We start from the raw sequence: 57,676 nt of genomic DNA, 5'->3' as shown, positions 1-57,676 counted from the left end.
CAATTAGCTTATTAATTATCAGTCATTCGACATTAATCATAAATTATCAGCTATAAGTAATCAGCTATATGTCATCAGTCAACTTATCAATTATTCGTTAATTTTAGTAAACATAGCCTTAATCAGTGACATATCCAGAAATTTTAAGTGTGGTCAAAGTTATATTATAAAAATTTATATAAAACTTTATAAACTCGTAAGCGTGCGAAAATTATATAAGTTATATTTATAATTGCCATAAAATGTTGATTTTTAAAAAAAAAATATTTGTCCATTTCTAGCAGAGTATAAAGAAATATAACCATAATTAATTATTTTTTCACCACCAACCTAGTGTCAGTCACAACCTTTTTCATCAAATATAATAATAGTTTAGACTATAATCCTTCAAAAAAATAGTTTTGATTATAATAGTAGTTTGATGGTCTTGCTAACGATATACTCTAAGATAATTGGTTAAAGATTTCATAAAAGAATACTTTCTCTTAAAAATAAGCGTTATTTTTATCGATAATTACAACAACTTTTCATAAAAAAATACTACTTCTTTTAATTTATTAACTAGTGCTCTTAGAACACACATTAAGATCATTCTTAGTTTTGTAATATTTTTATAGTGTAATAAATGGATTATGTGAAAACAATAATACTATATAAGTAAGGTTTAACTAAATAAATATATATTAAAAATACAATACACGAGTGGAGGCAAGTGGGATCGGCTTATCCCATTGCCCCACCTTAGATCTGTGCCTGGCCTTAATAGTCATAGTAAGATTGTAATGAATTATTCTTGGACCCATTAGCATTTTCCATGTAATTATGTACGCATACTCTTGTTCTTTTTTCGTTGACTGACTTGTAAATTGCAACTTAGGAAAAAATCATTCCAATATTTATCAATCTAGAGACTTGGTTGATTTGAACCACAGCCCCCACCAATAATCTGTATGAGAATCTCTCACCTTTACGCAAAATGACAAAAAGTGGGGCGTGAAATAAATGTTAATATTTTTAATATTCATTTTTAATCCACTATATATCATCCCCCATCAGTCCCTTGCCTCGTCTCTCATCCACACACACTAAGAAAAAAATGGTGAATCTATTATCTTGTCTCTTACTAATTGTTTTGTTATCATTGCATTGTTTTGTGGCTTGCTTAGCTGCGAATATAAAAAACATCACAACTGATCAACATGTTCTTCTAGCATTCAAATCCCTGATTACTTCAGACCCATATGATATGTTGGCTAATAATTGGTCAACCTCCTCTTCTGTATGCAATTGGGTTGGTGTAACTTGTGATGAGCGACACAATAGAGTCCATAGTTTGATCCTCCAAAACATGAGTCTTAGAGGTACCGTTTCCCCAAACTTGGGGAATCTGTCCTTTCTTGTTATACTTGACCTAAAAAATAATAGCTTCGGTGGTCAGTTTCCTACGGAGGTATGTCGGTTGCGCCGATTAAAGGTTCTTCATATCAGCTACAACGAGTTTGAAGGGGGGATTCCTGCAGCGTTGTGGGACTTATCACAACTTCAATATTTGTATCTTGGCGCTAACAATTTTACTGGTTTTATCCCCGAATCTATTGGCAACCTTCGGTGGTTGAAAGAATTGGATACTAGCAACAACAGATTGTCTGGGCCCATACCTCAAACAATTTCAAACATGTCTTCACTCGAAGTTCTCCATTTATTTTCTAACTACTTTTCAGGTACTCTAACCTCATATATAATGCGTCATGTTAGTTTGTTTCTCACTATTTGTGATTTTAGAATTTTAATATAGGATTGATTACACTTTTCCACAATATTTATCGTTCGTTCGACCATGTTACATATATTAATAAAAGATGATAAGTAAAAGAAAGAAAATTGTTTTTTTTTTAGGGGAGAAAGAAAATTGTTATGTTACTAATTTATTCTCCTTTTCTTTTATAGATTTTACTAAATTTTTCTTATGAATCATTTATGTATTTAGTTTTTCTTTTTAACCGCATAATATCTTAGGAGTAATGCACATGTTATTAATTAGATTAGATTTTACAAATAAAAAATAGAGTGCAAATTCATCGACATGACAATAAAGCCATTTTAACTATGTTGGCAACCTAAAACTATCACATTTCATTTGCAACACTCTAACAAATATTATTAAAATAAAAAGCAAATATTATATATTGAGGAGATTATGTCAAAATCCAAAAAAGTTTTTCATGCTTTGGATGATGAGGAGGAAGAATACGAGGATAGAGAACTAAGAAATATCAAAGTGTTGACTTTTATTTCCTTGTTGTTCAAATTTATGACTTTTTTGGAAGAGGAGGAGGAAGTGGAGGAGGAGAAGAAGAAGAAGAAGAAGAAGAGAACGAGGAGGAGGAGAGGGAGGAAGAGAAATAGGAAGTGAATGAGGACGAGGAAGATATTTAAGAAATATCAAAGTGTTGAGTTTTTTTTTTATTTGTCGTTTCGATTTATGTTTTTTTTTTTTTGGTTTGATCCTCGGTTTTATGATTTAGCCAAATTTTTACCACATCATCATTTGTTTGTAAAATCAAATTTTTTTAACAACAATTGACAACATGGAATAAATTCAAAATAATACATGGATGAAAACCAAAAACCCATTAACTTAAGAGACTAACTACATCGTTAAGCCAAAATTATATCATGTCCAATAATTTTTCAAATTTAATCTGTTAATATAAAATTAGTTTCTAATATTCCTCTATTCCATCTTCACGTGTCTGGATTTGAAAAATTGGTTTGGTAAGACACATAAGATGTTTTCCTGATATTGAAATGTAAACTTGAAGTTGAAGAGGAAAATTAAAATTAAAATATCAATTTTACAATGTTTTTTTTTTTGTCATTCACATCTTAAATATTAACCGAAGATTCTTCAAAGACACATCATGTGTTCCCACCATTAAAAACTGTGTTAGGTTATTAAAAAAATGGGACGGTATCACCAACAAATTTCTTAATGACATTAAATAGAAAATTAAACAGATATTAAAAAGCTAAGCTTTTATTAAATAACAAAATAATACCACAAAAATATTTAGATAACAAATCATAGAAAGCAGGTGTCTGAAAAATGAAATTATAGCAAGCAATCGTAAACAATTTATTCATCAAGATCAAGTTATTATATGAAATTAGAACACACTTACTTGAAAACCATGATCACTAGATTCGCCGAGATTTGAAACAAGAGTCTTCCTTTGCTTTTCACATGCTCTGGAACTTAGGGTTTTCGATGGGGCAAACCATTAATGAGCAATGACCACCACGGAAAAGGCCCAAAAACTGACGAAAAGGCCCTTGTCACATATCGACAGACGACGGCGCAAAGATCAACGACAACGGTCGACAACAACCCGATCAAGGCAAGAAGAAGGTGCGACAGTGAAGACATGGTCTTCCAAACTGTGCACCTTTCTCGAATATCTACAAGGTGATTAGAAAAGATTTGGATGTGGGAGGGAGGTGAGAAAAGGTGATGGATGGTGGAGGTGTTTCTAGAGAGAGGAGGGGACTGGTTTTCTGTTGTTTCACATTTGATATTCGAAATATACATGAATTCATCTCATCATCAATATTTAAATTGAATGAAAATTCACATCAATATATCAAAGAAAATAAGTGAAAGAAAATCCCATCATCACAAAATTGGTAATATAAAATTCAAACTCCCACTAACCAAATGCACCAAAAGAATTCACAATATTTATGTTATTTATAGTGACTTTGGAAAACAATGAATCTAAGTCATTTGGTTAAAAGAACAATTAACGTCAAAGTTAGGAAGCCAATGGATGTAATAAATAATTTATTACCATAAATTATAGGAGTTGAGAGCAACTAATTTCAATTTTGACAACTTCTAATGGTTCAGAAATGCTAGTTCTAACCTTTGGTCCTTGTAAATTTGCTTCTAATGCAATCAACACTAGTACCTGGATGATCAAACTTTTAAAAAGGTATAATATTTACTTTGATTAATTTCATAGACCTTTCACCAATAAATATTATCCAAGTGCTTATGCCATAAAGTAAAGGATGTCTTTCTCAACATTAGACCTTATAGCAACAAAAACTTTTGACACCGAAAGACGAAGCTAGGTTATGTGAAGTCAAAGACAACTTATATAAACAATCAACAAAAGATCCAAGGAGTCATGAACCATCTACTAGAGACCATTTGTATAGATGAACAAAGGATGAAACAAAGTTACATGAGTTTAATCTCAAACTTAGTTTTCTACCTCCAAGAGTAAAACTAAAACAAAGTTGCTCCAACAAAGAAACACAGACAAGATTCATCCTAAAAGAAGGTACATGAAAGATATTTTTCAAAACAAGTTCAAAACTAGAATGTTAAAATATGGTGACATCTCCCACTGACTTCACAATTAGTCTTAGTCATATTAATCTGAAATTAAGTTTACATCTCCCACTGACTTCACAGTTACTCCTAGATTAATATTGTCATATTTTCACGTCCAATAACTTTTTCATTAGACACATGGAGACCAATATGGTCAGGTACTTTAACTTGTGAGTTACCTCCCACTTACCAAAAGGTTATTTCAGTTCAGACATGTTCTCCTAGAGATAACTCCAACTCTTACTTCCATTTATGATAGTTTGACTTGTTTAACATCTCGATGGAAGCAGAACAATTATTCACAGAGAAATGCAATGTTGATAAAAAAAACATGAATTCATTAAAACATGTCATAAAACAATATTTAACTCAAAATAAACAAGCTATTATAACGAGTCCAATATAATTGTACAATCACCTTTGGGCAGAATTCACAAACTAAGGTAAAAAAACCCAAGCCAAAACCTCAAATGAGTTAATCAATGAGGATACATTGAACTTGGAAAATTGTCACCTTTAGGCAGACAAATTATTTTGTTCATCATATTCTCTGATAACTCCATCTCATGTAAGTTAGTTAATGAGTATGAATAATCAAATCATAACAAAACAATTATTCATGGAGAAAGGAATTCACTTTGTGAGACAAAACATGAGTGCATTAAAATACATCATTAGATAAGATATAGCTCAAAACCCCAGTCCAAACCTCAGATAAGTTAATGAATGAGCATGTATTGAATTCAAAAAATTGTCACTTTTGGGAAGACAAATTCCTTAGTTCAAAACATGCTCCAAGAACTTTATCCCAAATCAATTTTTAATTGTAAAATGCAATAACCACCTTTGGGCAGGAAACTACATGTTACGATTAAAAACATTCCTCAGACTACAAAAAGATATTTCATCAATAGAGGCGGTCCCACTTTGATGGTAACGACCTATACCAACGCATGAAATTCTTTTGCATAATCAATGACTCTTGTTCAGATAGGACACAGTCAATAAAAGAAATGCATTATTTAAATGCATCCATACTGAGTTGTCATTTTAATTCGCATTCACAACATGTTTTGTTTCATACAATGCGGTAGAATAGTGCATTAAAAGCACATAAAAGAAGTATTAACATATGTTATCTTTTGAAAGAGTAACTATTGTGGTTAAACTCATATTCTCATTAACAAGTAACAATTTAAATCAATTACCTACGCAACGGAAATAAACGAGACATGAATATCACCACTATTGAGGATAAAAGACAAAAAAGAATCACAAAATTATATTTGAGAAAAGACTATAGTATCCTCAATGTGAGTCTCCATAATAAACAAAAGAGTTGAAAATTCATCAACAAATAATATTTGTTTCTCATTTTTAGATAATTGACATGTAAGATTCTCCCACTTGATAAAGAATGATAGTTGGATTATCAATCCAAGACCTTCTTTTTAAAAATATTTAAACAAATATTCAACTGTAATCTCTATCACAAAGGTCATGTCAATTAATATTACACCAATATGATATGTCCATCCCCTAAATAATAAGGGAACACGTGTAATCAAATTCAATAAAAGAATTTAAATTAATTAAATCATGACTAACCTCGAAGAGTGTAATAAATTCTCCTTGTATGTAGAGTTTATTAAGCTTCAATGACTCAAAGAAAGTTCCGCACAATTTGACATATTGTCGTCTCAGTTGGTTCATAATTCAACAACAAACCAATATAACAAAAGAAAGACTCCAATAATATATCAATACAATACAAGGATAATGGTTTTCAATTGCCTTTAGAATTGCTCAAAAATTATCTTTTATGATATTCCACAACTGAGCAAACAAATAAGAACAAGGCAACATAGAATTTATACAATAACTATAAATTCATATACAAAAACGTTTGGTGCTATTGACAAATTGAGTCTAAAGTAATCTCACAATTACAACATTTTAATAAAATAATTCACTTCTATAAAATAGATTTTCACATATAATATTTTAGACTCATATCTTGGAGAATATATCATTTTAAATTCTATAGGATTCTCATATTTAATTGACACAAAATATTTACGCGTTTCACAAAATAAAATTTATTCCCATAAGTAAAAAATATATGTTTGGAAATTAATCTCAATCGCATTACTTAATTTCAAAACAAATCAATATACCAAAATCAAATCCAATCCTTTTGAATATGCAAAATTTGATCCATAAAATATTAATCATGGTGTTTCCATCCGGATTTGAGATAAAAATTTTTTACGCTTGATGAATATTCATATGGTAATCATGTCAATGCGTATACATATTAGATGCACATACACAATGAATCACAACCATGATATTAAATTTGTTTCAAAAACCGCAAACCTTATGGCAAAGAAACAGACATAAAATCAATTGCAGTGACAACTACAACATCAAAAGAAGTAGTACAAAAGATACATGATGTTAATTTGAACATGAATACTCAAAATTGTCTTTCAATCCACACATGCAATTGCAATTCAATCATGATAAACATACTCTTAAACAAATTCAATCAATAAATCAAATCTCAAATCTACTGAAATAATAGAGTAGAAACGATAGTCATATAGAAAAGAAACTAACCATAACTTAATAGAAGGAGTCACACAAAATTGAATCAATTTTCCAATCTCATACATATATCGCATAAAAAAAATTGAACAAACCAATTATTAAGCCAAATCATCGGTCATATAGGTAAAGGAAATTTTTCAAAAAAAAAAAATTCCATAAACAAAACAATCAAAATTGATAGTATAAGGCATCGACCGATATAAATTAAGTGTGCCGAACTGAATCCATCATAATTTGAAAAAGAATCAAAATAAAACCGACAAACTTTTTTTGAATCAAATAAACTAATATCCACAAAAATATCACTTTAGTAACACATGAATTCAATCAACCCACACAAAATATGAAAAAAAATTATGTCCGAATTAAAACATAAAATCAATGCATGAAAATGAAAATCAGTATCACTAGGTGGTTCACATAAATTCCATAGAACTGAATTCGTGTAAGCATAAAAGCCCCAAGGTAGTTAAAATTGCAAATAAGTAAACCTTAAAATTTTTATGACACGTGCATAAGCCTATTTACTAGATACAAAATCGAGTGAATCATCAAGTTCATCCTTGAATTTTCACGCATCGGCCAAATTCATTCCTCAATTATGCGAAATATCAACTTAATTCCTGAATTTGTCAGACGTCAATCAAGTTAGTCCTTCTGTTAAACCAGGGCGTTAACGATGTTGACGTGGCCGTTAACCTTTCACATGTCAGACGCCACATAGGTAGAGACTAATTTGTCCGATAATATCAAACATTTCAAATGACCAAATTGATTGATATGCAGAATTTGTTTTGGCTTTCTTCCGCAACGACTCTTTCTTCCTCAAATATATGAAATTGGAACCCTGATTGTGCTATATGTAATCTACACTCCAAAATAACCAAAATTTCTTCCAATAATAAGTAGTAACATTCTTCATGTCGCGTCATTTTTCGGAGGTCAAGGCTATTAGCTTAGCGTTTGACTTACTTTTTATTTCACGACTGAACTTTTAATTTTTTCAAAAGAGTGGAAAAAGGTTCAAATACCACATTTTTATAGATTTTGGGTTCGGGGGTTGGTTATATTTAGGGAAGGTGTTAGCACCCTAAATATTTGTAGTACTCTACGAGAACCTCTTGATTTTATTTAACTTTTTGTGCTTAAACTTGCTTGCTTTTAAAGAGATGAAAGAGATGAAAATGGAATGGAATGATGAGTTAAAAAGAAAAATAAAATTGATTTTAGTTGATTTGGAAGGACAAGTCATTTGCCTACGTACCCGTGAAGGATCAAAACCTCGTAGTTCGGGGTAGAAATTGACGTTTGATTGATTTTATGTTTTTTATTAGTTTTGAAAAAAGTTTTAAAATGAAAAGCCAAGTGGCAAATAAGCTGGTTTGTATTTTTTTATGTTGAAAGAAAAATGACTCAAAGTATGATTAAAATTGATTTGAAATTTGATTAAGAAAGAAAAATAAGAATAACGATCACTTGATTTGAAAATCAAGGTTTATTATGAAGATATTTTTGTTGTTTTGGAATAATAAATGAAAATTAAACTAACGGAACAACAAAAATAAAAGTGTGTGAATTTTTGTAGAGAAGTTGAATCACCACGGAATCTCTAATCTAATTTTTTTATTTTTTGGATATATAAAACGGTAAAGAAATAAAAGACACACACAAAAACACACACTTTTTCATTTATATTGTACATTGGCCCTAAATACATTCTATATCATATGTGATAAAAATAAATGACAAAAAATAAATATGTATGAATAACTAATAAAGATGTAAAATAATAAACCTAAACTAATATAAATGCATGAGAAAGGAAGAATAGAATGTTAAAGGAAGATAAAAATGGGGGGGGGGGTGTGTGTGTGCGCGCGCGCAGCGATTAACAAAGGGAAATTGGGCTTAAAAAGATAGGCTGGGGCCGGTTCGGTTCAAGGAGAACCGAACCGGTTCCGAAGGGGTATATATATGTTGTGGACCTTCCTTCCATCATTTGTGGGTTTATGCGTCTGTGAATTTTTTTGTGTGTCTCATTGTTGTGCCTGTAATGTTATATTTATAGAGGTTGAGCAAAATTTTGTGGCTTGGAGAGGAATGAATGCATGACAGGTTGGATGAGGCTGTGATAGCCTATGTTTCTTTGGACATGGATCAGGACAAAAATTTTGATTTTTTTATGGACATTAAAATAAATAATAACAAAAATAGAAGGATTTAAAGTTAATCAACTAAAAGGAATTTAAATAAAAGATGGAAACTAAAATTAAATAAAAAATGAAAATTGAGAGAAGATGGCCTGACTCGGAATCAAATATGAGGTATTTTAAAATACCTCTGCCAAATTTTTTACTGAAAAGGCCGAGACTGGTCGGGGTTAAAGGACACGTGTTAGTGGTATCTTGAGTCAGACAGAAATTGGGGTATGACACTTCCCCTAATCAAAAAACTTCAAACCCTAATTTTTTTATTGAATCTGAAATCCAAAATCCAAAAAATTTATTGCAGCAAAACTATTGAAATTGAATCCGAAATGATGAGGGGTGGGCATATGGGAAAAAACAGTTATGAATGTCGAGCTTCATCTTCAAGCTCCAAGTTTAATGGTGATGTGATGTGAGAGTGCTTGAATATTGGTGTCCTAGAATTTGTGTTGTAAGATAAGTCAATAGTGACTTTTTACTTTATTTTATACACACATGCTTCAAGGATCAATTGATATATGATTAAACAATTCAGTGACTTATTTGATGGGTTTTTAATATAAGGTAGTGATCGATTTGATAGTTAGACAAATAATTCAAGGACTAATTTGATGGTAATATTATTACAGAAATGTTACATTTCATTCATCTTCAACCTCTTTTCATTAGAACTTTACACATGCCTATAACAATACAATACCATGTTAAGAACCTCAAACCAGAAAATTATGACCATAAAAAACTTATTCAACCTAAGTTCACTTCCTACACACTCATATGATTAAACAATTCAGTGACTTATTTGATGGGTTTTTAATATAAGGTAGTGATCGATTTGATAGTTAGACAAATAATTCAAGGACTAATTTGATGGTAATATTATTACAGAAATGTTACATTTCATTCATCTTCAACCTCTTTTCATTAGAACTTTACACATGCCTATAACAATACAATACCATGTTAAGAACCTCAAACCAGAAAATTATGACCATAAAAAACTTATTCAACCTAAGTTCACTTCCTACACACTCAACTTTGTCCATCAATCTTGCTCTCCAAACATCTTCATTGCCAGTTTCCTTAGCCTTAGCCTTAACCATGGACTAAACCTTCTCCATCAATCTTGTCTTTCTTTTATGACCAGCCCCAATTCCATTGTTTTTAAAGTATCCCAGTTCTTCAGCTTCGTCAACCCAAACAAAAAATTCACAATTTTCAACATCATCATGTACAAAAGAAAATTCAAAATGAGTAATGTGTTGTTCAAACCAAGATGACATCAAATGTTTAATAATTAAAAAAACCTTTGGCATAGGGCAAGCATAGAAAGGCCTTCCTGAGTTTTTCACTGTATTGACTTTTCTTACAACACAAATTCTAGAACACCAACAGTCAAGTACTCTCACATCACCATTAAACTAGGAAATTTTTTTGGTGATTTTGGAGTGTAGATTACATATAGTATAATTAGGGTTCCAATTTTATATATTTGGGGAAGAAAGAGCCATTGGGGAAGAAAGCCAAAACATTTTCTGTAAATCAATCAATTTGGTCCTTTGAAATGTTTGTTATTATCGGTCAAATTAGTCCCTGCCTATGTGGCGCTTGACATGTGAAAGGTTAACGACCACGTCAACACCATTAACACTCTGGTTGAATAGAAGGACTAACTTGATTGACATTTGACAAATTCAGGGATTAAATTTTTATTTCCCATAATTGAGACAAAGCAGACACAAGTGAATCAGACACAAGCAAATCCTCAATTACAGACAAAGCAGCAGAACACCAAATAATTTCAGTTCAAAAACAGAAAATGAGTCAAGATCACAACATGTCAAGTCAGAATAAATATTAAATGTGATATTAATGTTACACACATGCAGGTGAAATTCCATCGCTTAACAACATGACTTCTTTGAAGGTGGTCAAATTTGGCGTTAACAATTTAAATGGAAGATTACCAAATGATTTTTTCAATCAGCTTCCTCAACTTCAAATTTTTACATTACACAACAATCAATTTGAAGGAAGCATTCCACAATCAATTGGTAACTGCACATCGCTATTATACTTAAGTTTATCATCAAACTTTCTCACAGGTATGTTGTATTTTCTATCTCGACATATTTACTTGAAATAAGATTCATAATTATCATTTTTTCAATTATTTTACATTTCCTAAAAGCATTCATTTACCTTTTTTTTATTGAATTTCATCTTTTTATTTTAGAATCATATTCTCTTAGTATTCATAATAAAAAAACAGTCTCTTAATTGAAAATGTATATTAATATGAACAACTTTTTGTAAAAGATGCATAGTTAACACTTAAGAAATAGAATTAAAAATTCAAGAAAATTTATTCCAAAATTTTCTCATCAATAAATTTAATGAAGTGTGTAGTTGGATAATAAAGTGTTAAGTCCAATGAGATAATAAGTGGTGTAGTCTAAAAAAGATCTAGAGATGTACAGAAGTCAGTTAGTAGTATAAAACAGAGTATTAAACGCATTCTGTAGAGAGAAGTGTATAGAAGTCTTTCGTAAAATGTGTAGAATATTGTTGTATGATGCATGCAGAACTCTTCCCTGAGGCCTATAAAATTGGTAGAGCTTATCATTTGTATACCAAGCAAGTAAAATGCAATAAAATAAAAATCAAAGCATCCTCATGACAATAGATATTGTCCTTCTCTTAAATTTTATGTCTTCCTCAATTTCTCCCGAAAGCTCACTATAACCTCCTCATTTTAGTTATTTCCTCCAAAATTCAAATACAACTGATTAGTTTGCAACCATGAGGCAAGTCAACTAAGTGTCATGTTTCGTTAGACTCTAGAAAATCCATTTTATCATTTATTGTTTCTTGCCATAATTCAGCATCCAATGAGGATATAGCTTCTTTAAGACTTAATGAATATTCTTCGAATGTATAAACCATAAGGTCTATACTCTTTAGTAGTTCTTGCTTTCTTACCTCTTCGAGGTTCTATAACATCACATATGATGTTTTCATAACTATTTCTGATTACTCAAATGTGATCAGATATAGTGCCCCCACTAGTTCTTAATATACAAGGGGAATTTAATTTACCCCCACTAGTGCCCTCACTATTCTTTAATTTACAGGGGTACCAGCTTCATAGAAATCAACATCGTTTGACTTTATGATCACTTTAGCATTTAGGTCATAAAACCTATAAGCTTTCCTAATTATATTATACCCAATGAATGCACATTCATAGGCTCTACTAGTGAGTTTAACTTTCTTGGGTTCGAAATTCGAACTCATGTCAAGCAATCCCAAGTTCAAAAATAAGACAAGTTGGATTGTCTTTACTTCAAAAATTTCTTAATTAGAATTTTTGTTCATAGACTTGGATACTCTATCCAACATGGATTTCAATTTTCATTATAGAAATTGAACATTTCAAGCATATCAATTTTATTTTTCAAAATTCGCAGTCATCAATAAATATGATAAAATATCGTTTTATCATTTCTAGGTTATTTGTCGTCAAATTTGCACATATCATAATTTATTAAAGTTTAGAGATTCAAATTCTCTAAACACTAATTTATATGAACTTTTGGTTCATTTAAATTGATTGCAAAAAATAAAATTGTCTAATCATATAACTTTGAAATTAAGTCCAAGTTACTCATGTATAAAATTAAAAGCTTGTTCTCATAATAAATTTTGATATGTCATGGTAGGCTGCAAAGCAGCACTTGACATGTTCATATAATTACGGGACAACATATGACATGGTTTCTCACAATTGTATTAAAAATACTTTGTGAACCAATGTCAATTCTTGATGGTGGTTGCTAATTTTCGCTTAGGATCTTTTTTGGGGTTCCTATTCTCTTGGAAATTAGAGTTATTAATTCACAGTGCGGTTCTGATTTTTGAAAATAAATTTCAAACAGATTCAAAGTAGCATATGTGAATTTCGTTAGTGTAGTTGTTATAATAACAATCACTTCATCATGTTTAGTACAAATATGTATTTCTACAGCTTTTTATCCTTCGTGTATTTAGGGACAACGAAACCTTAATAAATAATTTCTTCAGTAGACATAGTAGCTGATTTGTCTTAAAATTGTTGTAAATTGTTGTTTTTCGAGTTCAGAAGCGTACCTTTTTAATAAAGTCGAAATCACCACCGAAGATATTACCATTTTGAGTCTTCTTGAAGTCCTACGGGTTGAGTCACGACCAGGTCACTTTTTTTAAGACAAATCACGACACTACCCGAAATTGTGCAAGGTAGACTAACAACCGTGTGCCTCCAGGATAAAACAGCAGGATAAAACAGCCTAGTTCACCTGTTCGATTAAATATTGCACCGTATATGATCGTTCGAGAAATAACACCCTCTAATATGGTACTAAGTCCACTCTTTAATACTGAAATCAATATGGTATTGTTACCATTCTATTATGGTGTTGAGACCACTCAAATATGGTGTTACCACCATTCTAATTTTAACTTCTCCAACTATGGTACTATGACCACTCATATATGATATTGCTACCATTCTAACATCCAACTTCTCCAAGAATTGAAGAAGAATATATATTTAAGATCATCTTTATTATACCGAAAAAGGGACCATGATCTTAAAATATTATTTATTCTAAAGAGACATAAATAACTGAAGGGACTATGCTCTTAAGACCATTCTTATTTCCAAAAGGATAATAAACCGACGATGGATTATGGTCTTAAGAACACTCTTATTTCCGAAGGGACAGAAAGGAGTAGAAAAAAGGAGAACAACTTGTCAACACAAGTCGAAGGAGGGAGAAGAGAGGAAAAACACATGAAGCATCAATTGTGAATTTCGGTGTATGGAAAGCACTGTGTGAACTCTCTATTTATAGAGAAAGTTCACAACTAGTAAGTGAGAAACTTTGGGATCAAGTAATTCTCATATTAGATCTAGTACAAAAATATCTCAAATTGAGTCTCAAAATATATAATATTGAGTACAAAATATATTATTCAGTACAAAAATATATTATTGAGTATCAAAATATATTTCAGATCATGTACTAAAATAATTTAGATTGCGTTCTAAAATATTCTAGATTGCGTTCCAAAATATTTTCAGCAAAACTTGGGGACTAAGAAAACACTTTCTAATAATGATTAAATTAATTATTTAATTTATCATTTCCAAATAATAAAATATATATCAATATATATTTTTTGTAACACCCCGTTTTCCCAACTTAAACATTTCATAACAATTAATCATAGTATTTACATAAACGAAATGTCACATTCTTTTCTTAAAATCATAAAATGAATAAATAACTATTTATCCTTTAAAATTCAATAACAAAATCTTTTAATACTTCGCAGCGGAATTTATTCAATAACTAAAAACAATCTTTGGCACGAAGGCCTCTTCATAGATGTCTCATAAAAATCCAATCTAAAAACATAGTCATAAATCTTCAAAAACAATACGTAAGGAATAGAAAAGCAATAACAAGTTCCCATCCCGTAACGTATTAGAGCACCTAAAACACACGAGAGAGAGAAACTTCACACGACATCAACTATTCTTGGTTACCTGCAAGGTACTCATACGAAGAGCAACATTTTCAAACAGAAGGGGTGAGATTTCACAAAACAATAATATTAAGCATATAATTCATTAATTATATTTAACAACATAAATAACTTCCTCTATTAGTAATAATAATTCTTCATGTAAAAATTCTTAATAACTCAACCAACTTCTAATTATCATTTACTTCATATTCATCACATTATAAACATCATCATATAACACATAATGACCAAATCATAATCAACATAGATCATCACATCATAATCATAGTTCATATACCACATAACAATATCTTAATCATCATTCATATACAACATAACAACATCATTAATTCATAATAACATTTCTCCACCAAGCATCTCATTAGCAACTCATGAATAGAAGACAACTTAGCAACTATATGTAACATCATCAATTCATAATAATAATTATTCATCAAACATCTCATTATCGATTCATGAATAAAAGACAACTTATCAACTTAACATAACCATCATCAAGTACATTTAACAACTCATAGATAACATCATGTAATCATCATCACTAATAACTTAAACAACACATTATAATCATCATCTCATAATAATAATCATATATAATAGGCTAAAATATGGTTTTAGTCCCCGTAAATAAAAAATTTGTTTTTGGTCTCTGAATTTTTTTTTGTTTTTAAAAATAGCAGGGACTATTTTCAAAAACAAAAAATTTTGCAGGGACCTTTTTTAAAAACAAAATATTTTGCAGGGACCAAAAACTAAAAAATTTGTTCAGTTATAATGTGACACGTATGCAAATCATCACAAAAGTGGGGTCGGGGACTATTTTCAAAAACAACAAATTTTGCAGAGACCGAAAACAAAAAAATAAATTTACAGGGACTAAAACCAAAACCAGACATATTTGCAGGGACTAAAACCAAATTTTAGCATATATAATACAACATAATAATAATGATATACAACACAACATAATCATCACTTAATAATAATAATTATATACATCACAACATAAACATCGTCTTATAATAATATAACAACAACATATTCATCATTTTATAATAATATAACAACAACAACATATTCATCATTTTATAATAATATAATAACAACATGTTCATCATTTTATAACAACAACATATTCATCATCTTATAAAAATATAAACAACACATAATAACATCATAATCAACATCACAAACAACATCATATAACAACATCACAAACAACATCATATAACAACATCACAATCAATATCATAAACAACATAGCAATCGTCATAAGCAACTTGACAACGTCATGAACATCGTATAATCTTCATAGGTACTTCTTTAACAACACATGAGTAGAATACAACTTAGCAACTCATAGATGATAATTCATTAACAACTTGACAACTCATGGATGATAATTCATCAACAACGACATTGACTCGACAATGCGACTCCAACTCGACTATGCAACTTAGACCTCTTATATGCATGTGGTACCAATTCAGGGCATGAACCCCCAACGTTATTGAGTATTAATATACTTCCATGGCATAAGCCCCCATCGCTAATTTGAGCTAAAGCTCCATCGTGGTGAGTACAAAGCTCCATCGTGGTGAGTACAAAGCTCCAGGGCATGAGCCCCCAACAAATGTATGCTAATGCATGGACTCGATCTCTTAAACATCATAATCATCATCTCTTATATTAGTCCAATAATTTGGAACATCATCATCTTCAACAACTTAGACAACATCAACAACTTAAGACTCCAATACTTTGGAATACTTTGGAACGACAACTTACAACTTTACAACTTAGACCAACACCTGCAACTTGATCAATATTCAACAGCAACAAAAACTGCACAAGCAATTCACAACATAACAATATTAATATGAAGCATCAACAACTTAAACATCATACATCTTCCACATAAAGCATATAAATATTTCACATAACTAACAACAGTAACATAGGCAGCACGTTGATGGGATAAAACCGCAAGTGCACGGTCTTATCGAAGTAGTATAAAAGAGTATCGTTCCGACAGGGAGTAGTTCAATTTAATTAACCTTTAGAGATGATTAGAAGAGAGAAGAGATTGTAAATTGGGGGGTTTTAAACGGTTAAAAGCAATATAATAAAAGAGTCTTGGGATCGTTGGTTTCATCTAAATAACAAGTCCTTCTCAAACCAAAACCATAAGCTTATAATGTTATGTTAGACCTAATTTCTCAAGACAGTTTCTCTTAAGTTCCTCTAGCAACCAAGCCTATTTCGCTGACTTGATTACTATTGGATTTTGGTTCCTCTAACAACCAAGCCTATTTCGCTGACTTGATTGTTATTAGTTCCCTTGAAGATCGAAACTATATGTCTCAAAGATTGCAAAGCCTATTTCGCTGACTTTGCAATCCTTGTCTGAATTCACTTGTTCGAATATCAAAGCTCCACTTTCGTTTTATGAATTGATATTTGGAATAATGGACGAACAATTATCAAACCCTCCACTTTCGTTTCCACAGTTTGATAATGGTTAATCCATGTTAAGACGGTGAATTCAGATAAGAAATTAGGGTTACATAAGATTTAGGCTTAGGGCTTGGTTTGATTAGGATTATGTCATTTAGACTTATCCAACAATCCCAAGACAAGAAGAAGTCTACTCACTCATGTTCATCGTAGACATGGGGGAGAAGAGAGAAAGCATGAAAGTAAAAGACAATAAAATAAAGGAAAGGAAAAGAACTTTATTTAGAAAAGGAAATGTCACTTATTGTATTCCAAGTAAAGATGAATATTAGTGATGGCTAGCTACTCTATTTATAGTACACAATTGACTTAAAATCTAAGCAAGTATATTCCTAGAATATTCCTCGGTAGATTGTGCGCCAAAATAGAATAGCTTGGAGTCAAAGCAAAAGCAGCAAAAGGCCTCTGGAGGGTGGCACGGCCGTGCCAAGGCTAGCACGGGCCGTGCCAGGCTTCTGACTTGTGGGAGATATATTTTGCTTCCCAATCTTCATGTTTTTGTGTCCAATCTGCTCCAAATCCCTTTCTTTTGCTCCAAGACTCTCTCCATCCAATATTCTTCCCTGAAATATAATAAATTGCATTTTAAAGTAAACTATCCTAAAAAGGAAATAATACTAATATAAAATTATATAATATCTAATTAAAACTAAACTAAAAAGCATATTAAAATAACATATAATTGACTCATCACACGTAAACATCTCAAGATATAACAATATCAAATGATAATCAACAACAACTTAAACATCTTATATAATTCACATAATGCATATACAAATATATTACATTACCATCAACATCAAATCATATTCAAATAATTCTCAAGTAATGCATAAAACATTATACCACATCATAATCAACAACAACACATCTTAAACAGCTTCACAGATTATAATTAGCCTCTTCATTAAGTCTTAATACTACCCAAAGGTTCAACTCTCAACAACTCGTGCAAGAAAGGTCGCAAAGTCTCACAAGGCACTCTGTTTCCGGGTCACTCTCGAGGCGAGAGCCTCTGCTCGCCATGGCGAGTTCAGGTCAGAATCCCACAAGTTTCATTCCAGGTTCAATCTCATCCTACATTCTTTCCTAATCATTATTAGTCATGTTCAGTCACTCAAAGGCATCTAAGGTTCAACTCAAAAGTCAAAAATACAGAATTCAACATGCTCTCTAGTCATGTTCGCTATGGCGAGTAAGGTTGTTCGCTGTGGCGAGCTACGACTTATAACTCGCGAGGCGAATGGAAATGGATCGCATGGCGAGCGATGAACTTCATAACTCGCGAGGCGATGATCATCGTTCGCAAGGGCGAGCGATGAATATAGGCTCGGGCAGAATGCAGTTTTTTCACGAAAATCCAACATCTCACATGGTTTTAAGCCTAATTTCAATTCCAGAATTCATCATATTCATAATTTAATGTCAAAGGACAGTTTCTACATCTTTTTAACAAGTTTCCACCGTTTAATCATCAATTCTATCAATTTGACCTAATTTCCGATTCCTCTTAAACTCATCCTAATTCACGTTAAATGTAACCGTTGATTCACATACTTAATAGAATTGCAAAGTTAGTCTCACCCTTACCTTAAAATCAGAAAATCGCAGCCCTCCTTGGTCTTCTCCCTTCTCTTGGCTTTTTCTCCCTTTTTCCAAAACTGATCGTACGTACGTTATGTTTTGTTCTAAACTAGGTATCTCCTATTTATAAAAATCCTTAACCTACTTATTTTTCTCTTATATCCAAATCTCCCCAAAATCTCAATATTCTATTCTAATATATATATAATATTCATTATATATATTCTATTCTAATATTCATTATAGAAACTAAATTTCTATAATGAATAACAAATATATCTCTATCTTGTCAAAAAAAAAAAAAACAAATATATCTCTATAACATATATATATGGATATATATTTTCTACACTAAATAACATATATTCCTACAACAAATTATATATATTTCTATAACAGATCATATATATTTCTACAACAAATCATATATATCATACTAATAAATATCAACATATAACATAACAAAATATCACTCATAAAAATAAATTATATAAATCATACAAATCATATAAGTATGTTCTAAACTCATTAAAATAATCAAATAATTAAAGAGAGCGTTTTTTCTCTAGTGCTTACTTCGTTCACATAATTATGTACCCCCAGTAATTAAAGGTACATCCCCACTATATAAATACTACTAATGTGTGATCCATCCGATGTGGGACTTCCACTTTTTCAATTCACACTACACTAGTTCTACCCATTATGGGAATTTGTGTTTAGTCCATTACTCAATTGAATTTTTGTTTAGTCAATTACTCAATTTCCACATATGTTACAACAATAATTTACTTTTACAAATAAACTAGTTACAAACCCGTGCTTCACACGGGATGAATAACATATTTTTTTAAAATTTAGTTTCGAAAGAGAAATTTTATAAATTACGGAAAATTGTTGTCCTTTATAAATGTGAAAATCAAAGCTGCGTAAACCAAAATTTTGCAACACATAGCCTAAAACACTACATAAAAAATAACATAACAACTGTTCTAATATCTTATTCCTTAAAGTTAACCCGAAGGCAAAATTTTGCCCAAAATTTAACCTAACTTCTTTGCTTAATTTTACTGTATTAACCCTATTTAATTTAATCAAAATGTTAACGTTAATTGTTAGGGAAATCAAAATAAACAAATCGCTTCTAATTTTTCTCCTTAATTTTACTAAACAAATTATATTAACCGTAGGTTTAATTTATGCAAAATGTCATCTCTTATTTATAAACGTTAACCCGTGATGCAATATTAACCCTATATTTAACCTATTTTTTTCGTGTGACTTTATTATATTAATCATAGATTTTATTTATGCAAAATGTCATCTCTAATTTTTCCCTCCACACCTTTGCATTTAATGTTTATCTAAAGTAAAATAAAAGTATGTTCCCAATTATATGCTGGTTTTTTGGAAATGAATAACCGTTAATCCGTCTAGCTATACTTAACTTAATCTCTTACTTATAAATGTTAACCCGTCTTGTTATACTTAACCTATTTTATTTTATTTCTTAAAGTTAACCCGGACGCAAAATTTTGCCCTAGAGTTAACCTAACTTCTTTGCTTAAATTTACTGTATTAATCCTATTTAATTAATTAACCATGTTTAATTTGATCAAAATGTTAACGTTAATTGTTAGGGAAATCAAAATAAACAAATATCTCCTAATTTTTCTCTTTAATTTTACTAAACAAATTATATTAACCCTAGATTTAATTTATGCAAAATGACATCTCTTATTTCTAAATGTTAACCCGTGACGCAATATTAGCCCTAGATTTAACCTAATTTTTTCGTGTGACTTTACTATATTAACCCTAGATTTAATTTATGTAAAATGTCATCTCTTATTTCTAAATGTTAACCGGTGATGCAATATTAACCCTATATTTAACCTATTTTTTCTAAAAGTACTTTTTTTAATAAGTACTTAGTTGATATTGTGTTTGACCTAATTTCTCCTTAAAAATGTAGAAAAGTTTGAAAAATGTCGGGTCAAACGATACCTTAATATTCCATAACGGCAATGTAGAAGCAACTGTATTTGAGAGAAAAAAATTGAAAAAGTTAAAAATATAAAAATTGGAAAATAATTGAAAGTTATTAAAAATATAAAAATTAGAAAATAATTAAAAAAAATTGATTAGGGGCAAAAATGGAAATTCATAGGCCATTGTAAAAAAAAACTCAACCAATAAGTAGATTACCAAATTGCCCCTTATAGAGGCAAAATGGTAAATTCAATGGACATTTCTTTTTTTTTTATTAGTACTAGTTACAAACCCATGCTTCGCACGGATTGAATAACGTATTTTTTAAAAAAATTTAGCTCCGAAGGAGAAATCTTATAAATTACGGAAAATTGTTGTCCTTTATAAATGTGAAAATCAAAGTTGCGTAAACCAAAATTTTACAACACAGAGCCTAAAGCACTACATAAAAAATAACATAACAACTATTGTAATATCATATTCCTTGAAGTTAATCTGAACACAAAATTTTGCCCTAGATTTAACCTAACTTCTTTGCTTAATTTTACTGTATTAACACTATTTAATTTAATCAAAATGTTAACGTTAATTGTTAGGGAAATCAAAATAAACAAATCGCACATAAATTTTCTCCTTAATTTTACTAAACAAATTATATTAACTCTAGATTTAATGTATGCAAAATGTCATATCTTATTTATAAATGTTAACCCGTGACGCAATATAACCCTAGATTTAACCTAATTTTTTCGTGTGACTTTACTATATTAACCCTAGATTTAATTTATGCAAAATGTCATCTCTTATTTTTAAATGTTAACCCGTGACGCAATATTAACCCTGGATTTAACCTAATTTTTTCGTGTGACTTTACAATATTAACCCTAGATTTAATTTATGCAAAATGTCATATCTTATTTTTAAATGTTAATCTGTGACGCAATATTAACCCTAGATTTAACATATTTTTTCGCGTGACTTTACTATATTAACCCTAGACTTAATTTATGCAAAATGTCAACACTAATTTTAACCTAATTTTTCCCTCCACACTTTTACATTTAATGTTTATCTAAGGTCAAATAATAACCTTAAATAATCACGACATAAAAAAAAATTATACGAAAGAAAAGATGTTAAAAAAACGGAACATTGTGGTTCATCATAAAATATGTATGGGCTGATTGAAAGATCATATAATCTGTTTATGAGATTAGGAATTAACATAATGTTTAGGATGAAAACAATTGGAACCAAAAAGGAACCAATGATGTGTGAATTATGATTACATATTATCCAAAAATAATATTAAAAAATAAAAGAAAAGGTTCCTAACGTGAATTGAAGAGAGATACTTGTGAAATAAATTGTCGAGAAATAGTTTTTTGAAGTAGCATTCAACAATTTTTGGCCAAAGCTCATTCCATTCAATTTTTTGAAGTAGCATTCAACAATTTGATATTGTATTTGGCCTAACTTCTCATTAAAAATATAGAGAAGTTTGTCAAACGATACCTTAATTTCCCACAACGGTAATGTAGAAGCAACTGAATTTGGGGAAAAAAATTTAAAAATAGTTAAAAATATAAAAATTGGAAAATAATTAAAAGTTATTAAAAATATAAAAATTAGAAAATAATTAAAAAATTGGTTAGGGGCAAAAATGGAAATTCATAGGCCAACCTTAAAAAAAAACTCAACCAATTTGTAATTTACCAAATTATCCCTCATAAGGTAAAATGGTAAAATCAATGGACATTAACTTTTATATTAGTATATAGAAGATTAGTATTAGTGTATATAGAAGCCTTCGATCCTCTAATAATTCCAGATTGAGGTATGAAATAAAGAACTAGTAGTGTCAAACATCCTGGGTACAAAAAGCTGAACTTATACATATTCTAAGTATTGAATAGATAGAAGAATTAAGATATATTATTTTTTTCCAATTGGAATAAATGCAATAATGGTTATAGCTTCAACAAAATGTTTGGCTCAAATTCACTAAATCAAAACTATATCTATCCTCTCTAAAAGACAACCTGCATATATTCTACTACTACCAATCTCTTTCCTTCACGAGAAATTCAAAACAGCTTTATTTTATCATAAAAATTTGACTTCCAATTTTAAGAAGAGAATCTTAACTTAATTGGAATAACTAGCAAATCGAATCTCATAAGAGAAAAATAAATTTTATTTTCATAGAACAGCACTGATTTCCAAAATAAATTGATAAAAATGAGAAACAAAATCAAAAGTGGAAATATTCTTACATGGTGATAAGTCTAATTGTTAGTCCTTAGGGTGGATCTTTAGTTCTCCTTTCCTCCTTCAAGACTCTCTATGATTCTCTCTCTAAATTTCTCTCTATTTTCTTCAAAGTGTAGAATCAGTAAAAATGAATGGGAATGAATGAAGTAACCGATGAAATAACCCTCCCACTAACTTCCTTCCTAAATGAGTGGCAATATACTAAAGAAATAGGAGGTTACACCGATCTTTTTAAACACGTTGCTTTTGTTCTCTTTTCCTGTACACTAAGTCTACATGAAATTGTTACTAAGTCAAAGCCTTCCTTAATAATAGGTTTAGTACTAGCACACACAAGAAAATCTACAAGGTAACCATATTCATTATTTCTTATATATTCACATGGTCACCCAATTTTCATACTTTTTCTTCTCTAATAAAATAATTATCCTAATTATGCAATTTGTATCCCACACACATAATAATATAATAAAATAAATATTTATATTCATTTTTTTTAATGAAATAACATAAAACATTCATCAAATAATTAGCGACATCGTCTCGACTATAACAAAATAGTTTAGTGAAATAAATAGCAAACTAAATAAAATAAATAAGCTTGACTTTCATAACTGTTTTTTCCCATTTGCCCACCCCATCATTTCTGATTCAATTTCAATACGCTTCAAGAAATTTTGGGGATTTTGGATTTCAGATTCAATAAAAAAGAAATTAGGGTTTGAAGTTTTTTGAATTGGGGAAGAACGTTACCACTTATTATTGGAAGAAATTTTGGTGATTTTGGAGTGTAGATTACATATAGTATAATTAGAGTTCCAGTTTTATATATTTGGGGAAGAAAGAGACGTTAGGGAAGAAAACCAAAACATTTTCTGTAAATCAATCAATATGGTCCTTTGAAATGTTTGTTATTAACGGCAAAATTAGTCCCTGCCTATGTGGCGTCTGACATGTGAAAGGTTAATGACCACGTTAGCACCATTAACACTCCGGTTGAATAGAATGACTAACTTGAGTGACATTTGACAAATACAGGGATTAAATTGTTATTTCCCATAATTAAAAGACGTTTTTGACCGATGCGTGAAAATTCAAGGACGAATTTGATAATTCACTCATCCAAAATCATGTGCCATTTAATCATGATATGAAAGAAAATAAGTGTCACACCAATTCAATTAATTTGTCCCAAAAGAACCACTCTTGACGTATGACACATTTGAATGGAAAAAGTGTAAGCAAATATATCCGCAGTTATAAGCACCATAGTCAAGAAACATCTGAGCAAAATTCCTAACCAAAACAAAAAAGAAAAGCTACAAAAACAATAAGCTATAAAACTGCTAACCAAACCACACACATACTGATCCAAAGCCAGAGAACACCAAAACGTCAACAACCCGATGAACAACAGACAAACAACATAAGTGGAAGTCTACCAACTGAGATTTTACATCAAATGAGATTATTGTTTCTCATGAACCATTCCTAGATCAACATGGGATATGTCTCTTTCCTAATCAAAATTCTAATCATAAAAAATAAAGAACTCAAGAATAACTAACTTGGACACTTGTAAATAAATAAATAAAAAAATAGAACTAACTTGGACAGTACAATCATATACTTGGATGTAAAAGATGTAAGTTTAAACTAAAACATCATGTTTGTACTGTCATTTACAATACTCATTCTAAATTTCAAGCCACTTGATAATTTCATATAAAATTATAAATATTATTAATTAATGCTGTATGAAATAAAGAGATTATAAGTTATTTTACAAAATTACACTTCATTATAATTTGAGAAAGATACATTATAAAAAATAGAAAAAAAAGTAATAAATGGTAAATAATATGATAGGAAAATAAAATATTATCAATGATTCATATTAATATTGTAAAACAACTAGTGCTAGGAAGGCCAATATTGTATTAATATATTTCATTTTAGCCTCTTAAAAAAATAATAATTGTAAAACAACTTATAAAATAAGACAATTTTGTTTTTAGTGATGAAGGTAGTATTTAACTATTTATTTTGACTGGGTGTTTGAGCTATGCTAATTAAGTATTCGTCTTTCATTTTTCAGGCGACATATCATCGATTTTCAAATTCAACAACTCATTGTTGCAAGATTTGTATCTTAGCTATAATAATTTGTCAGGCAATCTTCCATCAAATATTTGTCATGGGCTTCCAAATCTAAGAATATTTCATATTTATCATAATGATATTTCCGGTGAGATGCCGACTATCTGGCATCAATGTGAAGAGATGGAGGGATTAGATCTATCATTCAATAGTTTTAACAAAGGACCCATGCCAGGTGGCATCCGAAACATGACCAAACTTCAACAACTATATCTTATGGGCAACAACTTGGAGGGTAAGAAATTTTTACTGACAACATCATCTGTTTCTTATACTTGTTTCTCTTTAGTATATGCTTAAAAACTTTTTTTTAAGAGGGTGCTTATAAACTTGATAAACGATTTAATTCTTTAATGATGAACGTGTCCAGGTTTTGCAAAATATGTATTTCTGAGATTTAATTTAAGATTGGCCGCAATCCGATTTTTTTTGTAAATTTTCATAAAACTATATATCTCTTTTCAATTTATTATCACGATAAAATATTAAAAAAAAAAATCAAATTTTAGTTTAAGATGTAATAGATCCCACACACTGGTCTTAGAAAACACAAAAAGAGCGGTTGAGGCATCATAACACTATTTGGTAAAAAAAAAAAAAAGCTATACAATTAATTGTTCGATTAACTTAGGTCTTGTTAACCGGTGTTCCCGGGACACAGGTTAAAAAATCCAAAAATATAATTTATATCTTGGAACTATAAATGTCACTTTTCATTAAGTAATAATTATTTACTTTTCAACAAAAACTTACTTTTTTTGGTTCTTAACCAATGCTCCTGGGATATTGTTTAACATTCTCCACTTACTTTTTTTGATACTTAACCAATACTCCTGTGACACTGTTTAACATTCTCCATTAACTTATAAGTCATCAATAATTAGCTATCAACTAACTTATTATGAATATGAAATTAAATATAAAACATTTGTTTACTTTTTTTTTTTCCAATTAAAACAACAATTGTAAAAATTAGAAAAAAAAATGATAAGCTTAAAGCAGTAAACATATTAGTTATAAACTCGTAATCAAATAACGGTAACTAAGTAGATCATTTTTAATTAGTCATATGATTTTATAAGTTATAATCTATTGATTATAAGATAAATTATTGTGCTTGCTAAAAAGCCCCATAACTCTTCTTACCTCGTAAAAGAATTTCTTAGTAAAAATACAAAATTAAAAGTATTTGCCTTATAGGATCCTCAATTCTTTCACCGCTTGTTTGGAAAAAAATAATCTCAATCCGTGACGATAGAGTAGTTAATAAATATATCTATTTTATTTATAATTCAAATTTTATTCAAAATGAAAGGGAAAAAACAAGTAAGGACATGCATAAACATATTTTATTAAGAATACTCTCGAAATATCATTCATACGTTTTTAACCAATAAAGAAGCTCATCAAATAGTGTTGATTCCTAAAATCCCAACTAGCATATTTTAGTCAAAATACTCTCGCAATATCATCCCAATTACCTGTTTATTTTTTTTAGCAAAATATTACTAACACCAATACCAAGCACAAGACGTACAAGATATCCTCAATTACAAGAAGACACAAGCAAATCAGATACATTGCTTAAACCTGTAAAATCGCTAATCAAATAAAAACAGAGCATCAGAACACCAAATAATTCCAGTCCAAAAAGAGAAAATTAGTCAAGATCACAACATGTTAAGTCAGAAAATTTGATGTCTTATCTTAATAAATATTTAATGTGATATTAATATTACACACATGCAGGTGAAATTCCATCGTTTAACAGCATGACTTCTTTGAGGGTGGTCAAATTTAGCTATAACAATTTGAATGGCAACTTACCAAATGATTTTTTCAATCAGCTACCTCAACTTGAAAACTGTAATTTACACAACAATCAATTTGAAGGAAGCATTCCACGATCAATTGGTAACTGCACATCATTGATATACATAAATTTAGCATCAAACTTTTTGACAGGTATGTTTTATTTTCTATCTCGACATATTTACCCGAAATAAGATGCATATTGATCATTTTCAATTATTTTACATTTTATAGAAGCATTTAAAAAGCATTCATTTATTTATTTTTATTGAATTTTATCTTTTTATTTTAGACTCATATTCTTTTAATATTCTTAAATAAAATAGTCTCTTAATTGAAAATGTTCTTTAATATGAACAACTTTTCGTAAAAAAATGTATAGTTAACCCTTAAGAAATAGAATTAAAAATTCAGAATAAATTATTTTCACAATTTTCTGATCACTAAATTTAATGAAGTGTGTGTACATGTGTGTAGTTGGATAATAAAGTGTTATGTCTAATGAAATAATAAGTGGTGTAGTCTAAGTGTATGTTTGGTATGGCCGGGAGTAAGAATTGATTTTGATAAAATTGAGTTTAGGAGAATTGATTTTGGTTAAAAGTAAGTTGGATGTGAATTGATTATGTTTGGATACACTTATTTAAAAGTGATTGGATAAGCCTTTTAATTGATTTTGAACATTAAATGACCAACTTACCCTTTTAATTGTATTTAAATTATAACCCTTTTTTAACATTATTTTATTTCTTTTTTCATTAAGTTAACTTTTTTTTGAAGAATTCATTAAGTTAATTTAACTTTTGGAACACTGAAAATAAAAATAAGCTACGACCCAACTTTCAACCAAAAAAAAAATGACCTTTTTTTTTTTCACAACAAAAGAAACTTAACTATGACCCAACCCAATAAAAAAGAAACGGAAAGAAATAAATGTAAGAAATCTGCTCTTTACCCATACGTTTTTGCTCATTTCTAAAGTAAATGACAAAAATATCCCTACGTATGTTAACTCATGCTATTGTTAATTCTCCAACCAAAATTGTGCTACTTTTTTTTTCTTTTCGTAAACGATGACTCAAAGGCACCCCTACTGCTTCTTTTGGTATTGTGGCTGCTTAAGTTTACAAAATGTATATCATATCGTACTTTCAAGAAGATTGCGTAATGGCGTTTGTCCAGGAAACTTGGTGAGAATTTATTTTGTCATTGATCTAAGATATTTATATGCGAAGATGAATCTAGCTTTCAATTAGAACAAAAACCCCAAATCATTTTTTTACAATCTTTTGCATGCAATTTGTCTTTCACACGTTCGCGATAATTCATGAAGTCTTTTATTTTTCTTCTCTCAAATTTATTCTTTTACTTTACACTTAAAATTTTTAACAATTGCTACTCATCTTATTTATAGAATTTAAACTCTTCTTGAAACCATTGTTTATAACAAAATTTTGTTTAAATTTAAAGATAATAAGAAACAAACTTTACTTAAAATAAAACAAACTTTAGTTTTCCAAATAGATAGCATTAATTAGTTTTATTGAAAAAGATAAAAGTAATTAACAAATGGTATAATTGATAAATCGTACCCTTAAAATACCAAAAAGATAGTTAAATAGGAACGAAAAATTCACATTAAAAAGACACTTAAAAAAGAACGGAGGGAGTAATTGATTCCTCAGTTTATATAAATTTAATCCCATGCACAATTTGTTAACACAATGAATCATTTTTAGGCTGTATTGACTATTGAGTGTTAAGGTGGGGCAAAATCAAAGTTATAATACATGTTCTCCTATATAATAAGGATTGTTGTGAAGTATTTTTATTATATGCACCTTTGCAATCTGCTTCACATCCATAACATATTTGGTAGATAACCATAGTTAACCATAATATGGTTTAGAATTGGATTTATAATTTTTGTGCATCTTGCAATCTCATCTATTCAATAGATAACCATATGTGGAATAGATGTATACATGCATTATTCCAACTTTAAGAAGAATGACGGTACATATACTTTGAGGGACCTATTTCTTCCTTTTCCAGACGTTACCCCCTCTCCTGCTTTCCTTCCTCTTATCCAATCACTTAAGAAGGCTGCATTATTAAACTTTCAATACTAGGTCCGTTTTTTTATAGATTTTTAAAAAATGAATTTTTCTTTGTATTTTTAAAAATGGATTTTTTGGAAATTTACTAGAAAATAGTGGAAGTTATTTCAAACTCACTTCTTGGCATAAGTTAAAAAAAGACATTTTAACATTCTCTAACTTAAATATTCATCGTTCGAAATTTTACATTGTAAAAATCACATTTTTTTTCAAAATGACATCTTTAAATTAGTTTTTATTTTATTTCTTTATGAAAAACTATTTGAAATAGCTTTTTTTTAGTGATTTTTTCACAATTTTATTATCCAAAAAAAAATTACAACAAAATGATGAAATTTTTGAATAAATGTGGACGGTTGTGGATCGATCAAAGCCAAGTTCACTAGGCAAAAATAACTTCTTTTCATCAATGATTTTTGAAGAAAACACATGAGATTATTTCTTGAAGCAGAGATCATAAGATTTTTTTTCAAGAATAACAAAGCTATATATTATGGAGAGAACCAGCTTGCAGATAATTAAAAGCTATATGGACGTACCGAGGATATGAATTAACTACCAAAATAATTGTTGGTTGAAGTTGTGGCGTGTGTAGTCTAATTAACTAATAGATCTCCAACAATTAGTGTGTGAAAAACATCACAAGATGCATAGAGTGGAAGAAATTCTAGAATATCACACTTGAGGGTCACATATGTTCATATTTTAGACGATAAGAAAGCCAAACTTGACGACAAGAGCTAGAAATTCAACTTTGTTGGTTATCATCAAAGTTCAAAGGGAATCATGTTGTCAAAAATGAACATCAACAAGATATAAATTAGTCGAGATGTGGTCTTCATCGAAGAAGGAAAGTGAGATGTTATTACTCACTAAAAGGAATACGGTTTCCTTCCAGAATTTGAAGAAGAAAAATTTAGAGAAGTTGAACAAAATTTTCCACTTCTGTAGACATTATGAGGGAAAGGATCGTGATATGCACATGTAGTATTCATACCACTATGACAAAATACCGTAAGAATAGTACTCTCACAAGTTGAAAAACACGAGTTGAGAGCTCCTCATATGGACGAGAAGTATGCCTTTTTGAATGGATTCCTATAGAAAGACTGTACATTAAGAAACCATTGGGATACAAAGTAAAAAGCGAGAGGTAAACAATATATTACTGTTGGAAATATTAATAGGAAATAGATTTTGGAAAGATAGAAGAGAGATGTTGTGCCGTGGAAAAAGTCACTGAAATGAAAGCAAATTTTCGGTGGACCTCCGGTGCAATCCAATATCCGGTTTTGCTCCCCAAGGTTTACACAACTATGTATCTGAACTCGTGCACTCGAGACCAGCACTTTGGAGCTTCATAAACAATGCCCAAAATAATCGAGAATAGAATATAAAACAATGAACTTGATTTTTGACAACTTATCTGATCCCCAATGTTTCCATACGTCTTCTATATATATATATATATATGGTGCAAGTGGCCAATTACATAATAAGTGGTGTAGTTCAAAGAGAGGTGGATGAGTTGATTGATAATATAAGGACGGGAGAGGATTATGTGTCTTTGGTTTAGGTGCCTTTGATGGCTTTTGTTCCTATCTCTCTTTAAACCATTAATTCTCTATCATCTAATTAATTTATTTTAATCATTGATTCTCATCTAAAATGAACTAAAGGCAGCGAAGCTAAAGACACCAAATCCTCTCCCTGTCAAGTTCATATGCAATAAACTTGAGATCTCAATTGTCTATGAAAATGGGAGAGGATCTGCAAGGTGTTCGGATTTTAAAATTCAAATTGGTGAAAAAATCCTTTTTTTTCCACCTAAATACAGGGGGAAAACTCATTTCATATTATGGAATCTAAAAATCACATTGAAATTTTCATCAAAAACAATAGGACACGCCATAAATAAATAAATAAATAAATAGGGTGAAAAAATAAGTCTTTTTTTATTAGCCACAATGCTTCCGACAATATTCATCATCGATCATGAAATAATGCTCAACGTTCAAAAATATTAATAGCATTCTTGATAAAAAAAGACTCAGTTGATAAGAAAAGGTTCATCCCAAATGAATCAAAAAGATTTAATATAACTTACGTTAGAAATGAAGGGATCTGGGTAGCTGAATTATTTTTAGCTAAGAGTTAAGAAGTAGGAGATATTGGGTTTAAATTCCAATAAAGAAAAAAAACTAATACAACAATTTACATACAAAATTTACCATTAAAAAAACTCCTGTTAGAAATTAGAAAGAAAAAATGAACAAACAATCAATTGAACTATTTAATCCTATAATTATTTAGTCCCTCAATTAGCTGTTAGAAATTATTAAAAAAATAATAAAATGCAGAAACAGTCAATTTAACTATTTACTCTCTCAATTAGCAACATTGGTTTTTTTGATGGTAGTTTGAAAACTAAATTGATGTATTTTTCATTGTTTAAGGATATTTTAGTGGATTTTAATTGTTTAAAGACTAAATTGAGGATAGAGTGTTAGTTTATGGATTAAATTGATTATTTATTAAAAAAAATGGGAATCAAACATCACAAGTATTAAGCCATTTGTCAAAAAAAAAAAAACGTACTGAAACATAGAGGGTGCAGGAACAACTACCCACGAAAAGGGGAATTTAAAAACATGATATTTTTTAAATTAATTAAAGTAAACTTACAAAACTAGTCTTGTATTTAAATTTTGTGTCAAATAGGTTTTTTGTCAAATAGGTTGTTAACTTACACATTCATGATTTCTTTAAAGGGTGCTTTGATTTCATATTAGCTTGCTTTTTACTTACTTGACTTACAAATTACATGATCTACCCATTTAATAAGCTCCAAAGGAGAGTTTTACATAGATAATATTCTACACATTTCTCTTGTTAAAAAAAATAAAAAATTCTACACATTTCTGGTGAGAGTTAACATTTAATACTATGTCCTTATGTTAATTAGCGGTGTAAGCGGTTCGGATAAAACCAATAAAATTGAAAGTTCAAATTGAATCAAACCAAAAATGTATCCGACCTTGTCTGGTTTGGTTCAAAACTGATCTTGTTTGATTTGGTTCTCAGTTTTTCATTTTGAGATTCAAGAAACAGATGAATCTAACCGATGCTAACCTCACTCCTCATTTTACTACTATTATCCCTCTTCACACACACACACACACACACACACACACTTATGAGTATGCAAAAAATTAAAGCCCAACATAAAGTACTACTTAATCCATTCACTTTCTCCCATCATCATCTCATGTCATCACTCAGACTCGATTTCATTTCTACTAAAATAGGAACCCTAGCCATCAACCACGCCCATGATCTATCCCAACGTTCCTCATCACTGCTGAGATCATTCATATGTTCGTTAGTTTTATCATGTTTATGCCTTTAAACTTTTGAAAATATATCGTTTTCTATGCCATTGAAATATTGAGTAAGGTTAGTTATAAAAAGTTGTTTGAAAAATAGATAACATGAAAAAACAAAACATGAAATACAAATTCCATGAAATATTTGAGTATGACGTATGTTTTATGCATGAAATACAAATTTGTGAGAATATGAATTTTTTTTAATAGTATTTTCAAATAAACCGATCAACCGAACCGATCCAAACCGATTCGTTTGCTTTGGTTCCTTTTTGAACATTTTTTTGATTGAGAGCCGATCCAAACCAAACTGTTACACCCTTAATGATATTGTTTAAATTTTAAGTTTTTTATTGTAATATTTCTTTATAAGGATTTCTATATATTGCCAACCGTAAACACGTGAATAGATAGCTAAACCAAAACACATGAAAACCAAACATCGTCCAACGTAAAAATAAATATCCAACGGTTGAAAAGCATTCGTGATATTCCACCAAAGACAAATTCGTTGTATTTTTTTTTTTTTTTGACAAATTGTTTTTTTTTATTTAGCTTTTTACCATTTTATTTTATCTTTAAATTTAATTTCTTTTTTTATTTTTCTAAAAATGTCAAATATTGTTCAATCCTATTTATCACATGACATGAAGTATGTGTTAGCTCTGCAATTAAAAAAAAAAAAAAGGAAAAAAGTGGTCTTATAGTTTATTGTCCCTCGAGAAATACCACCTTAATAACATTGTTTCTTATCCATTTTCAGGTACGATTCCCGAGGAGATTGGCTATCTTGATAAACTTGAGGTGTTATACTTGTCTAACAATAGCTTAAGTGGATCTATTCCTTCCAAAATCTTCAACTTGTCATCACTCATTGATTTGGGGGTTGAACAGAATAGCCTCTCAGGCACAATTCCATTAAATACAGGATATAGCCTTCCTAACCTGCAACGTCTACACTTGTATCAAAACAATTTTGTTGGAAATATTCCAAATAACATATTCAACTCTTCTAAGCTCCGTCAAATCGCATTGGACGAAAATGCATTCAGTGGAAATCTACCCAATACTGCTTTTGGAGATTTAAGATTCCTTGAAATGTTTTTCATATATAACAACAAATTGACAATAGAAGATTCTCATCAATTCTTTACTTCCTTGACAAATTGTAGATATTTGAAATATCTTGACTTATCAGGTAATCATATATCCAATCTTCCTAAGTCAATTGGAAACATAACTTCAGAATACATCAGGGCAGAATCATGTGGAATTGGTGGTTATATTCCCCTAGAAGTTGGAAACATGACCAACTTGCTATCTTTTGATCTGTTTAACAATAATATAAATGGACCAATACCTCGATCAGTCAAACGGCTAGAGAAGCTTCAAGTATTGTCTCTTGGTTACAATGCACTCAAAGGATCATTCATTGATGAGCTCTGTCTAATTAAGAGTTTAGGTGAGTTGTATCTAGAAAATAATAAGCTTTCTGGTGTTTTACCAACATGTTTGGGAAATATGACTTCTCTTAGAATATTGAACGTAGGATCTAACAATTTGAACTCTAAGATACCTTCATCTCTTTGGGGTCTCACAGATATATTAATATTAGATTTGTCCTCCAATGCTTTTATTGGTGATTTTCCACCCGATATTGGGAATTTGAGAGAGCTTGTAATATTAGATCTATCAAGAAATCAAATTTCAAGCAACATTCCTACAACCATCAGTTCCTTACAAAATTTGCAGAATCTCTCCTTAGCTCATAATAAATTGAATGGGTCAATTCCCGCATCACTGAATGGAATGGTAAGCTTGATCTCTTTGGACTTGTCTCAAAATATGTTAACTGGTGTTATTCCAAAATCCTTAGAATCACTTTTGTACCTTCAAAACATCAACTTCTCATATAATAGATTACAAGGAGAGATTCCTAATGGTGGACATTTCAAAAATTTCACAGCTCAATCATTTATGCATAATGAAGCACTCTGCGGTGATCCTCGCCTTCAAGTACCTACATGTGGTAAGCAAGTTAAGAAATGGTCCATGGAAAAAAAGCTTATATTGAAATGCATACTTCCCATAGTTGTGTCAGCCATTTTGGTTGTTGCGTGCATCATACTTTTAAAGCATAATAAAAGGAAAAAGAACAAAACTTCTCTTGAAAGGGGTTTGTCAACTTTGGGAGCTCCAAGAAGAATATCCTATTATGAAATTGTGCAAGCAACTAATGGATTCAATGAGAGTAATTTCCTTGGAAGGGGGGGATTTGGCTCTGTTTATCAGGGCAAGCTTCTTGATGGTGAGATGATTGCCGTTAAAGTAATTGATTTGCAATCAGAGGCAAAATCAAAGAGCTTTGATGCAGAATGCAATGCAATGAGAAATCTACGACATCGAAATATGGTTAAGATTATCAGCAGTTGTTCAAATCTTGATTTCAAATCATTGGTGATGGAGTTCATGTCTAATGGAAGTGTGGACAATTGGTTATATTCAGTTAACCATTGCTTAAATTTCTTGCAAAGGTTAAATATAATGATAGATGTTGCATCTGCATTGGAATATCTCCATCATGGTTCTTCAGTACCAGTGGTTCATTGCGATCTAAAGCCTTCTAATGTCTTATTGGATGAAAATATGGTTGCACATGTAAGCGATTTTGGTATTGCCAAGCTCATGGATGAAGGACAATCTAAAACTCATACACAAACTTTGGCTACTATTGGATACCTTGCACCAGGTCATTTCTTCTCTTTAACTTCCTGACATTTTTTTTTTATGTTTTGAGTCCTAACAAATCTATTTGATTTTTCAAACAAATAAAGAAAGAAACGAGTTGATAATTATTAACTAGCTTCAAACAACTTAGTCATTTTTATTATGTTTAAGAATATTTGATAAATAGTAATAAATATTAAGATGCAGAGTATGGATCTAAGGGAATTGTTTCTGTCAAAGGAGATGTGTACAGCTATGGGATCATGTTAATGGAAATCTTCACAAGAAGAAAGCCAACAGATGATATGTTTGTTGCTGAACTAAACTTGAAGACATGGATCAGTGGATCATTTCCTAATTCAATTATGGAGGTCTTGGATTCAAATTTAGTCCAACAAATTGGCGAACAAATTGATGACATATTGATTTACATGTCATCTATTTTTGGTTTAGCCCTGAATTGTTGCGAAGATTCACCTGAAGCAAGAATTAATATTGCAGATGTTATTGCGTCGTTAATCAAAATCAAGACTTTGGTTCTTAGCGCAAGCAGGGTCTAGTTATTTTCATTTGTATAAGAGGAGTTTTAATTCGTTGGAATGTATTTTTAAGTGGTTATTCTTTTCCTTTTGTAATGTTTGTGTGGGATGTTTTCAATATGGTTTTTGGATTTATGTCTTGCTTCTTCTGGTTTGTCTTTTCAATTTTCTTCATCGTTTGAGATTGAAGTACACCATTTTCTTAATATATTTCCTCTAGCTGTTAAAAGAATCAACTAGCGCGTAAATCATGTGTGATGTTTTCATTTATGTTGTTTCCTCTCTCAATTTGTTTTCTCTCTGGTCTTGACTCGTTGTGAGTGTGGGATGAAAAGATCTTCTATTTATGAACTTGCTAATCATTTTTTTTGTTGCATATTTATTCTTTTGTGTCATACCAGCTGGTGGTGTCTACTTACTAGTTTTCTACATTACATAATTGAGCAGAAAAACATAGTTGAACATGTTTGTTATCAATTTAGAGACATATATTCTCAAATTTGATTTGTACATTTAAGATCAAACATGGTAAAGAATATTAAGAAACCTAAGTGATATTTCTTTTTAAGTCTAATATATTTTAGGTAAGGGTGAAAGCTTCATGTGTTAGATAGAAACAAGGAGAAGTTGAATTGGGTTTCTGCCAATTGATATGGATCATAGAAGTGCATGTGAAGTTGAAATGGATTTTAAAATTGTATGATAAAATAAGACTGCATCGACAATGAGTTTGTTAGTAAAAAAAAGTATTCTTCTAGCTTAATTTTTAGTAGCTTTAGATAAGTGGTTGCATTCGCTTGGAAACTCCTTCGGGGCCATATTCCAAATCGAACAAACCTTGCTTTACCGAATGTGTTAGACCCGGAATCCTCTTAATCGTGCGCTGTGTGATGGGGTAGCAGAGACCTCGAACCATCTCTTTCTTCACTGTCATATAGCATCTCGAGTTTGGGGTAAATTTTTGGACTGGATAGGAATCTGTTTTGCTCCTTCTCAAAACCTTTTGGATCATTTTCATTGTTTAAGTGGGGAAGCAAGATATTTGACGTTGAGAAAGGGGTTTTGGCTTATTTGGAATGTTACAATTTGGGTGATTTGGAAGTTCCAAAATGAAAGAATTTTCAAAAATTTGATTGTACAAGTGGAGGAAATGGTGGACGAGATTAAGTTTTATCTTGGTGGAGTTTGAGTGGGTAAAAGAATACAGCTTTCTTGTATTATGAATGGTGTTGGGACCCCGGAGATTGTATCCGTCGAGAGCAGGGAGTCGTTGGAGGTGATCTGTGATGCTGTTTTTTGGTTTTGGGGTCTGTTGTGGGCATTTGCCAGTTCATTTCTGCTGGGAAGTTTCTCTGCTGGCGAGATTTTGCTCCTCGCTGCCTTCTTTTGCTTCCTGTTGCTTCAGGGGGGACGTTTTCTGTCTTCGGTAGGGCTTTTCTTGTTGTAGCTTGTTGTCCTTGTGGCTGCTGTTTTGCGAGTGTTTTCCCCTATATACGACACTCGCTTTTGTAATTGTTTCCTTTGTGCTACTATAATAGTTTGAGTCTAAAGTCAAGCATTCACTTTATCCCTACCATCGATAAATTCGAAAATTGTGCTACTATATTGTCTTGGTGCAATTTGATTCAAGTGTTTCTAAATTAGAACTTTAGATCAGCCAAAATATGATGCATGAAGTGAAAAGTTTATATGCCTTTACACTTTACTTGAGAACATGAAAAAGTGAGAAGAAAATATATATGAAGAGGAGGAAATAAAAAAATTGATCTTTTCATCATTGGGTGGAGGAAAAAATAGAAGAGCTATGCTAAAAACATGTGGAACTCAGTAAATTATTTTCGTGAAATAAGCGTGGAAAAGTTCTCTTTTTTCTTCTACCAAACATAAATTACCTTATCCATTCCCACGTTTTGAATCTTTGATCGCCAACCTTCAATGTGATCGTGTAGGTGACCAAATGGTACGGCTCAAATATATGATAAATGAGTGTTACACTATGGTAATGTTTGATTATGCCGTGAAAAAAATTAATTTTAACTTTTAACTATAATGTTTAAAAAAAAGAAGAACTTCTAACTATAAGTTGGTTTAATATAAAATAATTTATGTTTTAATGGTTCGTACAAAGAAAGTGAATTGTAGTTTTTCTCTCTTTTCGTGAAATCCTCTCTGTCTCAGTTCAATATATTGACTATTACTGTTGACGACTTGCCAAAACCAATCATATTCATATAAAAGGCCATGGAACAAGTTAAGAAAAGCCTCTAACGAAGATATTTGAAATTCATTACACTTAAAATCATTATCCAGATAAGTGAAGCTGATATTTCTGATCCTAAACCTGAAATAATTATCATGTGTCAAAAGTACAACAATAGATTATATATCATACATTATTTGCTTCAAATCAACAAAAAAAATGGGTGTTTAAAAAAATGGGTGTTTAAAAAACAATTGATTCTAGTGTTTAAAAAAATAAGTTTGGTTGCCGAAAATTAACATAAATAAGAAAGTGAAAAAGTACTACATCATTGATAGATTTATTTGTATTGGTTTGTTAGTTTTAGTCGGAGAAAATTTCAACAACAATAGTGAGAAACAAATGAAATAGATAATAAGTTCTTACAAATAAACTATTATTTATATTGAAAAGACATTAGTAATCTTTTATTAAACAATCAATTATGGATAAAATTGACTTCTTAAAATATGTATTGTCCAGAATTATTGTGATTTTTTTTTATGAATCAATTGAGTTTCAGATTAAATTTATTTTTAGTATCTACAACACTCGCAAGACTAAAAACACTTTTTTTTTTTTGTAAAATTATAAAAAGATGAGACAAAAATTGAATAAAATTTTTGTAAGGATTAAACCTATAAAATTATAATTTATGGGACAAAAAATATATTTTATCCTTAAATTTCATATGCTGATTTTAAAAATAATTTTTTTTGTTTATGGCCCCGCATAGAATTTTCTCCAGCTTCGCCGCTGCTTACATGTCTTTCCTTTTTCCCTTAAATCATCCACTCAAGCTAAAGGAAGCAAAACTCATTCCTTTATAGTGCTACAGTGGCCAAACCAATCCCTTCTTTCCCCAATTTCAATTTTCTCTCAAATCCAAGGATGAATGGCTTACATGTAGAGAAATCATTGACAATCCTTCATGTTGGAAGAAGAAAGTTTAGAAGAAAGTAAGAGTTTGGAGCTTTAGGACATCTTGTATCAAGAGGGAATTTCCAAAAGAGGCGAGTCCTTTACTAAATTGGAAGTTGGCATATTGGGATTAAAGAAATTGATATGGAATTGGATGAAAATAGTTATATGAGAACCTTGAAATGAATTATTTTTGCTGTATTATGGAGTGGTGGTGTTGAAACTGAGTGTGATGGTTAGACTTTACGGCTGAATATTTTGGCATGTTAGTTTAAAATTGGTAAGGACAGATTTATGGTATTTGGGTCATATCTCTGGCTGTGTAACCCATAATTGAATAATTATTGGTTTTTTGGACTCTACACTTAATTCCCTTCAGTTTGGATATAAATTTTGTATGTTTCGGATTAGGAATGGATTTAGAAAACGCGTTTGAAGTTTGGATTTTATGCTGAAAAAAATTGCCTACGGGTTTGGCCAAGGTGAGTTCCTTTAGTTAGTTAACTCTCCCTTTGGGTAGTTTGAATCATGTCGTTAATATTGTGTTATTTACTTTTACTCAATATAAACGACGTTTTAATGGTTATGCAAAGTTATGATATAATGCGAATGAAACTTTATATGATATTAATGTTATGAAAGTGTTGATGTATATTCTTATAGAAATGATTTGAAAGAAAAATTGAAATGAGTAACATACTCAAAGAGAGAGAAAAAAAAGATAAAACAAATGCGAACATAAAAATTGAAAACTCCGTTTGCTACAACGAAAAGATAATGTAGCCTATGAGGTACGGCTCATAGTAACAAATGTGAAAACTCTGTTTGCTACAACGAAGAGATAATGTAGCCTATGAGGTACAACTCATAGTAACAAATGTGAAAACTCCGTTTGCTACAACGAAGAGATAATGTAGCCTATACGGCTCATAGTAACAAATGCGAAACTTCATTTGCTACAACGAAGAGATAATGTAGCCTATGAGGTACGGCTCATAGTAATGAAGTAAAAATAAATAAATAAATAAAAAGTTATTGTTGCCACCACGAAGAGATATATGCACATAGTAAAATGTATAATTAATGACATGAACTTTTAGTTAAGAATTATGATTATGATTATGAGTATGTGTATGAATAAGAATAGGACATTACGAACAAAAAATTATGATAGTATTCTTCGTAGCGATCTTAGTTATCCCCGATTGCTCAGTTATGTATGATAAAGACTGTATAAACCTGAAATGGGTTGAGTTTAGAACATATGGCGATCCTAGGTTCCCTGAGATTGCCTATAGCCTAGGATAGGTGGAACTCACTGGGACATCCTGTCTCACCCCAATTCCTTTTATTTATTTCAGATATTCAAGTTACCAGAATGGTTCGTGATGAAGAAGCAGAAGTCGCTGGACCATATAAAGTTCACGTATGTGGTATCATTTTAGAGGTATAAGACGAGAAGTTCTATATTTTATTCAGAGGGGACAATTCTTATCAGAAATGCAATGTGAGATGCTTATTTATTTATTTATTGACATGTGATTGCATTCAATTAATTCATTTTCTCAAGCTATTATCAATACCGACGTGTGTAGCGTCAGGTGTTCGTGTCTGTGGATTTGACCTCAGAAAATGGAGAGCAAACTATTTAACCCCAAAAAATTAAATCGTTTCATAAAACTTCAAAACATGCATATCCATTGACAGTCAATAATTTGTGTTTAGTATAAATACGGTTATGTGAAAGCATGAAATTCCTACATTCTTCTCAATCACCTTGTCTTGATGTGAAAATCCAGATTGGTAAACAGAATTTCTAGCTATCTCACACAGGTCACAAGCAGAGAGTTTGCATACCTGCAACGCACATTTTAGTATGATATATAATCCGTAGGAAAGGCAACAGAATATTTGACAAACCAACTTGCCAGAATAACAGCCAGAACAAATCACTACCTGGATTAGTCATTCGGCATTCTTACTATAAAGAGCATTCTTCACAAACCAACTTGCCAGCTTATCCCATTAACTCTGATTTCTTCCATAAACAGAGATCTTGTACTCTGCCATCTGAAAATTTTATTTTGCAACAGAAATGCATTGAGATACCAATTATCACAGAGAAATAAAGTAACTTAGATCACTGAAAATTTTACCTGATATTGACTTGTTTCAAGATCTAACAAAACTTGCGTTGTTACTTCAGCCAGAAACCTTCCTCCAATATTATATGGAATCGAAAAACATCAATTAACACTTTTAATAACCATTTGGAGTTCCTAAACTAACCCTATATAAGATTATCCTGCTTTAAAAATATCTCTCTGAGTCTACTCTGTCCACAAGGATTATACTTTATGTTGAATTTATCAAATCTATGAAATCTGCTCTTATCTGCATGGACGTCCAACAAATCCACATTCAGATCATATCTGCATCATAATCATCACTAATTAGAAAAATTCAAGTCCATAAATATATAAGATGACCACATTTTTTTTAGAAGCTAGATCAAAATATTAGAGGACAATGTATACCCTAATACCCGGTCAAATCCAAACTCTCAAACACCTCCTTAAGTGTCATATACTTTCCATCCCTAAATATAACAACATGTACACATAAATTAATACATAATACAAATCAAAATGGAATTCATTACAGCCTGCAACATTATAGTTCAAATATAGTCAAACATTCACAAACAAAATTCCATATCCAAATCAACCTCATGAATTGATAGCACGGCAGTGATAACTTGCAGTGCAAGTTATCTGTTTTCTCAAGAGAGAATTGAGAGTTGAGAGAAAACAAGAGAAAGTTCTTATTGATTGAAAACTTGTTATTCACATTAGCAATGAAATTGGGTTTACGTCATACTTATATACAAGCTATGTACATTACTTGCTAAACAAGTAATTATTCAAAACTAACAAACTTGCTTAAAAGTAGCTAACAAACATAACAAAATTTTTTAACCACTTTCTATCTTAAAGAACTTGAGCTTATCTCGACTAACTTGAATTTAAAACTAACATGATTTTGATTAACTTTTTGCAGAAAACTTCCAACAACAACAGCTTAACCATCTCAGCAACGGAGCTTTTCCAAGGAGAAAAAGTAGTTCGACTCTAAGGCCACCACAACAAATACCTTAAACTACTTTCTATCTTAAAGTAGTTATACCTTAAACTACTTTCTACCTTAAAGTAGTTAAGCTAGACCCCGGTTAAATTTACTTTTGATTAATAGGGGCTTCTCAATCAAAATAATGGTAATGAATATTCACTTACTTTATACTAGACCTTCTTATAGATGTTTATATATAGAAGTTAAATGAGAGGGTTTATTACAAAATTGAGATGCAGAAGCTAGTTTCAATTTATAGAAGAAACTGCTGTTTGAAAAACTTATAATTATTGGGAGATTCTTTTTTGCAAATATGCTTTGAGAAGTATATCCAAAATACTCATATATTTATATAGAATATGAAACTGGCAGCACTAAGTGATGATTTTGTTTGGTTGAGTTTGCAGTCAACAGATAGCGTTGGTTCACTGCCAAAGATGGAGGGGAGAACTGTATACTACCATGTTGCTGAGGATAATGGAGATGTGTTTGTCTTGACAACTATTTTGTCTAAAGTACATATTAAGGGTCCGTTTGGATTGGTTTATTTTTGAACTTTATGCAAAACAGCTTGTCAACGTAGTTTATGAAAAACAACTTATGAAGATACAATTTTCGTTAGTGAAAACTTATGAAGATACAATTTTCGTTAGTGAAAACTTATGAATTAACATAAAAGCTTATTTATTTACATAAGCTATTTTTCATAACTTATAAAGAAGCCAATCCAAAAGGTACCAAAGTTGTAAGACACAAACACAAACAATGTACTTGACACTAACACTACACAACTGATAATTTAAGAAAAATTATCATGTCAGTGCTACATATGTAAGAATGTGAAGTTCAGAAAAGATAATTGGTTAAAATACAGTTATAGCAAAGCTGTTTTTTTCAACTATAAAATTCTAATTTTTTTTAATTAATGTTTGATGCCTGAGAAAAAAGCAAACTTCTAAGAAGAAATTATTAAAATCCGGTGATGGTGGTTTGGTAGCTCAGATTTCACACAAGACTTCAAATAATTTCGCTCCCTCTTCACATTCTTCTTCCTCTCACTTTTAGTTGTTTTATATATCGTGTATATAATCTAGGGGTGTCCAACCCAACCCGTTGACTCGACCAGAAGCATTTTGTTTAGGTTCTTTTATTGCAAAAGAGTTTGAAGAACAAGGTTTACTGTGACAAGCTAGATTAATGAAGTCTTGAATCTATTAAAGTGCAAGGCCAATGTACATTGTAACCCAATTCAAGTGGGTTTCAATATTCAAATTCTACTTTATCACATTTATGCAAAACTCAACCTTGCTCGAGCAGTCTTTGTTGTTGGCTACCTCTTTGTTATTATGAATGCTAGCTTTGGATTCGGATGCTTTCTTGTTTGTAATTTTCTGCCATTCATTGTATTTTTTAGATTTATCTCTTGTATAAAGATCTTTTATCAGAAAGCTACAGTCATGTATTTTTTTTTTCTTTCAGGCAGATATAAATGTCAGAAATTAGAAGCATTTTTTAATCGGATATAATCTGTCTTTATTTGTTGTTTGCTCATAGTAGTTCATTCAATGAAAGAGAACATTCTTGTCAAAAAAATCATAGAAACAACATTATATTGATTCAATAAATTTTTAAAAAAGAATTGCTCTGTGTCATATCCGTATTAGAGTCGTATTTATATTAAACACGTCATGGAACACTTTTTAGTTGCATCTGGTCTGTTAACGTTTTCTACTCATATAGTGGCTTTAGTTCCTCTTGTATTTCCATTATTTTGTAAAAATAACCTGATAGATGATACTTGCATGCAATGTTTGAAAAATAGGGTTGATAGATGGCACTTGCTTCGTTCTTGCAACAACTATTTATCCATTAAATCATTTTTATGTGAGATTTTTTTTTTTATCTCAAGGGTATTTTTTTTTTTTTTTACTTTTTGATTTGACAAACTATTTTCTATTTCTTTTACCTTTCTCTTGTACTAAATAATCAATCAAATCCATTACATTTCACATTTTTCTTTCTGACATATTTCTCTCTTCACAACTTCACTTATAAACAAAAAACGCCCTAAATATATATTTTTGAAAAAATATTTTATAGAGATTAAAACTATACAACTTTAAATGAAATAAAAAGAGTTTAATCGGTATACTCTGTCAATATACAATTATTTTACACTGACAGAGCATACTAATTAAACTCATATAAAAATACATTAAAAAGAATAATACAATTTTTTTACACATACATTCAATGATGTGTTCCCACATCAATTAATTAATATAAAAATACACGAGTTGTCATATTCATTAGTTGATGTAACAACACATAACACAAGAAAAAGAAGAATTAATTTTGTGGCTATACATAACAAGAAGAATCGGCGAAGATGAGAATTAAGAGGTAGAAAATCAATGCTTAATAGTCATTGTCGGATTGTAATGAATTATTCTTGGACATATTAGAATTTTCCTTGCAATTATCTATCTAGACTTTTTCTTGTCCTTTTTTTCTTGACTTGTCCTTTATCTATCTAGATTTTCCATTCCAATATTTGTCTATCTAGACTTGGTTGATTTGAAGCACTGCCCCTACCAACACTCTCGGTATGAGAATCTCTCCCATTTACATAAAATGACGAAAATTAGAGAGTGAAATAAACGTTAATACTACTAATAATAGCGTAGTAAACTCATTTTTAAACCACTATCTATCATCCTCACCAGTTCTTTGCCTCGTCTCTCATTCCACACACACTAAGGAAAAATGGTGAATCTATTATCTCGTCTCTTATTTTTTTTGCTATCATTGCATTGTTTTGTGGCTTGCTTAGCTACGAATACAAAAAACATCACAACAGATCAATCTGCTCTTCTAGCATTTAAATCCCTCATTACTTCAGACCCCTATGATATGTTGTCTAATAATTGGTCAACATCCTCTTCTGTATGTAATTGGGCTGGTGTAACTTGTGATGAGCGGCATGGTAGAGTCCACAGTTTGATTCTCCAAAACATGAGTCTTAGAGGCACCGTTTCCCCAAACTTGGGGAATCTGTCCTTTCTTGTTATACTTGACCTAAAAAATAATAGCTTCGGTGGTCAGTTTCCTACAGAGGTATGTCGGTTGCGCCGATTAAAGGTTCTTCATATCAGCTACAACGAGTTTGAAGGGGGGATTCCTGCATCGTTGGGGGACTTATCACAACTTCAGTATTTGTATCTTGGTGCTAACAATTTTAGTGGTTTTCTTCCCCGGTCTATTGGTAATCTTCGTCGGTTGAAACACTTGCATACCGCTCAAAGTAGGCTGTCTGGACCCATACCTCAAACAATTTCAAATTTGTCTTCACTTGAATATATTGATTTATCTTCCAACTACTTTTCAGGTACTCCTAGCTCTGATATTATGTGTCATACTTTTTATTTTTTTGTATTCATACGATTCATGATTTTATAATTTAAATATAGGATTTATTAGTCCTCCTGTTCCACACTAATAGCTGCACATATTGCAATTTATAAAAATAAAAATTCATAATAAACTTCGCATAGGTAGGGCGTGGAAGCCCAAATTATGCGTCAAAAAGTATTTGCAATGTCATTTACATCGAGAAAATAACAAAAGATTAATGATAAAGTTGACAATAAATATAAAAAACATTGAAATAAATAATCATTAAAAAAATATTATCTGAAGTATGAGTCTTAGGTATCGTTTTCGTAAACTTGGGGAACTTGTCCTTCCTTGTTATGCTTGACCTGAAAAACAATAGCTTCGATGGTTAGTTTCCTAAAGAGTTATGTCGGTTACGCCGATTAAAGGTTATTCATATCAATTATAATGAGTTTGGAGGTGGAATTCATGTAATCTTGAGGGACTTATCGAAGCTTCAATATTTATATCTTTGTGCGGACAATTTTACTGGTTTTATATCCCCGAATATATTGGCCACCTTCAATGGTTGGAAGAATTGGATACTAGTCACAACAGACCAATACCTCAAACAATTACAAACATATATTTACCCAAAATTCTCTATTTATTTTCTAACTACTTTTCAGGTACTCCAACCTCAGATATAATGCGTCATCTTTGTTTGTTTTTCACTATTTATAATTTAAGAATTTTAATATAGAATTGATTACTTTTTTTCCATAATATTTACCATGCATTTGACCATTTAACATATATTAATAAAAGATGAAACGTGAAAGAAATATAATTGTTATTTTACTAATTTATTCTCCTTTTCTTTTTATAAATTTTACTAATTTCTTTTATGAATCATTTACGATTTTTTTTTGCTGCATAATATCTTAGAAGTAATGCACATGTTATTAATTAGATTTTACAATTAAAAATTAGAGTGCAAATTCATCGACATGACAATAAAGATATTTTAACTATGTTGACATCCTAAAACTACTACCTTTCATTTGCAACACTCTAATAAATATTATAAAAATAAAAAACAAATAGCACATCTTGGGGGATTATGTCAAAATAAATAAAAAATCTCATGCTTTGGAATGGCTAGGTGATATGCAGTCGATATTATATGAGAGGAAGAGGAAGAGGGAAAGGAAACGCGGAAGAGGATGAACAAGAGGAGAGAGAGGTGCAAGAAATATCAAAGTGTTGAGTTTTTTTTTTTTTTTTAACAGAAACTGATAGCAAGGACTAAAATCAAAGCCTTTCCGACGTACATGGTTTGTTTAAAAAAAAAAAAATCATGAATGAAAATAAAAAAAAACTCGCTAACTTACGGGGACTAACTACATATCATGTCCAATAAGTTTAAGTCAAAATTATATCATGTCCAATAAATTTTCATACTTACTTTGTCAAGATAAAACTTCTCAATGATTTTAAATAGAAAATTAAACAAATATTAAAAAGCTAAGCTTATTGATTAAATAACAAATAAAATAAAATAAAAAAGAATTAGATAACAAAATCATAGAAGGCTGGAGTCTGAAATGAACTTATAGAAAGCAATAACATAAAACATGTGAGACTTCATCAATTCATACAATTTGGTTTCGCGCACTTGTGTGGATCTATTGGATTATGCTAGTGTTGTGTGGCTGATTACTCTGAATTAGAATTTTAGGTTATTTTACCCTGTAAGACTGTTTTGGATCATACCACTCCTGTGGGTTGACTCGACTGTTTTTTGGTCAACTTCCACTTTTACGTCCTCCCACTTTTATACTTTTTCTTTTAATGTTGATCAACTTAGGGTGCCGCAGATCCTTATACACCCCGTTAGCTTAAAAAAAAAGTGACACTTTATCAATACGAACAATGACCACGATGTGAAACATCATTCCTGTTAACAACATAGTAATTGATTCCTCACTTTAAATTTAATCCCATGTACAATTTGTTAACACAACGAATCATTTTTAGGCTGTATTGATGTAGCAAACATTGGCCATACCATCACTGGAGCGGTTTGGCACTCCACTTTACCACCGGGTTTAGGCTTTGATTTTTTTCGTGATAGATGTGGTCTTCCAAACTACAGATTTCCCTAGCATGTGGTAGCTTTTATTTGTTTTTTATTTTATTTTTTCTTAAATTTTTAGAATTACATTTTAAGATAAGTTATTCAAACAAATTTTTCATTTGAAGCTTTCCTTAAAAATTTCTTTATTAAAAAAAGCATAACAAACATATTACACTACAAAAATCTTTTTGAAAAATAGTTATAAAAAACGGGTCTATTATAAAACTTTCTAACAAAGAACTATCAACATTGTTGTGAATCCGGTTCCAAAGAAACCTTCACAACAATGAAATAAATCAATGATGTGCGGAGCAAGTGATAGTGATAATCAATGAGAACAAATGGTCTCCAAGCCAACAACAACAAAACAACCCTAACTAGTGTATAGCAAAACCACACAAGAGATACCAAAACATAAACGAGATAAACGGTAAAGGAAAAGAACAAAACACCGAGAAGATTGTTGACCCAGTTCAGCCAATATGGCCTAATCTGGGGGAGAGAGCAGCTCTCCAATCCAATATGAGAAAGTGTTACAAAAGGTTACAAGACTCTAGCCTTCAAGCTTTACACATGAACAAACCCTAGATTCTACCCTTTGGTGTTTCCCCACTCTCACAACATGAACCCTAAAACCCAAGGTGATTACAATGTTTTTCCCAACCCAAGAGACACTCTCATCAAAGACACACAACCCATAGGATCCCTCCTTTGATCTCCAAGTTCTCTCTCTTAAGTTCTTCTTCAAAAAAGCACAAGAACACAATATATACTAGTCTTCCCCTGAAGAAATCGTGCCACGATTTCCCTAGATCGTGTCACGAGCTGCAACGGACCCAAGGTTGACAAGTCCTTATCAGTGATACTTAACGAGCAAGTTTCTGAATCGTGTCACGATTTCCCAAGATCGTGCCATGATTTGGCGTCCTGCAAACTAGCTCACAGCCACTTGAAATCGTGCCACGAAGCCAAAATCGTGTCACGATTTCTCTGTTCTTCCAGACCACAAATTTGAAGCCAATATCAACAAACATTTATAAGTAAATTTTTCTATTAATTTTTTTTTTTGGATACAATATGTTTCTATTAATATAACATTTATGTCTTACAATTGTTTTTATTGTTATATAAAAATAAATAATAAACTATAAGTACATTAATTGGAGTTTTCTCCCCTTTTTTATTCGATTTATGGATTTTTGTCCTTCATTTCTAAATTCGCAATTTTGGTCCTTTAATTTTTCCAACTTCTGATGCGGTACAATTTAAAATGATGTGACATTATACAAATTGAATCCACATATTAAACTTAAACTTTTATTACTTTTAAATTCTATATTCAATAATTGATAGTAAGTTCCAATTAAAATCTAATTAAATAAGTAAAAAAAATATATTTTAAAAACCAGAAATTGAAATTGTTTAATAAAATAAAAACCGTGAACCCTAAAATTTCATCTTTATCCAACATTTACAACCCAAAGACCAAGGATGCAGTACTGTGATTTTCAATTGAACTAAAAACCATGAACCCTAACTTGTAACCCATTGCATAATTCTTCTAACCAACATAATACACCTCCCAATGTAAACAACAAGCAAACATTAGAGAAATGATATTTATACAAACATTACTGTGACTAAAACAAACAACAACCCTATAAATATAACCCAAGAGAGAATTCAATAAAATCACCCAAATCCTTTATTCTTATTTTCAATTTTGATATTTTTTCCTTTGATGCATCCTCTTTCTTTTTCAACTCCTCTTTCAATTCTGAAATTTTACCCATAAATTGCAAAGCCAGGAATGTTTTACCATATATATTCTACACCCTTAAAATTGCTGTCATTTTATCGGGATAATTGTGAGTGAACCGAAGGTCTAAAAGACCGCATTTGAGAAGATAAGTGACGAGAGAAGAAAAACAACGTTGTATGAGAAGATAGAGAGATGAAATGAAAGTATATATAAAGGTTTTTATTTATGATTAAAAAGATATAACTTTATAATTATGGTGGTTTGCTTCTCTTAACTTTATTTAAGATCACAAGTTCAATGTGTCAATTTTGGTGGGTTGGTTCAACTTCTTAAAAAAAAACAATGTAAGAAAAAATTCTTGTTTCTAGGGTTGAATTGAGAAAAAAATTGGGGATTCCAACTTTATAGATTTTGTTAAGGTTTATTTCTGTTGCTTAAAATATAAAGAAAAATTAATTTTGGTCGATAGGATGGTTAGATTTTTTGTTCATACAAAATGTACTTGGATGTTAGTCTACAGTTCTGTAACTTTTCAATGAAATTATTGGTTCTCAATGAACTTACAATAATACTTAGATTTAAAAGTTACACATATGCATGTAAAATTCGACCGCTTAACAACATGACTTTCTTGAGGGATGTTAGATTTGACGATAACAATTTAAATGAAAGTCTACCAACTGATTTTTCAACCAGCTTCCATAACTTGAAAATCTCACTTTATGTCCGCTTATCTCCTATCCATGTGTAAGTAATATTGATAGTAAATATTATTTGAATAACCATTCCAAGATCAATTGACAATTCACAGTGATGCACTCTTAAATTTTACATCAAATGAGATTATTGTTTCTCATGAACCATTTCTAGATCAACATGGGATGTCTCTTTCCAAATCAAAATTTTAATCGTAAAAAAATAAAGAACCCAAGAATAACAAACTTGGACACTTGATACTTTCATATAAAATTAAAAATATTATTAATGTTGTATGAAATAAAGAGATTATAAGTTATTATACTTGTAAAAAAAAATTATTATACAAAATTACACTTCATTATAATTTGAGAAAGATACATTATAAAAAATAGAAAAAAAAAGTAATAAATGGTAAATAATATGATAGGAAAATAAAATATTATTAACGATTCATATTAATATTGTAAGACAATTTTGTTTTTAGTGATGAAGGTAGTATTTCTTAGAAATCGTGGTTGGGCCTAAAACAACTCCACAAAACTGGCTTGTGAGGAGAGGATTGCACCCACTTATAAACACATTGTTAGGCCATGTCCTATCCGATGTGGGACTCTTAACAGTATTTAACTATTTATTTTGATTGTGTGTTTGAACTATCCTAATTAAGTATTTGTCTTTACTTTTTTTCATTGTTGAATTAAAGGTGAAATTCCAAAAGGGATATTGGGTGATCTTAGACGGCTGAACAGACTGTACCTTGACAATAACCAGCTTTCAGGAAACATATCGTCAATATTCAAATTCAACAACTCATTATTGCAAGAATTTTATCTTAGCTATAATAATTTGTTTGGCAATCTTCCGTCATGTATTTGTCACGAGCTTCCAAATCTTAGAATGTTCTATCTTAGTCATAATGATATTTCTGGTAACATGCCTACTGTTTGGAATCAATGTAAAGAGTTGGAGAGATTATCTCTAGCTTTCAATAGTTTCAACAAAGGACCCATGCCAGGTGGCATCCGAAGCATGACCAAACTTCAACGACTATATCTTATGGGCAACAACTTGGAGGGTAAGATATTTTCACTAACAACATTATTGTTTTTATATAGTATTCGTGATACTCCACAAAAGACAAATTTGTTGTATGTTATTTTTTACAAATTGTTTTTTTTTTTATACTTTTTAGCTTTTTATTTTTTCTTTAAATTTAATTTCTTTTTTTTTATTTTTCTAAAAATGTCAAATATATGATAGCTCTGCAAGCAAAAAAAAAAAAAAGGAAAAAAGTGGTCGGATAGTTTATCGTCCCTTTGTGTTCCCAAAACATTAGCCACATACAAGATGAAGGATCATTATTCGAGCAATAACCATGAATACCATCTTAATAACATTAATTCTTATCCATTTTCAGGTACGATTCCCGAGGAGATTGGCTATCTTGATAAACTTGAGGTGTTATACTTGTATATAACAATAGCTTAAGTGGATCTATTCCTTCCAAAATCTTCAACATGTCATCACTTACATATTTGTATCCTGACCAAAATCACCTCTCTGGGATAATTCCTTCAAATACGGGATATAGCCTTCCTAACCTGCAATATCTATTCTTGAATGATAACAATTTTGTTGGAAATATTCCAAATAACATATTCAACTGTTCTAATCTTATTCAATTTCAATTGAATGGCAATGCATTCACTGGAACTCTACCCAATACTGCTTTTGGAGATTTAGGATTGCTTGAATCGTTTCTCATAGATGACAACAATTTGACAATAGAAGATTCTCATCAATTCTTTACTTCCTTGACAAATTGTAGATATTTGAAATATCTAGACTTATCCGGGAATCATATACCCAATCTTCCTAAGTCAATTGGAAACATAACTTCAGAATACATCAGGGCACAATCATGTGGAATTGGTGGTTATATTCCCCTAGAAGTTGGAAACATGAGCAACTTGCTACAATTTTCTCTTTCTGGGAATAATATAACTGGACCAATACCTCCTACATTCAAAAGGTTGCAGAAACTTCAGGTTTTGAATCTTAGCAACAATGGACTACAAGGATCATTTATTGAGGAACTTTGTGAAATGAAGAGTTTGGGTGAGTTGTATCAACAAAATAATAAGCTCTCTGGAGTTTTACCAACATGTTTGGGAAATATGATTTCTCTTATAAGGATACATGTAGGATCTAACAGTTTGAACTCTAGAATACCTTTATCTCTTTGGAGGCTTAGAGATATATTAGAGATAAATTTTTCATCAAATTCTTTAATTGGTATTCTTCCACCTGAGATTGGGAATTTGAGAGCAATTGTACTATTAGACCTATCAAGAAATCAGATTTCAAGCAACATTCCAACAACCATTAATTCCTTATTAACATTGCAGAATCTCTCCTTAGCAGATAATAAACTGAATGGTTCAATTCCCAAATCACTTGGTGAAATGGTAAGCTTGATCTCTTTGGACTTGTCCGAAAATATGTTAACTGGTGTTATTCCAAAATCCTTAGAATCACTTTTGTATCTTCAAAACATCAACTTCTCATATAATAGATTACAAGGAGAGATTCCTGATGGTGGACGGTTCAAAAATTTCACAGCTCAATCATTTATGCATAATGATGCACTTTGTGGTGATCCTCGCCTTCAAGTACCTACATGTGGTAAGCAAGTTAAGAAATGGTCAATGGAAAAAAAGCTTATATTGAAATGCATACTTCCCATAGTTGTGTCAGCCATTTTGGTTGTTGCATGCATCATACTTTTAAAACATAATAAAAGGAGAAAGAATGAAAATACTCTTGAAAGGGGTTTGTCAACTTTAGGAGCTCCAAGAAGAATATCATATTATGAACTTTTGCAAGCAACTAATGGATTAAATGAGAGTAATTTCCTTGGAAGGGGGGGATTTGGCTCTGTTTATCAGGGGAAGCTTCTTGATGGTGAGATGATTGCAGTTAAAGTAATTGATTTGCAATCAGAGGCAAAATCAAAGAGCTTTGATGTAGAATGCAATGCAATGAGAAATCTACGACATCGAAATCTGGTAAAGATTATCAGTAGTTGCTCAAATCTTGATTTCAAATCATTGGTGATGGAGTTCATGTCAAATGGAAGTGTTGACAAATGGTTATATTCAAATAACTATTGTCTAAATTTCTTACAAAGGTTAAATATAATGATAGATGTTGCATCTGCATTGGAATATCTTCATCATGGTTCTTCAATACCTGTGGTTCATTGTGATCTAAAGCCTTCCAATGTCTTATTGGATAAAAATATGGTTGCACATGTTAGCGATTTTGGTATTGCCAAGCTCATGGATGAAGGACAATCTCAAACTCATACACAAACTTTGGCTACTATTGGATATCTTGCACCAGGTCATTTCTTCTCTTTTACTTCTTAACATTATCTTGTTTATGTTTCAGTCCCAACCAATCTATTTTATTTTTTCAACAAAAAATATCTATAACACACATTAGTCATAAACATGTTATATTAGTAATTAATGTGTACATTGTATGGATCTAATCCTTAACTTTAATAATATTCGATAACTAGTAATAACTAGACTTAACATGCAGAGTATGGTTCTAGAGGAATTGTTTCTGTCAAAGGAGACGTGTACAGCTATGGGATCATGTTAATGGAAATCTTCACAAGAAGAAAGCCAACAGATGATATGTTTGTTGCAGAACTAAGCTTGAAGACATGGATCAGTCAATCATTGCCTAATTCCATTATGGAGGTCATGGATTCAAATTTAGTCCAAATAACTGGGGACCAAATTGATGATCTATCGACTCACATATCATCTATTTTTAGTTTAGCCCTGAGTTGTTGTGAAGATTCACCTAAAGCAAGAATCAATATGGCAGATGTTATTGCGACGCTAATCAAAATCAACACTTTGGTTGTTGGCGCAAACACAGTCTAGTTATTTTCAATATTTGTGTTTGATGTTTTCAATATTGTTTTTGGATTGATGTCTTGCTACTTCTGGTTTGTCCTTTCAACTGTCTTCATTGTTGTATGAGAATGAAGTTGGCTATCTCCTTAATATATTTCCTTTTGCTTTTAAAGAAATCGACTAGTGAATAAGGATCATCACAGAAGCATGTAAATTGTGTGTACTGTATCCATTTATTGTATCCCCTCTCAATTATTATTATTATTTTTAATTTAATTTGAAGTTTATTAATGGTGCAGTCTTTGGAGGAGAGTAGTGAGGGTCTTGACTCATTGTGTAAGAATGGGAAGAAAAGATCTTCTAATCAGTTTTTGGTTGAATATATCTGCCTTTTATGTCATAGCAGGTTGCTACATAATTTTGCAGAAAAATACTCCCTCTGTCCTAAAATATAAGCAAAAAAATCTTATTTTCTTTGTCTCAAAATATAAGCAAAAAAGACCAACTTTTATGCTATTTTTATGTTTTTTCAAACAAATCATCTTTTCCAATGTAAAATTAAATGCAAGTTGCATTTAATTTGCTCTCCTTTTTATTTTCTCCATAATTTTTAACCTATGAAAATTATTTTTACATCTTTCCATAAAACTTATTCCAAGGAGAACACAGAAAATTATACCTCAAATCACCAAATGTTAGTTTTCTAAATAAGTGTGAATTAGTGTTTTTTGCTTATAAATTAGGACGGAGGGAGTATAGTTGAACATGTCTACTTATTAGGTTGCTAAATAATCTTGTATCACAAGTACAAATATGTATTGTTGCTGCCTTTGTCTCTAACATCTTTTACAAAAATTCACTAATAAATGTACAAATAAAAACTAAATTTCAAATGCATGTTGGTCCATTCACCTTTGGATGATTCTAGTTTTGCATAATTCTTGATTATAAGAAAAGTTGATTTCGAGAAGGCTTATGATTCGGTGGACTTAAATTATCTCGATTTAGTAATGAGTAATATGAACTTCCCAACTTTGTGGAGGAAATGGATATCAGAATGTGTGGGCACGGCGACAGCGTCGATTCTTGTTAATGGCAGCCCTACAGATGAGTTCAAAATGGAAAGGGGTCTTCGTCAGGAGGATCCGCTATCTCCTTTTCTATTTTTGTTGGCCGCCGAAGGGTTTAATGTCTTGATGAGAGCTTTGGTGGAAGCACAACTTTATACCGGTTATGGGGTGGGCCGAATTGGGGAGGAAAGGCTCACACACCTACAGTTCGCGGATGATACCCTCATTTTAGGCGAAAAGAGTTGGTTAAACGTGCGTTCTATGCGTGCGGTTTTGGTTTTGTTCGAGGAGATGTCTGGTTTAAAAGTCAATTTTCATAAAAGTATGCTTACTGGTGTAAATATTAATGAGTCGTGGTTAGCGGAAGCGTCGATGGTTATGAATTGTAGAAGGGGATCCATTCCGTTCGTGTACTTGGGACTTCCGATTGGTGGGGATTCTAGAAAACTAAGCTTTTGGAAACCTGTGATAAACTGTATAGTTGCTCGCTTATCTTCTTGGAATAATAAGTTCTTGTCTTTCGGAGGGCGTCTGGTACTGCTGAAATTTGTCCTGTCATCGCTTCCGGTTTACTTTCTTTCCTTTTTCAAGGCTCCAGCAGGTATAATTTCTCTTATCGAATCTATTTTTAAAAGATTTTTTTGGGGTGGGAGTGAGGATAATAATAAAATTTCTTGGATTAAATGGGATGACATTTGTGTCCCAAAGGAGGATGGGGGGTTGGGGGTTAGGCGGTTAAGAGAGTTTAATTTTTCTTTGTTGGGAAAATGGTGTTGGAGGATGTTGGTGGACAAAGAGGGGTTGTGGTACTGTGTTTTAAAAGCACGTTATGGAGAGGAGGGGGGTCGTTTGATGGAAAGGGGAAGACATAGTTCGGTGTGGTGGAGGATGTTATGTAATGTTCGTGGGGGGGTTGGTGAGGGAGTAGGGAATTGGTTTGACGGAAACATTCGAAGAGAGGTGGGAAACGGCCTAGGCACTTTATTTTGGCATGATCATTGGGTCGGGGAGTCGCCTTTGCGATACAAATATCCTCGACTATTTGATTTGGCGGTTAATAAGGATTGTACAGTGGCTGATATGGAGAGAGATGGTTGGGAGGATGAAGGAGGGGTGTGGGTGTGGCGAAGGCGTTTATTGGCTTGGGAGGAGGAGAGTGTGAGGGAGTGTTCACTGTTGTTGCATAACTTTGTTCTACAGGTTAATATTTTTGATAAATGGAGGTGGACTCTTGACACTGTGCATGGTTATTCGGTGCGGGAGGCATATCGCTTCATTGTTAGTCATGGGGATCATTTAGACAGGAGTTCAGTGGACAAGGTTTGGCACAATTACATACCATCAAAGGTGTCTCTGTTTGTGTGGCGCCTCCTTCGCAATCGACTTCCGACTCGAGGCAATTTGTTAAGAAGAAATATACTCCACGCAAATAATGTTATGTGCGTGTTTGGTTGTGATGCTCCTGAAACAGCAAGTCATTTATTTTTACGGTGCGATAATTCATTAGTTTTATGGTCATTGGTAGCAGCGTGGTTAGGCTTGTCTTTGGTTTATTCTACTGATTTACGACAGCACCACATTCAGTTTTGTTTTATGGCGGGTTTTCCTCGGTGTACACACTCCTATTTTACAGCTATTTGGTATGCTTGTGTTTGGTTGATATGTAAAGACAGAAACAAACGTATCTTCCAAAACGAGGCAACACATCCTGACACTCTGTTGGACAAACTCAAATGTATTTATTTTTTGTGGATGAAAGCGAAGAGTATTTCATTTAGTTACAGTTATAATGACTGGTGTACTCGTCCGCTCCTTTGTATGGGAGTGCATCAGTAGTTTCTTGTTTTTTGTTGACGGTGTCGGTTCTTTTGGCACCGAATTGTTTGTAAATATTTAGCGGTGTGGCACTCTTTGCACATCTTGTGCAGGGTGTTTCATACGCATTTTTAATATATCTCATTTTAGCTTGTGCAAAAAAAAAAAAAAAACTGGCTTTTGTATTAAACAATTCATCATATGAGTAGCAAAGTATAGTATAAGAGGTTTTCTTAGATTGGACTGTGTGCAAGAGTTGTTGTAGAAGATCCTTACACATTAAAATACAATGTCTTCCTATGTATATTATAAGGGGTTTTCTTAGGTGTCTTATGTTTATTTTAAGGGGTAAAATTCTTATAAAGAATGTACTGTCTGATGCTTCTTTATTTATTTGAAGGACAACACTTCTAATCATTGGTGTATTCGTTGTGCAACACTGAAACAGTATTGACATTGGTGATCACATTCAATTAATTCATTTTCTCAAATTAATACCAATGTCAACATGTAGTATCGTGTCAGGTGTTCGTGTCTGTGTCGATTTGACCTCACAAAATGGAGAGCTATACTTAGCACCTCCATTGTCGTTGTGCAGTATATTTTCTTTCTACAAGTACCAACATGTCTCAGTATTGTTGTAAACATTGTCTTCACGATGCG

At 31.1% G+C, this 57,676-nt stretch overlaps 3 protein-coding genes across 3 annotated transcripts; all 3 read left to right on the top strand.

The window, feature by feature from the left end:
* The first annotated feature begins 1,025 nt into the window (after positions 1 to 1,025).
* LOC25502822 (probable LRR receptor-like serine/threonine-protein kinase At3g47570) lies at positions 1,026 to 36,164 on the top strand. Its single transcript, XM_039828492.1, has 6 exons — positions 1,026 to 1,721; positions 11,109 to 11,324; positions 25,283 to 25,579; positions 27,094 to 27,309; positions 33,426 to 35,411; positions 35,597 to 36,164. Exons 1-6 carry the CDS (start codon positions 1,097 to 1,099, stop codon positions 35,947 to 35,949), a joined length of 3,693 nt encoding a protein of 1,230 aa, XP_039684426.1. The 5' UTR covers positions 1,026 to 1,096; the 3' UTR covers positions 35,950 to 36,164.
* Positions 36,165 to 44,818: 8,654 nt separating this feature from the next.
* On the top strand, positions 44,819 to 51,681 carry LOC25502819 (receptor-like protein 35). The gene is made up of 3 exons (XM_039829087.1): positions 44,819 to 45,629; positions 50,897 to 51,268; positions 51,611 to 51,681. The coding sequence occupies exons 1-3, from the start codon at positions 44,984 to 44,986 to the stop codon at positions 51,679 to 51,681; spliced, it is 1,089 nt and encodes a 362-aa protein (XP_039685021.1). The 5' UTR covers positions 44,819 to 44,983.
* LOC25502818 (receptor kinase-like protein Xa21) lies at positions 51,622 to 54,155 on the top strand. Its single transcript, XM_024773542.2, has 2 exons — positions 51,622 to 53,598; positions 53,803 to 54,155. The coding sequence occupies exons 1-2, from the start codon at positions 51,711 to 51,713 to the stop codon at positions 54,153 to 54,155; spliced, it is 2,241 nt and encodes a 746-aa protein (XP_024629310.2). The 5' UTR covers positions 51,622 to 51,710.
* Positions 54,156 to 57,676: the final 3,521 nt, after the last annotated feature.

This window comes from Medicago truncatula, chromosome 8, assembly GCF_003473485.1.
Source record: "Medicago truncatula cultivar Jemalong A17 chromosome 8, MtrunA17r5.0-ANR, whole genome shotgun sequence".
Taxonomy (NCBI): Eukaryota; Viridiplantae; Streptophyta; class Magnoliopsida; order Fabales; family Fabaceae; genus Medicago; species Medicago truncatula.
The sequence above is the reverse complement of the archived record's forward strand: the minus strand, read 5'-3'. Positions and strand labels throughout refer to the sequence as shown.

What these genes read in the sequence shown, in the direction of transcription:
- LOC25502819 (XM_039829087.1), top strand. Translation starts at nt 44,984, where the DNA reads ATGGTGAATCTATTATCTCGTCTCTTATTTTTTTTGCTATCATTGCAT. An exon ending in TCCTAGCTCTGATATTATGT is followed by an intron (nt 45,630 to 50,896) that starts GTCATACTTTTT and finishes GTTGAATTAAAG; the next exon opens with GTGAAATTCCAAAAGGGATA. An exon ending in TATGGGCAACAACTTGGAGG is followed by an intron (nt 51,269 to 51,610) that starts GTAAGATATTTT and finishes ATCCATTTTCAG; the next exon opens with GTACGATTCCCGAGGAGATT.
- LOC25502822 (XM_039828492.1), top strand. Translation starts at nt 1,097, where the DNA reads ATGGTGAATCTATTATCTTGTCTCTTACTAATTGTTTTGTTATCATTG. An exon ending in ATCATCAAACTTTCTCACAG is followed by an intron (nt 11,325 to 25,282) that starts GTATGTTGTATT and finishes TTCATTTTTCAG; the next exon opens with GCGACATATCATCGATTTTC. An exon ending in AGCATCAAACTTTTTGACAG is followed by an intron (nt 27,310 to 33,425) that starts GTATGTTTTATT and finishes ATCCATTTTCAG; the next exon opens with GTACGATTCCCGAGGAGATT.
- LOC25502818 (XM_024773542.2), top strand. Translation starts at nt 51,711, where the DNA reads ATGTCATCACTTACATATTTGTATCCTGACCAAAATCACCTCTCTGGG. An exon ending in TATTGGATATCTTGCACCAG is followed by an intron (nt 53,599 to 53,802) that starts GTCATTTCTTCT and finishes CTTAACATGCAG; the next exon opens with AGTATGGTTCTAGAGGAATT.